We start from the raw sequence: 60948 nt of genomic DNA, 5'->3' as shown, positions 1-60948 counted from the left end.
GTTGGCAGGGATGAGCAGGGGTCATGTGACAGAGCGAGGGAGCGGGTGAATACACACTGATAACCACTTTAATGTCAATAAAAGGCTAAGAGGATCATGCAGGTGTCATTAGGTACTCCACTGATCTTGGGAAAATGTTCCAGCAGCACTTTTGTAAAAACAAAAAAAGGTGTCAAAAGTGCTTTGGAGTTTCTCATCATTTATATTGTGTAGTTTTTCCACTGTATGTCACAGGATGGTTGTTTCGAGTTGTGATTACAAGATGAGGGGTGGCACAGTGGATCAGCAGGTAGTGCCAGTGCTGCACAGCCTCAGGGTTGTGTGTTCACGTGTGGGACTGAGTCCGGCACAGTGTGTGGTGTTTGTCTGATCTCCCCATGTTTGCATGGGTTTCCTCCAGTAGCCCAGAGACCTGTTTCAGGTGAACTGGTAACTGGAACTGGTGTCATTGCCCTACAGCGGAATACCATCCTGTCCAGGGTGTACCCTGCCTCAAGCTCTTTGCTACTGGGATAGACTCTGGACCACTGCAACCCTGCACTGGACAAGTGGTCGATGAAAATGAAATTAAAGTAGAAAAAAGATTATTAAAAAAATCACTACTTCAAATGCAGTGCGGAATATTGGACCGATGTGATTAAAAAAACTAAGAAAACTGCACAATAAGAATAGCTGAGCACCACTTATGTTTAGAAGCAGCTAGACAGTGTCATTAAAATGTTTATAAGACAGTAAGTTTTGCTTATTTTCTTAGTTCTGTGCACGGGCAAAGCTATGAGTATAAATGTTTCTTATGAGCATAGCAATTTCTCAGTTCACTGTTTGTACCGGTATGTTGCTGTGAGCCTGAGCTGTTCATTAGAAAACTGGACCCATCAAGACATGACATTTGCCCATCAGGAACAGTTTTGTCTTGTGGACCAAACAAGTTCATTAATTGCACTAATTAAATCTGGCAAAGTGAGTATCAGGATAACCTGCAGGGTAAAATTTTTTCCACATTCACATAAGGTAACATAGCGTTTTGAGCCGTCACCTTGTAATCCAGAGGTCGTCGACCCAAGTTACTTTTGTGGTACGTTTGATCACAGTACTTGCGCTGATACAGTAAAAATCATCCAGCTGCATAAATGAGCAAATCATTGCATGTTGCTTACTTTACAAACTTAAAACTATAATTCAATTTGCAGAAAAGCCTGAGATAAAGAACAGTAACATATCAAGAGAATATTTTTTCTAATAAAATCAAGATATATTAAGATACTTGATATGACACTGTATGTCGAAAAACACATCGTACGTCCACATATGGCTTCTTTGCATTATATCAAAACCATGGGAAAGTCACACACAAAACTCATTCACCTGCTTCCCATGTGCTGCTGCTGTCATGTCTTTGTGGTCAGGAGAGAGTTCTGAAAGCCTTTGTTTCAAATTCTGATATGATCAAAAATCAAGATCAATCCTCCACCCTCAGGTTTTCTCTCACACAGGAAGTTAGCAGTAGCTTCCTGTTTTGTTTTCTCCACACCAAAACATACGTTGGGGGCACTACCCATCTTAAAAAACAATTGCTTCTCTATTCTCCATCTGCATGAACCTTGCGGTCAAGCTGCACGAAGCGTGTTCCCCTTTACCTCTCGCTACCTTTCCCACCTCCCGTGTGGTTGAAACGACTTTTTTTCACATTGAAACAACAAAAATGTTTACCTGAGGTTTTGCGGGTTTATCAATCGAAGCGTCAATTACAGATGTTCGTGCAGCGAAGGGTGTGTATTTTTTGTCCTGGCGTGGTTTAACCCCAAAAAATGCGTAGTGTGCCGTACACGTGCGAGCAGCATCACGCTTATCGCCGTACAGTAGCTACACTCGTGATTTTTCAGTTCAGGGAGTGTCGCAACTTCTCACCGAGTAGCTCCACCGTCGCCAAGGCCTGCAAGGGCTTTTCTTCAGCCATGCGCAAGCAAACCTCGGCAAGGCTTTTACGCATTGCCTTTAAAGCGGAGCAGAAATTAATCAGTGCATTTATTTTGTGTCATTGAGTCATAAAGCTTTTTCAAGGTGATAAAGAGATATGGCAGTAAGAAAGGATATTAACTGATGCAGTGATACGTGCATCTTTGAAGATGTTAGCCTGCTAAATATTCACACTTAAGCTTTGTTAAAGTCATATATTGCTCAACACAACACAGATGTCACCATGGTGAAAACATGGCATGGCTGAAGGCAGTTTGGACATTTCAGTAACCCAGTCTGAGATCCTGGCTAAACGCTTACATGTCCACTCTGGCATATCAATTACCAGTGTAATTTATGTTGGCTCAGATTTTCCCCCTTCTGTACGAATATCTCTAATCTCATTAAGTCATCATTTACTGACAATTTCTTTCTTGCTAAGCATTGTTTCCCCACGATAAGACCGGAGGAGGCCGGCCGGCCGTCATACCTGCACCCCACGCCGACTGAAGCTGGACGAGACGTGCCTGTGTGAACTGGGACATCAGGTTAACACTCATCTACAATGTTATTATTAGTTGTAGATTGACTTTAAAGTCTTTTTTAATCTAGACTGTCCAGGAGGGACGGGCAGTCGCTGGGACTTGGATCCCAGAGGTTTTTTTTTTTCCCTCCCTTGACTTTCAGTTGGGGTTTTTTTGTTCCTTTCCTCCATGGCCAGTAGGCTTACTTATAACTTTGATAACTGCCTGGATAATATAGTAACTAGCCAACTATCTTATTTGTTTATTGGTCTTATTCCTTATTGTTCAGTGTTCTGTGTCACTGTGTGAGAAGAGCTGTATAAAAATAAACTGAATTGGATTGAGTGGCCTGATGACCACTCTACGTTTCTTTTTGAGCAAACGGCTTACTTTCTCGCCGCTGCTCCGACAACAGGTGAATGGAAGATTTTTTTTCTAAATATGGGAATTAAAGCACGAGAAGGAGAAGGACTCGGACTGGGTTACTTTAGTGTCCAAACTGTCTTCAGCCATGGCATGTTTTCATGTTTATATGGCTGGTTATGTGTCAGCCATGTTGTGTTTCCTCTGAGGCAGAACCCAAACTAACTGTCATACACACTTTTCACTAATATGTTAGTTTAATATTTTATAAATATTTAAACATTTTGTAACCGTAAAGACACAAGTAGGCTTGCCCAATGCCATGATGCAAACGTAGAGAGATTTCATGTATGGCCTTACCACATCACTTTTTTAGTTGCTAATAATAAAAATGAGGCTGTAGTAATGCTAATATAATGGTAGTGAAACTTGAGGCGGGAGTTGAAAGTTTATATCGTATGCGTTCGTCTTATTTTTACCGAAAGCATACTTAACTCGTCAAATTACTCTCCCTCTTTATTTTCTTTTAGAAACGGTTTGTACACTTGAATATGAAATTTGGGGCAACAACGAATTATCTGTCTCTTCGAGATTTTCATGAAAACTGACAGATAAGAGTGCAAATAACTTGGGCATCTTTAGTGAAATTGCTTTCATTGATTTCAAAATATATGACTGTGTATACAATTTTCGTGAGTTTAATTTCCGAAACTGCGTCATAAAAGTTTAATTCAATATCAAACTTTCACTTTTAGATCACCACCCCCCCTTTCACCGCCCGGGACGACCACGTGCACGCGCGTCGCGCTCTGAGCCCCGGCTCGCGGGAGGGAGAGAAGGAAGGAAAAAAAAAAAAAGCCTCGACACACGCTCGCCTACGCGACCCAGACGGCGGCCCGTGGCGCGCGGGGATGAACGCGGCGTGCTGCGCGAGACCGAGGCCCGGCCACGTAGCGCTGCGGCCGGAGGCAGCGCGAGTCTGTGCACGAGAAGGAAAAAAATGCGGACGGCTCTTAGAAACTAGGGGGAAAGGCAACAAAAAATAAATAAATAAAAAGTCTTCTGAGCGAGGAAAAAAAAAAAAAAAAAACACCCGTACACCGCGGAGGCACAGTGGACGCAGGTACAGCGAGCTAGCGTGATGTTTGCAGCCCCGAATCCCTGCAGCACTGATTGCGCGCGATGAGGAAGAGGGCGCTCGCGCCGAGGGTGAGTAGCAGCGCGCGCGCGCGCGCATATATATATTTCTACACATATATCGCTGACTAGTAGCTGCAACTGAAATATTCTACTTTTTCAATGTCACCGCGCTGTCACCTCTAGTTGACAGTAACGGCGACGGCGGCGCCGCTGCGGTGCGGTGGGGTGCGTTTATGTCACTGTCTCTGTGGTGGAAAAGAAAATGGCCAACAACGCGTCGCGTGTGGCCCGACTGAGGGAAGCCCAATTCCTCCCAGGAATGTGTTTTTGTTTGGGCCGAGAGGAGGGAAACGGACGGTTTTCCAAGGATAAAAGTGGAGAGCGGCACTCGAACCTGGTGCACGGCTGCCGTGAGGCCCCGCGCGGTGCGTGAAGGCGACTTTCGGCCGTGGGGTCCGTCCGTGCGTGCGGGCGGCGGACCGGGAGGAGTCGGACCCCGGAGGGCTGCAGCTGCTGCGGGCTGCGCGGCCGCGGCGGTGCCGTTTGGCCGCGAAAAGTGAAAGTGCTCCGCTGAAGAGGAGCCGCGGCTCTCGACGGCGCTGCACACTCGGAGCTCCTTTAGTGCGACATTCCCGCACCTTTTTGTGCTTCGCGGACTGCGCCGTGTTGCGTTGCGTTGTTTTTTTCTTTTGCCTTTTTTTTTTTTTTTTGCAAGCGCGCAGCTAAGCGCCTGTGTTTGTTTAGCTTAGCTAACTTAGCAATCCTGCAGCACGGCCTGCTGCCCACAGACTTTCTTTAATTTTTTAACCCTTTGCATGTATGAGAATGCCCGGGTCGCGTTCCGTGCTGTGCGTCGGGGTGCGGGGATCAGCCGTGGCTCGCTTGGGCACCTTCGCAGGAGTGTGAGCGATGTTTTCGGACCCGGCCGGCGTACTGACCGCGCCGCTAACTTTACCGAGCGCAGCAGGGCCTTCGCTGGACTCCATGGCATGGCCGGCAGGGAAGACAGGGGGCACAGGGGACGTCCACACCTGGCTGTCCTGCACTCCTCCACAGGTAAAGACAGCAACATGTGTCTCTGCTCGGAGTGTCCACACACACAGTGAGTCCGAGGTGCTGCTGGCAGTTTCGCAGCAGCAGAGTGTGACCCGCGAACCAGTAAGTATCCTACTGGTTATTAGCGCTTCCTCCCCTCTGTGCTCGTTCTGCTAGTCACATTTTTCTCCAGTAAACAGGAAGTTTTTACTCTGTCATAATTCAGGATCAAAACCCCGATCAAAGGCGTTGCAGCACTGGAGAGTGGAGCTTGAACCGACAACCTTCAGCTTGCGCGTCTGTGTCCGTAGACATTGCTGTGTTTATGTATGGGAGCGGTGTGCCAGAGTGGTATAGTATAGGTGTAGTAGTGGTTAGAACTCCCACCTTATGCGATATACCCAGATTGAAATCCCAACTCCTTCTGTAGGACCCTGCGCTTGTGCAAGATAGTTACCCTGAATGAATGCAGTAAAAATGACCCTGCTTTGTAAATGGATGAATCGCTGTAAGTAGCAGCAGAGTATTGCAAGTTGATTTGTAGGAAAGCCTCAGTGGCATAAATACGGAAGGATAGCAATTTTGGGCTTTCACAAAGGTGAAACATCTTCGTAACAGTCGGGCGTTTTATTTTGTACCATCTGTCAGCCAGGCACGTTGCTGGAAAATTCAGAATAAGTCCACTCTGCTGTGGCTGTGAATATTGTAAACGTGGTGGTGATAAAACATTAAAACTTATTGGTTAATTTCCTGCGCAGAGTTATCGATGGGGTTTTTTGCAAATGAACACTGACAATGAATTTAGCATCTGTTTCAGTTTTGATTTGCGGTATGAAAATTACAAATGCCGACATGAGTATGGTACTTTCAGAATCTGCAGATGCTTTAATTTTTGTGGTTAATGTTGTTTAATCTGTTTCTGTTTTTAGTAATACTCCTATATTTATTTACCAAAAAATCCACCCAGTGCACAAACAAAGGTAATTTTATTTGTGCAGTTGACATTGTATTCTGGGCTGTGGCAAACTGTAAAGCTGTTTCCTGTGATTCAGCCCATAATTCAGCTCCGTTATTTTGGCAAATATGCCATATGTCAAATGGTACTCGTTTTTATCCCGTATTCACAAAGCATCGTTGTCATATTTTTCACGTGACTTTGAACATCTAAGCATATCAAGGGTACAGTTTCATTTTTCCTTTGACGTTAAAGCTACCCAAAGGTGCCGTTTACACGGAGAACGGTAAATATCTGTTCTAGAATACAGGAAACTGATACTTAACTACACATCGGATGACAACGTTTCTTTCTTTTTGTGCTGAATGAGGGGTGGTGTGGTATGGAAGGTGAACGGGTACGGGTGTCATCAGTTTCTTTGCTTGAGGCCAAGTACCTTCCAGAGGGTATGAGTCTGTGACTCTCTATAGTGATGAGAGATGTAAATTTGCTGGTACCGTGTTATAAATGGCATCGTGCTTTGAGCTGCAGTGGCAGACCACCAGATGCTCTTTCCATTGGTGGTATCGCAGCAGGCACCTGAGAGAACGTCAGAACTTTGTCGCTGAGTTGCACCAGCTCGCTTGTCTGCTTAACTGTTTCTGCCAAAGGCAGGGGATATGAAAAGCACTTACGGAAGTCTGTCGGGGGAGCAGGTTACAGTAAACAAAGATTTTAAAAAGAGAAGTGTGAAAATAATCATTCTGCGCTGAGAACTACGGTCGAATCGGGCGTCGTGCAGAAGGCTTGGTTCACGTGTCAGGTTTGAGGTCATTATGGTCTCGCGAAAGGGAGACGGGGACACTGCGGGACGTAAACTTGAGTACAGCCGAGAGCAGAAATGAGCATCTGTCCCACAGCACCGGCGTAGTGGGTCGTGGCAGGGACTCGAGGCGGGGACCTGCTGCTCGTGCTCTGAAAAAGTCCTTTGTTACCTTAGGGACCAGTATTGACACACCCTGTGACTGTAATAGCAAAATATCGCCAAGAATGTCAGAGCAGCTTTTGGAGAGGTTTCTTTAAAGTCTTTGGAATAGCATTTGTTAGTGTGATCTAATAATCTTTTGTTGGCATTTTAGGTGTTTTTGTTTGATCGCATTTTCCCCCACAGGGATATCTCCCTTGAATAGTCATTACTGAGAGTCTGACATGTGGAATCGTTTTTGTCCTGGGCTACAGTTTGAGGTGAGGTTTCCTCCTGAGATGCCGCAGCTGTGTAGCGTCCACACATGCACAGTAACCCCCCCAATGCACATTTTTACACACATGCTGTAGTGCAGCGGTGCCCTCTCAGTCACGGTGCACGGGTCGCTGGCTCCCCTGCCGATACATTTTGCTTGGTGGTTGGCCTGTGGTCTTTCAGAGTCTGCAAAAAATCAGGTTTACACAGTTTCTGGTTCCTGCTAATTGTTTAATTTTTTAATTTTCCTTTTTTTTTTTTGGTCTGTGAAACGCCAGTGTGTATCGATGGGATCCAAGCACGGGAATGCATTCGACACGTGTGAGAAAGAAATTAGTTTGCTGTTTGATTATTTGCCGTGGTATTGTTTGCCAAGGAGAGTGAGTGGAAGATCTGTTTCCTTTCACTGTATGACGTCCATTCCAGAAAACGGACTTGGCAGCACTGGAGCGACCCCTGTGAGGTGATGGAAGACATCAGCAAATCGTGGTTTGCTTTTTTTTTTAAATTAAAATTAAATGAACATTTTGTCATCAAGTTTTTAAATTTTAGTTTAAATCTACCTGCACTGTTGTTCTGTAGCTGACAAGGTTGCAGTGGGGTACTAGGTTGCCTGAAGGATAAATTATGTAATTGTATAAAATTATGAAGGTTATTGTGTCATTGAAGAAGGATTTGTAGTTAACATGAAAGTACTGCTTAAAGATGCTGCTTGAAAACCTAAAGTTGGGTCTTCCCATGTTTCAGAAGGCAGTGAATTTTTATTCCTGAAACAATAGCTTTAAACAACGTATTAGAATTCCTGGAGTAATTACTCGTTTTATTGCCATTTTCTCATATTTCAGCTTTGCAGTATTGATGAGATCAAATGGTTATTCCTCCACATCAAAGTGCAGCACTTGCTCTGCTGGTGGAATTCAGAATGAGTCATGGCTTTTAGCGAGTGTCAGAATGTGACTAACGCTGTGACCTCAGCTCTCGTGCGGTAAACGGCTTGTGCTTGAGGACAGCCCTGTGCTGCAGTTGGTCGCGGGGCTGTCAAAGGGCACACCGGCCGTACGTTCGGTCTGGTCCCTGTCGACTGGAGAGACTCCCCCCCCCCCCCCCCCCCCGCCCCCCTTGGTGTATACCAGCTATGCGGCTCTGGCCGTACTGAAAGTATTGATTTTAGAAAGCTGTGAACGAAATCGGCCAACTTCTCCTTACCGTTAATCGTACCTCCCTTTGTTGAACGATGTGCGACGGGTGGGCGGACTAGGACAGAAGATTCTGATGGTTAGATGACACCTTGCGAAAACTTGTCAAAACCCCAGGTTTTCTTCTCCAAATTTCAACTATTTGAAACCAGATACAGCTGACTTGGATGAACATGTGCTCTCCATTCATTTCTTTTGCTTAGTCATTGACGTTTTTAAATGCACGGTGTTTATCACCGTCTTGCAGTAAAGTTTATGCAAAATGACTGAAGTTACTGTACTGGTTCTTGTTGGGTTTTCAGTTTCCACTAGATATGGTCAGGGTCTATGGACAGGATATTTAAAACAAATGGGGAAAAAAAGAACCCAAGCAAACTGAAAGTGTGAGAGGCTGTATCTAAGTGCTAATTTACTAATTCCCCCAACTCAAGCTTACGTGTCGTACAGGTTTTCTAGAACTTCTGATTGCGAGAAAGGAAAAGTAAAGAAATGCTGCTGTTTATGGCTTACTATTTCTGGTGTGTTTGAATAAGTTTACAATTTAATTTTGTACTTTTTTGTATTTAATCACTTTTAAATATCAGAGTTAATTTTTCTCCACTGGCATCTAATTACCAGTACATTTACATTTCTTCATTTAGCAGATGCTTATTTCCAAAGCGACGTGTATCTCGGAAAATTATACAAAAGTGCATCAACAGACGGGAAGATCTCGATGTAGACACGTGATTCAGTATCGGCAAGTGGAATACCCGTGTCTGTTTACAGCTGCAAATGCATTTGCTTTGCTGAGCCCGGTGGCAGTTCTGTTTGTACAGGAAGGTTGTTGGCCCCTTGACTGCTCCTGCCCTGCATTCTTGGTGCCCTTGCTGTACTTTAGCCGTGCCTCTGTTGACTCACAAACAGGTGCTTTGTCAGTGTTCGTAACTTTGTGTTTGCGTTTGCTTAACATGAATATAAAGTAATGGATCGGAATGTCATTTCCTGGATTTTATTCTAGTACTTGTAGTATGGAATACACGAGACTCATGGTTTTATCGTCACCTGATCTAAGGACAATAGGTCTACAGGGAGAGCAAGGTGCTTTGATGCTCTGTGTGTGTCTTTTTCTTAGTGCAGGATGCGTGGCAACCTTGGTGGTGTTGCCAATATGTCAAGTGCCAGCGTACAAGTGCCGGTGACATTTTGGTTCGTACCTGGGGCAGCTCGGAAGCTCACTACTACCTTAGCAAAGATGGAGATTGGAAAATGTTGAGACATTTGAAGCTGCGGCGACTGGAGGTGTTCTCGCCTGTAAGGATAATGTGTACCAGTGGCTGTTTTCTTAGTGTGGTGATTTCAAAGGCTGGTGTGCTGGACGCAACTCCAGAAAAGGTGTCGATAGTCGATGACCCTGACTGCGTTGAGGTCATGGTCTCGGAAGCACTTGTGTATCCCAGTCGCTGTTTCAGAAGGAGTCTAAAGCCCACCCAGCCGAGCCGTCGCTGAGTCTGCACCCTCTACCCCGATAGCCTAACAGGCGTGTACGACGGCTGGTCCACGCCTGCCGCTTCTGCCTCAGTTGTGGTCACGTGGCCTGTCTTCACAAAAACACTTGTACTCATTGCAGAAAATGAAGTCAACGTGAAGTTTGTCTGTTCATGGGTTTGGCAGAGTTTCTGTACATGCAGGGATGTGGCCAGCAGCCCCGTGAATCGAGATCTGCCCCTCATGGGTTGCGAGCAAACAGCACGCCAGTAACGGTTCTTGTTTCATTGCCTCTTGAAAGAGAATTGACTCCTCCCACAGCCACACCCAAAGCCATCACTTAGTTCCTGACTTAGAGAAGTCATGTTAGGTGCCTCTCAACTAAGGGTCAGAGATGATAACAAATGGAAAAAGGTCTTGTTTCTTGCATTTATTTTACTTGTTGGTAGCGACACCCATAGAAAGAGAGCTGTTCGTTGCTAGAAGAGGAAATCTGGCAAAGGCTTCTTTCAGAATGACTTGTGCTAAGTTTCGCACGAGGTCCTTGAGTCACCAGTGTGCTTCTGCGGTCAGCTCCCAACGGCCCAAGCGGGAGTAGAACTTTTGGGGGTCACCAAGAAGTTATCTGTGTGTGTGAGTGAAAAAGCAAGCATATAAATGCCTGTGAATAGTAGGCTATAAATGCCTATCTCAGGACTCGCATGCTTTCACACTTCAGTGTCACCCTCTATCAAGCGTGTCACACCTCTGTGAGAGTGAAGTACACACACACGTGCGCAGACTGACGAAAGAGAAGCAGTTGCCTAGGCACTGGAAATGTGAACCATAAGTTGTGGTGTTTCCTCTCTGCTTTCGAGCTGCTTGAGAATCGTGGAGCTGCGAGAACCACAAGGAAATCGCTGTTTACTGCTCGCGGGGGCAGCGTGCGCTCCTCCAGAGAGCCTGTTGACACCACCAGCTTGGCATACGTGTCACATTTGGCAGTAAAGCACAAGTTCTCAAGAGCAGTGTAACAAATCAGTGCTTTTTATGATTACTGTTTGTACGCTGATTACTCATATAGCTCATATACAGTAGTGCATACTGTAAGTATGCACATTCATGGTGAACAGGGGCAGTAGGTGGTGTACTGGTTAGAGCGGTCACCTTGTGCTCGAAGGACCTGAATTCAGTTCCCAACTCCTGCTGTAGTACCCTTGAGCGAGATGCACACCCTGAACCGATAAAGTAAAAATTATATTTATCCATTTATACAGCTGCACAAGTAGCTTATTGCACAAAGCTAACATTCTTAGTTGCCTTTTTCAAGGCTGTAAAATAAAGAATAATATGAATGAATACATCTGTTTCACGCAAATTTCTGGAACGAGTATATGGGTTCTCAGGAGTGTGTGAAACCGCTGTAACTGTCAATTGCTGAAATTGTTCTTGGGCTCACCTGCCACACAGAGAAGCAAGTTGCCACATGCTGAGAAGTCCCAACGATTGTTGGGATTCCTTTTAAAGATCCAAATTGGCTCAGAGCTCCTATTGCAAGCTCTCCTTCAGTTCTTGCCCGAGCCTCACGGTCATCTTAGGTTGGTCTCAGATAAAGTGATTCCCCCAGTTGTCAAGTAGACTGACAGAGAAATTAAGTCTTCAGCCAGGTCACCTGCGGAATGACCCCAATTAAAAGCTCTTAGCAGGACAGCTGAGATTATTTTAACTCCCACCTCTGTCAAAACAGCTGGGGTAGTTTACACACATTAGTAGAGGAGATGCAGGAGTTGCAGAGTGACGTGGTGAACTCAGATGCAGAACTAGCCGATTTCAGATGGTTTCCGGTCCGGAACCATAACTTTGAATTTGAGCTGTAAATGTACTTTAATCAGGTGTAGTGAACCCTAAGCTGGTTTTCGCTTTTGCAAAATATGGACAAGATGTGGTTTTAAATGAGGGAGTCAGGATTTTCAGTCCTTCGTTCGTTAATGAAACATCTTTGAAGAAATTGTGGGTTTTCTTGTACAGTGGATTTCTGTTGTGTGTGTGTGTGTGTGTGTGTGTGTGTGTGTGTGTGTGTGTATGAAGGGTTGGATTACCTGTAAAAATCATCTACCAGACTTGCCATAAGATTACCCCCCCGGTCTTGTGTTTACAAATGAATTTGTACTTTATCACCGTGCGCTTGATGGAGTTTCCTGTTTCGATTAATGTGAACAGTCACACAAACGTATCCTGTGTTGCTGTCAGTTAAACACGACTTTCTGTGGAAACTGAAGTTAAAACATTTAGTGGGGGGGGGGGGGGTGTTGTGTTTTTTTGGGGTTCTTTATTTTTCTGAGAGGATGTTCGCAGGAGCTCAAAACCGTTGAGCACTAAAATCTGGCCTGTTATTGCGTTGACTCAGCACTTCCCTCCAGCGCTGAAGTCGGTGATGGGTCACACAGGTCAAAAGGGTCACAGTGCGCCCCGCCAAACAGGTGACAGTTGCTTATTTATTACAAGTGACTTTTCTTAAAGGTTCCTCCCCAATAAATACGGCTAACAAGTAATCATGAGCGCGTTTGTATCTTGACACACTTGTGTGAACAGCAGATGAGCGGTAAGTTGTCTTCCATTCTTCAGTAGAATAAATTTGGTCCTGATATTTATCGGTGATACTTCTTACACACACGTCATTAAAACCAGCCATTCATTGTGTACCCATGTATGTGGGCGTTCACTTAAAATAGTGCTAGAAACTGCGAGAGCTGACTTTTGCTTTCCCTAACTGGCGATGCTGTCATTGAGACACGCTGCGGAACTTTGAATTGGACAGATGTGACGGAACCGCAAGAAGATAGGCGACATTTCAAGACGCCTGCTCTTAAATCTCGTGTTTCCCTCCACCTCTTTTTCCTGACTAATGTCTTCAAAGCACTTTTCTGGTAGCTTTCATTGAGACCTCGTCTCTCCTACGGTGAAAGTTTCCAAGAGCAGTATAGCGTATGGGACTGACAAGTCTTGGTTTTAATGAATTTTAGTTTTGTTTTAAGTGCAGTTTCTGCCTTGCAACAGTTGTCACCTAAGCCATCTGTTAAGAAGTGTTAAAGGGAAAAAGTAGGGTTTGCTTTAGATTATTACATGATGCTGTGAAGTTTCTAGACCATTCGTCAATCTTTCAGAAGGCTGGCACTATGCATTTCAGCTACTGTACCGCTTTGTCTCCTGCCACAGGAGAAGGTGTCGGAAGCAGCAAGACTACATACATCTTTCCTTCGAAACGGTAAAGGTAATAGCGTTGAGTTTTGCGGTATCCAAACTGCAGGTCCATGTCCGATACCTGTGCTGCTCAGTATCGGTTTTTTCAGCTGCCACCCGGAGGTATGAATTGTCACTGTATAGGACACGGAGCTCTGCACACTTCAACCTGAGTTGTGCAGCAGGAGCAGGGCAGTCCGTCGCGTGCGGTTCTTTCCGCACAGAAGCGGAGTACTTGTGGTGAGGCGCATAGTGGTGATTTCCATCTAAGCACGTTGCAGGTCTCTGCTTTCGCTTTTTGCAGAAGTTTGCCTCCGGTGTGGGACGCCGGGGAGGATGGCGCGGATGGTGTCCTGGTTCTCCTCCCATGTGCACAGACTTCCTACGCCACTTTTACTTTTTCTTGCCTTCGCAGGTCCCAGGTCACCGACTGCTGCAGGAACAGCCTGGACGGGTTCCCCGGCTACCTGCCAGCGAATGAACTGAACAGCTGTGAGGTCCTCGGAGAGCTGCGTGTCGAGCCATGCTCGTCTTGGGTTCTTGCCGTGAGGAAGATAGCTACCGCTGAGGGAGCAGCCTTTGCAACAGTATTTCAGCGCTGCTTCATTTTCTTGGTATCGTAGACACTGTCAAGGCCACAGGCCACCGTGACCAGTTATTCACCTAAGCTGTAGAAAGTGCATATATTGGATTTAAAAAATAAAAGCTATTTTTTAATTATTATCATCATCGATTGGGGTAGGTTTTAAAGAACATAAAATTTTCTCCAGAACGTTTTGTACAACTGCAGGACCTATGGCAGCCAGCTTTGGGTAAGATTAGCCCTCTCCGTTCTTCTGTCCGTGTGTTCTGGGGAGGGGTGTGGGGTTGGCGTGACCCCCACCCCTCCTTGAGGACCCCCTGGGGTGGTTCAGTAGCTTCTGCTAGAGCAAAAGCAGCAGCAAGGAAAAAAAACAATACAGGCCCCAACGGACAGCGCCCCCTTCTCCTCTCCCTCCCCCTTCCTCCCCACCCCCCAAGATAGGTCTCCGATGAAATCCGGTCAGGACTTCAAGGAGGAGGTCTCTGCCCCCAGCAGTGGCGTGATGGCCCAGGATGACGGGCGGAGAGCGCACATGCCACAGGGTTACTACCACACCCAGCCTCCTGAGCTGGACCTCTCCAGCAAGCTGTACAAGCGGGAGAGTGGCGGAAAGCCGTACTCAGTGCTGGTGGACAGCAAGCTGGGATCCAAGGGCCTCTTGGGGGAACAGGCCCCAGGGCACGTGAATCCTCCCCAGCAGCAGCCGCAGTATTACAGAGAAGGAGGTACAGTGGGACAGGAGGGGGGTGCAGGGGGGACGCCTGGTGCCGCCCAGCAGGCTGGGGCAGAAACGTCTGATGACACAGATGGCTCTGAGGATGAAGAGGAGGATGAGGAAGAAGAGGGTGATGATGATGTAGCGGACTCTTTCAAACGAGAGCAGATCATTGTGGAGGTGAACTTGAATAACCAGACCCTCAACGTGTCGAAGGGTGAGAACAAGCAGGCCTCTCCCCTGGCATCCGCAGAGCCCTCAGACAGGGTCAAGTCTGGGAGTGAGGAAGATGAGGAGGAGAGTGTGGAGGAGGAGGAAGAAGAGGAGGATGACGATAATGAAGAGGAGGAAGAGGAAGAAGAGGAGGAAAACGAGAGCCGAAGAACAAGAGCCAAGAAACCTCGCAGAGGTGGAGTCGGCACGCAGCCGCAGCGCAAGACCCGCCGGGCGACCATGGTAGCCGCAAGCGCCGCTACCCCTGGCATGACAACCAGGGGCAGGCGGAGGTGTGCAGAGCCGCCCAAGAAGAAAACGCGGCCAAGCAGGGAGAGCAAAACGACAGTCTCGAGACCAGCCCCCGGTGACACTGCCACGCCCGCAGGGAAAGGAGCCGCAGAGGAGCGGGAGACGCTGGCCTGTGAAAAGTGCCCACGTGTCTTCAACACCCGCTGGTACCTGGAGAAGCACATGAACGTGACACATCGCCGCATGCAGATCTGTGACAAGTGTGGCAAGAAGTTTGTCCTGGAGAGCGAGTTAGCGCTGCACCAGCAGACGGACTGCGAGAAGAACATCCAGGTACAGGGTCCTTCGGGGTGGAGTAAGGCATGTAACCGTGACCACAACTCTTTTTTGTTAACACTATAAGCTGGGTCCGCGTGTTTTAAACTGTTGAGTTACAAACATTTTGTAGTTTAACTGCATTTTCTTCACATGGAAAGTTTTCGTTTTTATTGCCAAACACGTTCTGTACTTACGGACTCAACAGCTAGGGGTCAGTAACGTGCACCCAAACAGCACCAGTGTGAGACCCTGTTGTTCAGTTCACTTCCTCAGTGTTTAAATCTTCAGTGGAAAGATTTAAACCACATGTTTACGGGATGAATTGGTCAAGAGAGGTCAACAGACACTGAATAGGGGTTTCTTAGGATTCATTTTCATTTTGTCATTTTAGTCACTTCAGTATAGCTTTAAGTTAATAAAAACCCCCATCTTATGTTTATAAGTCTCCCCCCCCATTTAATGTAGACTGCCAAAAAATTTTGGGAGTTCCTTTATGAAACTTTTACTAATTACAAACTGGGATTTGGAAACAAAACCCAATTACACAAACGTCCTGTCTTCATTGTGCTCTTAAGATGAAGATACCATGTGTAGAATAGCAGAATGTTTTGTAGATGCCTCTGAACTTGAATGCTGTAATTAAAATTGCTGTAAACAATACCATACAGTGGTGTGTGTAAAGCCAAAGCTCATTTTCAGTGCTGTACCTGTATTTTATTTTTATTTATTTTTTTTTTTTTTCCTGTATTGAGTCACTGCTCTTGGTACAAGTATGACCAGTTTTGGTACAGTACAATTACCAAAATAGCTTTAAGTCAATGTCTTCCATCAATAAGTGGTTGGTCTTTTTCAACCTCTGTCAGAAGATGGCGCCTGTGCTCCAGGAAGGAGCTTGCAACAACATGTTTGGCATTACTGTCTCAAGCTCTTGGCTCTGTATTTTTATGTAGTATTATGCAGTAGGCGAGTAGATGCTCTTGTAAAGCCATGGCTGCCTTCCGGTCAGATGGGGCCCTAGTTGAAATCCCCTATCCTGCTGTAGTACACTTGCTCAAGGTACCAACCTTTAATTGGTCAGTACGAATTAGCCAGCTGTATAAATAGGTAAATATCTGTGGGGCTGATAATCTGAAGAAAGAAGATTGTCAAAGACTAATGTTTTCAGTGACCCTGGGCAGAGGCACTAGTTAAAGGTTAATAATACTAGTAGTTAACCAAAAATGTTTTCCTTGTTTTACGAAGGGTTTTTAGTTTTGTAAGGCACATCCAGTCATGATTGATTTTTTTAGTTTTGTTTCGGTTTTATTTCCTTATTGTTTACATTGAAAGTTCTTTGCATGCTTGGGTGGGGTACAGATGAAACTCAGGAGGGTTTCAGAATGACTTTGTTTTCCTACCAGTGTGTGTCCTGCAACAAGTCCTTCAAGAAGCTGTGGTCTTTACACGAGCACATCAAGATTGTGCACGGGTATGCCGAGAAGAAGTTTGCCTGCGAGATCTGCGAGAAGAAGTTCTACACCATGGCGCATGTTCGCAAGCACATGGTCGGTACGTGGAGAACGGCGCTGTCCCGCTTCAGACAGTCCTTTCCCTTTGGGTGTCTGTGTTCAGGTTTCAGTGTTCTTGTCCCAAACTGGGGGGGGTTCATTTGTGTAAATAAAAAGGTTTTTTTTTTAATTCTTTTCCCTGTTTTACAACATCTCTCTGACCATGTCATAATCCTTATTACTGACAGTGCTAGTTAGTTGGTCGTAGATGTCCCCCCCACTTCCCATCTCTCTGCCTTCTACTACTCACCATTTGAGTTTTCTCTCTCCCTCCATTTCATTGCCCCCCCATGTGTGCTCCAGCCCACACCAAGGACATGCCCTTCACCTGCGAGACATGTGGGAAATCCTTCAAGCGCAGCATGTCCCTGAAGGTGCACTCGCTGCAGCACTCGGGCGAGAAGCCTTTTCGTTGTGAGGTGAGCCTCAGTACCATACAGAGTGTACATATGAATCAGCCAAAATCTAGAACTCCTCCAGAAAAACATGTACATCCTCCTGAGACCAGACATTTGCTTTTGTCCACTTTAAAGAAGATGTATTTTATATTTGTCTCCTAGACTGTAAATGTTACAATGCTTATTCCTAATACATCATACTGAGGACAATTTATGCTTTTGAATGATGCAGCATATTTTGGGGTTGGGCTGGAATTACTTTACAGAAACACAGTTACTTTAAGCAGAAAATGTACAAGTCTAATGAAGATGTTATGCTTGAAGTCTTATAGAAAAGTTGCATTCTCATCATTTCTAAATGTGAGGGAAGATCTTAGTGAGCAGTAATTGTTTTTGTATGTTTCCAAACTTTTTCCCGCCTATTCCTCCCTTCAGTCCGTGTTTTATTTATATCGTAGAGCAGCTGTGATTTCCCAGGAGCAGATGTTGGTGTATTTTAGCTGCAGTAGAAATGAAAAATGTCCTCCCCTGGAATTTTGTCACAATACACTAAGCAAATTGATACAGTGGTTCAGGATGGGAACTTAACCTGGAGACTTCTTGTTTGTCTAATACATGTAAGCAGAGAAACTTGACCTGAGTTGTTCCTGTCAAATATCAAGCAGTGTGAATTTGTAATGTTGCACTTTGCTTTGGCAGTAAGTGGTGCCATAAAGAAATAACAGCTGTTTGTTCCAGCTGGTAAACAGGTGACTGAGAAAGTCTGACATTTCAGTCCCCAGCTTGCTAAACCCAAAGACCATACTTTGATGTCCATGTCTCTTCATTGGTTTACTTCCCACCAGAATTACTTCTTCCAAACACAAAGTACATACGCACACACATTGGCTGAAGCCGCTTGTCCCAAGCAGGGTTGCAGCAAGCCGGAACCTAACCCGGCAACACAGGGCGTAAGGCTGGAGGGGGAGGGCACACACCCAGGACAGGACGCCAGTCCGTCACAAGGCACCCCAAGCAGGACTCGAACCCCAGACCCACCAGAGAGCAGGACCCAGCCAAACCCGCTGCCCCATTGCACCCCTCCACAGTCAAAGTAGTGTGATACAAATTTATTCTGGTTCACTTCAGCATTACTATTAGACTTGTTTGGTTTCATGTATTTGAGAAAGGACATGGAGTCCACTGTGTACATGTGCATTTGTTTTTCAGTTGAAGCTTGTGTTGGGAAATTAATTTTGAGCTTACAATGTACAGGGTGTTCTCCAGGACTACATGTGGAAACCCCTGCTCTAAGTGAAATGCTTTTGAAAACAGAGTTTTCAAATGTTATGAGATCTGCTGACATTTGGGTGGATGAATGTGACACACAAACCGAATCGAGTCCATGCATCGCTGTGCTGACAAGGCCGCAGTGTTTTGTCTGCTGGTGGAGAACAAACGGTAGCTCTATTCTCCAGATGCAAATGGATAAATATTTTCTGGCAAAAAGCCCCCCCCACAACCCACCTACACATCCAGCTCCTTGCTTGCAGGGTAGGGTGGTCTGTGTGCCTGCAGAGGCTAAATTAACCGGAGGGATCGTCAGTCGTATTCTTTTTATAAAAATCGCAAATAAGTGGGTATTTGGTGGTTGCGGTTGACTAAATTACTAAACTTATTTGGGAAATGAAAATAGGGTCTGTTTCAAGAGAGGGAGTATGTGGTTTATTTGAAGGCAACTTGGGAAACTCCTAAACGGGTTTCTCCTTAGCCCCTGCAGTGGTAGGCAAGGTCAGACCAGGCCTTAAAGGTGGGGATGTGTCTGGCCAGTTGCTCGTATGAGCCCTGGTACCGAGCGCCGGGTTGAGTTGCTGCCGCTCTGGAAATAGAGCTCTAATAACAGGGTGCAGAAATTTGGGCTGGTGTTTCCACTAGCACTGCTGTCATCGTAAAATAAACATGTCCTTACACTGCCCAAAGTTTGCTCATGAAGCCAGCCAGCCCTGAATACTTCCAAGTTGTTGGATTCCTGGTCAATGAACTTGTCTGGGAGGAAATCAGAAATGAGCTGATGTGTTCTGTCCCTTTCAACTCCACCCCATCCCTGCTGCAGAACTGCGACGAGAGGTTCCAGTATAAGTACCAACTGCGTTCCCACATGAGCATCCACATCGGCCATAAGCAGTTCATGTGCCAGTGGTGCGGGAAGGACTTCAACATGAAGCAGTACTTTGACGAGCACATGAAGACACATACAGGTGAGTGACACACAGGGACACCTGTGACCAGATGGATTCACTGAATGTCACGGTTCAGGATGTCAGTACATCATCCCCCTTGAGAGCTAGCTCTTGTAACTGGCTTGGTCAACATTTCTTTTTATCCAGGGTGAGTATTTTACAGCTGGATGGCACAGCCCAGTAATAACCACTCGTTCTGTGCTGGAGTAGCAAAAGACAATTATTGATTCTCAAACAAATGCACAAAATGTTTGGATGCCCTTCAAAGTCAGTGCTTTTTTGAACTCAGATATTTTTTCTCCTCCAACCAAAACTCTTGGTCCCTGGGTTTTGAGTTGACCGAGCAGGGTAAGAAGAGGTTTCTGATGTCTTCAGAGGTAGAGCTGCCATATGTTTTGAAAGGCTGGTGTTACCACAGCCCCTATCCCCATTACAACAGTCCACGCAGATATGTCTGAACAAGCTGTCTTGAGAGGAAGGCTGGCATGGGCACAAGCTATGGCATGGGTCTGTTGCAGTCAGAGTAATGACAGGGCGGGAGAGCAGCTCTCCAAACCAGCACCAGTGCTCTAACTTTGCTTCGACTCCTCCCTGGCTAATTGAAGGGGAGCCTTTCCTTAACCATGGGTGTGTCTTCTTACTCGGTACCCTTGTTCTTCTTCCTCCACTTCTCCCTTCCTGTGGATTGATTTAGCTCCATTGTGGCCACAGACACACCCAGGACATCCAGCAGTCATGCCTGTTCTCTTTAATAAAGTGGCTGGTCTGCATGCCATGTGGCACAGACATGCTCGCAGCCCAGTTGCATCCCGTCCTCGTTGTCAGGTCCCTTTGATTTTGAATTAAACCCCTTTAAACACTGGGAATCTTTTAAATTCCTCTTCCAGCTCAAAAACTCAGGTAAATGTTATTGGGGGGCCCTCAGTGTTCCAGATCTTCTTTTTCCAGGAGACACTTTAGGCACTAGGTTAAGCTGTTCTTTCAGACCCTCAGCTCACCATTGTCTTTAGGGATGTCGTCCTTGGCCAGTCTGTCGAAGGTCACTAAATGCTTTGAGACATTTTGTGGGCAGTTGAGAAGCAGAAAGATGGCAACAGCTGTGCTTTCTTGAAGAGTTCTTATTTCCAGATCCTTCTGGACTCAGTCATAAATAATCATGAACATGTAGAAAATATTTTTGTCAGATGTTGGGAAGATGCGGGTAGGAATTTGGGAGTGAAGAAACTGGACAGAGTTCAACTGGCAATTTTAACTCTTGGAGATTTTCAGTTATTTAACACCAACAAAAATTGTACCATTTATTTGTGCCTGGCATGTAAAGTTGCTTAAGACAATCCATAAATGAGCAGATGGCACAGTTGGTGTGAAAAATCAGTCGTGTCACACGTTGGAAATGGAATTTGTGCTGATTAGACTGCCTCTGTGTTTCCAGCAAGGGCTTTGGATCATCTTTATGTTCCGACTGAGTTGGGCTTAGTTAATTACTGTAATGTAATTCCACAAATTACAACTGGAGCAGGTGCAATTGCCCTGCGTGCTGCCTGGCGTAGGTATTGTATACCTCAGCAACTGACTTGCAGCTTTCCTCCCATCACACCGTAGGGGAAAAGCCCTTCATCTGCGAGATCTGCGGGAAGAGCTTCACGAGCCGACCCAACATGAAGCGGCACCGGCGGACGCACACGGGCGAGAAGCCGTACCCCTGCGACGTGTGCGGCCAGCGCTTTCGGTTCTCCAACATGCTCAAGGCCCACAAGGAGAAGTGTTTCCGCGTCACGAGTCCTGTGAACCTGCAGCCAGCTGGCCTCCCCCTGCCGCTCCATATCCCCGCCCCTTCCTCTTCCTCTGGGCCAACCCCTGCCGGCCCCGGTCCTGTCCCTGGCCCCGCCTCAATAGCATCCTCCGGGCCCGCGGCCGGCAGTCCTCCGGCCCCCTCGGCACCTCTGGGCCTCAGCCCCTCCGGAGGGGCCAGCCTCCCGCCTCGAGCAGTGGGACACGCTTACCCACAGCTGCACCTGCACACACACCCTTCCCACCAGCACCACCAGCACCACCACCACGCACCGCATCCACCACCACACCACCACCTCTCTGTGCCGCCCGTCTCACACCTGCCGCCTCCCCCTGCCCTGTTCAAGAGTGAGCCACTCAACCACCGTGGGCACGAGGACAGCTACCTGCGCCACATGGCCTCCCCAGACAAGAGCACAGGTGCCCCCCAGCACCAGTGAACACGGTCGGCCATAGTGCCAGGGGACAGAGAGAAACGTGTTTTAAATGAGTTTGTCTTCACTATCCTTTTGGAATGCCTCTGTTTTCATAACATCCAGGATGTGAGAGAGAGACCCTGAGAGCATCACACACCGGCAGTGTGTGTGCTGTCTATTACCTGTGAGCCTGTGTGTGTGTGTGTGTGTCTGAGAGTGTGTGCGCAAACAAGAGTATGTGAGCAGTAGCCCCATTCCCCAGGACTCAAGGTCTCTTACAGGGTGGGCTTGCAGTGGTGGGAGGTGTTCCTTAACTGGCTGCTTATTACTTCAGACATCAGTTAGCATTACAGCACCACATCCCGTTGTCCCCCTTCAGTAACGTTTGGTAGCGTATATGGATCGGATCTGTGTGTATGTTTCTGTGTGTATGCTTGGAGAACGAGTACAAATGTGGCATTCGTTCTGGTTCCACAATGGTGAAATTGTCACCGAGGTGTAACGTTTTGTTATATGGGTTATTTCTACTCGTCTCTGCAACAGTAGCTTTGGGGAGCAAGGAGCATGGATTTTAGTGTTTTCCCGTAAAACAAACAAAAACACAGTACTGTTTTGGTCACCTGAGCTGTTCGTGCAACATGGACACGGCAGCTCTGCGAAACACTAGTTCAGGCTCGGTGGGCGTGCGGCTCCTTGATCGTGACAAGTCGGACTTTGAAGTCTGCTGTGATGGTGCTGATGTGGCACTTAAAGAAATGTTTAAGTTTAATTCAGTTTTTCATTCAAACATTGAACTTTTAAACATTAAACACATTTTGAACCTTTGAACAGGAAACGTTTTCATTTGAACTTTCCACGTTAGTCATTTTCCTTGTGTGAGGGTTGCTTGGGGAAGCAGCAGGGGGTTGAGCGGGCACGTCCAAACCTTGCTTTCTCCAGCTGCTCCTGGGAAAACCAAAGGCATTCAAGAGACGCGATTCCTCCATGTCCTGGGTCAGCTCGGGGGTCTTTTCCCAGTGGGATGTGCCTGGTATAACTCCAGATGGAGCCAACCAGGGGCCATTTTTATGACATTCCTGAACCACCTCAACTGGATCCAGAGAACAAGAGACTTCTCTGGGGCTCTTAAGGATAGTGGAGTCCTCACCCCTCTAGTCAGTCTAGGTTCACACCACTCATGCCTGCCACTTCTCTGGATTTGTGTCTGACCTCCATGCTTCACCTTGCACGTAAGGAGCTCGGGTTATGACTCCATGTCTCCATTTCAGGCTGAGTCCATGTGGGTTACATGGGTGACCTCCCCACAAGGCACTCCTGTGGCTCCAGGAAATTTTTTTTTTTTTTTTTTTTTTTTTTTTGGTGTGTCAGCAGGGTGGACTTTTCCATGTGTACTCATGGAGATTTGTGGACAGTTCATGATCTAGCTTCTACCTACAGACCCGTTCACTAACGGTAACCCTGTCAGGAACACAAGGCTCTAGACATTGCAGCTTGATGGTTTACACAAGGCCTCAACCACCACGCCAACGTGAGTTCCTTGGTGGAGACTCTTCATGGCTTCCCCCCCATAACATTTATAACATGATTTTGGCATCTTGCTGCAAAGTGTCCAGTTGGCCCGTAACTCCGCCCCTTGTTTATGGCTTGTTGAACACTTGTTGCTCCATCCCCTTGCTTCTCCGAGTGCTACCTATTGTGTGTCACTTGAGAGAATTAGTTAAACTTTGAGCTCAATTTAGCTTTTGAACGAAATCCAAAACATATCACAGCGGTGCTCTTGTCATTCTCCTCTTCCCACAGCCTTCCCCATGAGCTGCTTGATCGTGTCTCTTGATGGGTTCTCACTTTCGAGCAGCTGGTCTTCATTACTCTGGGAGGGCAATGGGAAGCTGTCCATCAGGTTCAGCCCCACCCAGTAGCTACACCACCCATCAATATTAAATGTTTATGCATTTAGCTCATCTTTTTCTACAGAGCAGCTAATAACATTGAACTGCACACAATGAGTTACTCATTTATACAAATAAGCCATTTTTACTGGTGCATTTTAGGGTAAGTACCTTTCTCAAGGTTACTACAGCATAAGGTAGGATTTGAACCTTCATCCTCCAAGTCTGAAGGTAGCAGCTTTAAGAACTACACTACTTGCTGCCTGAGGAGAGGCTCCTAAGTCCTGTTTTAGCTGTTAATGTTCTTTCAAGCAGGGAAAAACGTACTAATTTCTGACCCTTCAAGATTTTAAAACAAATTAATTTTATTTCTTTAAATACTAATTTCTTAGCTTGAGACTGGTGGCGAGCAGCAGCCTGAGCCTTCAGTTGTATTGCTCTCACAAATCTGTTGCTTCTGTTGTCACTTTGCCACGTTACTCGATTGCAGGACGATTGTCATGATTCTGAATAACACCTATTCTGAGGTTCTGCTCTTCTAAGTCGTGACCATGCATAATGTAATTGCATGGTTGTATTTTTTTCATAATGTGGCTGTTAGTTATTTTAAAAAACAGTTATCTGCTGCTTACCGTGGGTGCATCCCCACATAGAAATACTACACTTATGTAAGTGCTGCTGTTTTTTTGTTTTCTTTTGTCCCCCCCTTCCCTATTTTCACATGAAATTCTTGTGAATTTGTAATAGACCATTGGTTGTTTTTTGACCTGCTGCGGTACAGGATGAATGAGAGGCGCCTGGCTGGTTGGCTCCCCGTCATAAGAGCATCGTTCATTTCACTGATGCACTAACCTTTTTCCTGGCAAATCCAGTGAATTAACAACAGTTCCTTCAGATATGATTACAGCTTGTTTCCTTTATTGAACTTATGGTGGTTGGCATGTGTGCATTTCTTCAGTGTTTCTCAAGCTGCTTCACAGCAAGAAGACCTTAGGTCCTTCTTTAGAACTAGAGGTAGTGTTACATCTCCAAGGCATTGTTGAAGGACTGTTTTCCTGGGGCGGAGAAAACACATTTCACATCATGTAGGTTCCCAAATGTCGATCTGAGGTGGTGGTGTTTGTTTTTTTTTGGGGGGGGATCCCTCCTGTTAGTGTTTGACAGCATGCTTGGTTGCTCACTGGCTGTCACCAAGCTTCCCAACAAGCGTTGAGAAAGCCATCATCAGTGACCCTCGTTGTGTGTATGTATGCATGTCTGTGTGTGAGTGAGAGCTCATAGATGTCTTCTATTCACTAGTTCCCATATCCAAGGGGGGGGTCCTGTGGCTGACCCTACAAATTACCCATGACTCCCTGTGCCAAGGAGCATTCTATTCACATGTCCATGCACTCTAGTGCCTGTGCAGTCTTGCAGGCACATGTAGGTCTCAGGAACTTTTGGTCACCATCCTACAATTGCATTCAGTATGCTTACAGGAGTTTAGTTTTTATAGTTTTTTTTTTTTTTTAATTAAAGATGAATAATTATGACAAGTATGTTCTCACGTCTGTGCAGCAAGTACATGTCTTAAGTGACTGTCCAGGAACATTGATCATACGCTCCCCTGCCGTGGCTAAGACCAACCTCCATGGTCCTTCACCTCATGCTTTGTTACCAAGCTGCTTTCTGAACACGGTCATTCTGTGTATGTCAAGAGTTTGATTAAGGCAGGTTTCACACGTGACTGTTCTGTGTCCGTATCGTATGGTCGTTTGGTTATTCTTTGGAAATGGTATGTCTGATTGTAGAGCTTGGCCAAGGAGAGACGGGCTGGTCTTGACAGGTTGGTTCACGTTATGTTAACGTTCACGTTGTCCACATGAGTGGTGCATATGTCTGTCCTTGAGAAGATGGAGGGGATAAAGCGGAGAGAGCTGTCCTGTGGAGCAAATTCAGCATTCAAGAGCTCTTCTCTTTCGCAGTCCATGCTGGCATTGCTTCCCTGCGGTGTTTTCAGGATGTTCTCCAAGCCGACTGTGATCAACTGATGTTCGGTACCGCTTTCCAAGCGTTATTTTGTGTTGTTTAGAACCCGCTGCACTTTACTGCTGTGTGTTTGCAATGTGGTGAAGGGTGGGAGGCTGCCGCAAGCATCCTGGGAAGTCGAGAAAAGTCTCCCAGAGGATGCAGATGACAGATGTCTTTGAAGCAGGACAGAGGAAATTGGGGAGGGGGGCAGGGGGGGAGTAACTGGACAGAGAGGACAAAATCCTGACTTGCAGACGTTTTGTTTGGCCAACTTGGATCCAGGGATGACGACTTTATGGACTCCAGAGAACATGAGGCTCTCCCTTTGGTGCTTTTTTTTTTTTTTTTTTTTTTTTTTTTTTTTTTTTTTTTTTTTTTTTTTTTTTCTTCCCCCTCCCCTCCATGGACTCCAGTATTGTCAATCTTCCACAAGCCCCTCCCCCAGGCTCACTCAACTCCACCCTCTGTATCCCGCATTGAACAGGATGCTTCTTTGTCATTTGTATTGGGTTCCCATTTATTAATGTTTTCCCCCCTCTGTTCTGTTGTATATGTCTCCTTTATCTTTGTTATATAGAGATGCACTTTCTACTAAAATCATTGCTAGTTTAAAAAAGAAAACAATACTGAGTTCTATTCTTTAAAGATGTTTTAAAAAGCAATCTACTTTTTATGTATTTTTAACCACTTAATGTAGCATTGTGTATTTTATTCTGGTGAGTATCTGGTACACATTGTGCAGCTTTATGATGTTTTTGGAGTTGGAGAGGAAGTGCTGGGCCTTTTGATAATGTGCATTTAACAGACTTTCTGCTAACTTTCAAAGTAAAAAAAAAAAAAAGTAGCCATAATTATGACCCAGTGGCTTTGCTGTCTTTTTTTTTTTTTCTTTTTTCTTTTTTTTTTTGGGCCACTGAGAGAGTTTGCATTATGGTTGTGTGTTATATGCAGGACAAGATTCAAGGTCACCCTCAAGTCGTAATTATGTTGTTTTCGCTGCATTACGATGTAGCTAGCAAACGTGGAACTCTCCTGGCACAGAATGCAACTTGGAGATGGAAAATCACAGCGGTGTCTCGGAAGCAACACGAATACACCTTTTAAAGAATGTTGCATTAAAGTGGAAAAAATACTTTGAAGTACTTGTAGATATTAAACAGTTAGTGTTGAAAAATCTGAACATTACACACCTTAAAGACATGCACAAAAAACCGGTACATGGATAGCCTGAAACACAGCTGTACTCTTTGGTTCAGTAAAGTCTTTGCACTATTTCACTACAGTTACTTTCAGTGGTTTATCCAGCTTAGGATTTTTTTCTGTATCCCTTGTAATGTAAGTACTTGACTTGAGGGTACAGCAACAGGACGACGGTTCTTGACTACAAAGTGGTCCTTTACCTACTACTTCCACCGTAGCCTAATTTTACCACACACAGCTCTGTCCACACACGTTTACTGTGGGAAAGCACTTTAATTGCCTCCTTCCTGTTTCTAAGCTGTAATTTAAGGTCTGGTCCTTTTTGTTATCCCTGGGGTCAGGGTGTACACCATGAAGAACAGGTTCAAGACCCTTTCGCAGCGCAGTCAAAGTGAAATCACTACAAGCCCTCGCCTCTTACACTCTTGTGACATTGTGTATTTTACTCTGCTTCTGTTGTCATACAACTGTGTGATTTTAATTTTTTTTGTGGAGTCAAAGAGGAAATCCTGGGCCTTTGTTGGCAATGTACATTTGACAGACTTTCTGTGAAAGGTGTAAGTAAAATAAGTGGTTGTAACAGGATGCGGAAGCACATGAAGGTAATGCAAGCAGTTAAACTCTCAGCACAGCAGTACAAAAAGCACCACAGCGGCTTCGTTTGGCCTCTGGTCCATCCTTCTACGTCACACTGACCGTGCTGATGGAGATGAAAGCAGACACATTCCACGCCATGCCTCGGACACAAGTTCTTTTGTTCGTGAGGCCTGTTGCAGGGCACACCATCACAACCACAAGGACAGGGCGCAGCAGGTCAAGCCTGAGTGTCTGCTTCCTAGCGTCCCACTCAACTCAAACTCATGGCTGCTGGTGCAAGGGGAGCCTTTTGTCACTGCTTCCCCCCACTCTCAGCTGGAGCCCGGCTGGGTTTGTGGTGAGACCTTGGAAGTGACCTAGCTATATGGTTGGTAGAGAGACCAGACCTGGATACCTTTGTACCATGGCCACATTTCCTCCTCTAATGTGGCTCAGGAGAGAACCATCACCCCCTCTCTCTTTGGACTGTGGTGCTGCTTAACTTACTCAGGGAGTGGTCTTTCAGTGATCCTTGAAAACTGAGTTCATTTATGTGAAATCAGTCAGTCAGTAGAGGGCAAAAGGGTTGGGGGGAGAAGCATGTTTAAAAACAAGCTGAATGTGTGGTGAAGGTGAACAAACCTCCCGAATGATGCCATACGTGTTAGACAAAGAATGCAAACTTGCATCCCCGTGGCAGTATGTGTCCCTGGAGCTGGAACAGGCTCACTGGCAAGAGATGTCTCTCTGATCTTTGGAGTGTATGTCTGAAGCCCCCATGTACCCTATGACCCCAGTGCCATCCACACGTCGGCCTGCTCCTGGGCATGGCTTTATCTGCAGGGCAGGTGCATTTTTAATGTTTTCTATCTTACCAGCCAGACTTTTAATTTTAATTTAAATGTTTCTACTGTATTATCCAGTCCCTAGAGTGTGGGCAGGCTGAGATAAGCTGCAGAGTGGAATCTGTCCAAGCTTTGAGGAGCACAGTGGTAGGTATCTGAACACTGAGTCATAGCTGTCTGTTTGTGTGAGTGGGTGGAGGGGGGAGGGGGGGGTGAGCTGGAGCGGTAATGATGCACCAGAGCTGCTGTCCTCTCCTCCTTCCCCCGCACTTCCACAGGATGAGAATAGTATCTCGGCATCTTGCCTCTCGGAATCCGGTCTCGAAGTGGGTGGGTGGAGAGGAGCCGCTCTGGGGGAGATGAAGAGGGTGGGGGAGGCCACCAGAGAGATGTTAGTGTGGGAATAGTGGTGCGCTGATGAGTACTTAAAACACTTACTGCTCATCCCCTTCAGAAACCAAACCATCTTCCATAGAAAAAGAGGTGGTGATGAATTCTCTCAGGACCCTTTTTTATGTTTATTCATTCTGCTAATGCTTTTCTCCAAACACACATTCACTGTTAAGCCACTTGCTTATTTACACAATTATACCACTGGGCACTTTTTACTCTCAGGGTGAGTACTTTCCTCCACCGTACTGCAACGGGTGCAGGGATTCAAACGTGGTCCTTCAAGTGGACGGAATCACTTCTAACCACTGTAACACCTGCGGGCCTTAACCTAGCAAACCACTAACATGCATAACCTGCCACCCCCTCTGTCCTCTACAGATTTATGGGCTGGATGTTTTAGGGTTTGGGATAGGAGTGACAAGGACAGTCCAAGGGTTAGCTGCTTGCTCGTTCGAAGGGTGCGGTAGTATCTTTCCGCTTTGGGTTGTTTCATAACGGGCTCAGTAATCAGTACTTATAATAAATCACTCAATCCAAGCCGGTGCTACCTCGAGTCACAATTTAACCCGCTCCTGATCGAAACCAGCCACGAGGCAGTTTTTGCCTGCAACGTAAACGGATCGGTGAGACGCAAGAATGTGTCCAGTCTTTTAAGCGAAGTGTTGGGAATCAAACTAAGGGGGTTAGACTGTCCGCTTCGCTCGGAAAAGGGGAGCCCCGTTTTGCCAGGACGCGTCTCTCAGGGAGTCCTCGCAAGCGGCCGTCCCCATGGGAACGGCTTCTCATTCGCTGGTGGTCGCCATGGCTACCGCCTCCTATTGGCCGGCGATTCTTCATACTGTTCACCATTGGCCCATCGACCCTGACGTCACCGGAGCAGCCGCTGTCCATGCCTTCTGCAGCCTTTAAAACGATTCGGAGGGACAGCTTTACCTTCCGAGCTCGTGTGCGTGTCTGTGTTGCGTGTGTGTTTGCGACGGACCCTGCAGAACCCGGGGACCGAACCCTCCATGAGAACTTCTCTAAAGGTGGATACAGCGCGGGATGTGCTTTAAATTTACACCACTGGTGACTGGGTCGCATCCAGTACGTGCCTCTCCGTCGCTTTGCATCTCATCTGCCAATAATTAAATGAGTCTTTTCGCGAATATTTTCTAGTGGCAACATAATAATTGAGGCGCTAGAAATATTCACTCGATCTATATTCCAAAGCTGCAAAAAAGGACATCCCGTCTCGGCTGCATCATCTGCTGATATGATCATCATGATGATGTGCCCGAGCGTTTGATGATGCCGCGTAATAATATTCATGTGACGCTGTGACTGTCATCATGTGAACAGTATGCAATGGGGGTGATATGCTGCACAAACGAATGAATGGATGAATGGTGGCAGCGGCCGTCTTGTTGATGTGTTGTGCGCGAGGGAGCCGCGCGACTTTGCGCAAAAAGTCCGATCCGTTCGCGCTGCAGTGTCCTTGCGGCGCGGGGTTAACGTGACCTTCGTCACACCTACATGATGTTACGTTTGATTTGGGACAAAAGTTACAAAGTATTGTGTTCGCAGGTCATAGCGGTCCGGTTGTCGAGGATCCTTCACACGTTTATGCGCTTTATTTCTTTTCACTTTCCAGATGAGCTGGAGGGCAACGCGGTAAATTCAAGGTATGTGACTGACTGCTTGCCGCTGACTCAACATTGCACTGCGCTCTCATCCTCATATTTACCTGGCTGCTCCCTTTCACATGTGGAAATGCTGCTTTTTATTCAGTTTTCTTTCTGTTTCAATGTATATACAGTGCGATTATGGCAATAAAAAATCAATGGACCCCAGCAAATTAACATAAATTATACTCTCTTTCATAAACTAGAACAATATGATGTGATATATGTAACATTAAGTCATTTATTTGCTGAGATCGGGGGTTTTTTTATTTTTGTAGACATTTTAAATTTTAACACGAGATGGAATTTAGGACCCTGCCATTGAGCAGATGCTCCAGGGTCTGTGGACTTGTGGTCGAAGGGATGTTCCTTCAGTGCTTCCCATCTCACAGATGGTCTGTTACACTCCTCGCATTCTGTAAATCTCAAGTGCCTGATTTCAGGCTTTCGTTACACGAGAAGGACCTGGAAGGGATCATCGCCTTTTCCCCTGAAATTCCACACTGCATGCAGCAGATTTTAATTCCGACAGATGTCATACGTGGCACAGGTGCTACAGTTTTACATTTGGGTTGAGAGCGTTCTGTAGTGGTGATATCATCGCTGACATGTGTATGTAACCAGAAGGGAAATGATCAGACATAAAGGCTGCAGGATCCCTCTACTTCGTGGGGTCCAACTTAAATATTAAAATGGAGCAGTCTCACGGCGACCGGTTCTTAGAGGCCATTTTTGTCACTTTGGTGTCTTGTGTCACTCGTGAAACGTCAAGTTCGGAGGGTGTTGCTAAAGCCGAAGGGGAGAAACAAGATCCTCTGGCACCAGTGACCAAAGGGAGGGCACTTGCTGCGTTCAGCCATCACCGATGGCTTCCTCACGGGTCACCTGGTAGCTGTGCTCTTCTGGCAGTTTAGGGCTGCAGATCCGAAATTATAGCTCCGGTCTCTTGAGTTACAATTCATTCTCGCGTGTCTTGTAGCATAACTTATTTATAATAAGTTGTGTTTGCTTTGGATGTGAGTTGGCCATGAAAAACCACTTATGTTTTTTTTTTTTCTTTTCCCTCCATTTTTCCTGTATCTGTTCTTATTCCTGCTTCCATCCTCATATCTTTACTACTGTCCAACTCCTCTTCCACCTTGAACCCTTGTAAATGAACCTTTCCCAGAATCCCCGTCTGCGTCCCCTTGTTTTTCCCAAGAGGGCAAACAGCGCCGAGGGGAACAAGAAGGAGGAGGAAGAGAGAAGCCAGGAGCAGTAAGCGCTGCGGCGGCCCGTCATGAAGGACTACGTGTTCAACTGCTGTTTTCTCCCACCTCCTCCCCCAGGTGAGGTGGAGGTGGAGCCGTCGTCGCGGCGACGCGGCAACATGGCGGCGGCCCCCCCGCACAAGCCCTTCCTTATCTTCTTTGATTTTGACGAGACCATCGTGGACGAGAGCAGCGATGACGTGGTGGTGCAGGCGGCTCCGGGGCAGCGTCTCCCGGCTTGGCTGAAGGACACGTACCAGCCGGGCCACTACAACGAGTACATGCAGCGGGTGCTGGCCTACATGGCGGAGAAGGGCGTGACGGAGCAGGCCATCCGCACGGTCATCGAGAAGATCCCCGCCTCGCCCGGCATCCTCGCCCTCTTCCAGTACCTGCGCACCCGGCCGCAGGACTTCGAGATCGTGCTGGTGTCCGACGCCAACACGTTCTTCATCGAGACGTGGCTGCGGCGCGCGGGGGCCCGCCACCAGTTCCTGAAGATCTTCACCAACCCGGCCTCCTTCAACGAGGACGGCCGCCTGCTCCTGGGGCCGTACCACGCGCACGGCTGCCCCCGCTGCCCTGAAAACATGTGCAAGCAGGTCATCGTGCGGGACTACCTGGCCAGGCGGACTCAGGAGCGCGGGCGCCCCTTCCAGCGAGTCTTCTACGTGGGCGACGGCGCCAACGACTTCTGCCCCTCGCTCATCCTGGGCCCCCGCGACACGGCCTTCGCCCGGCAAGACTACCCCATGCACAAGCTCATTGTGGAGAAGGTGACGACGCAGCCGGCTGACTTCAAGGCCACCGTGGTGCCCTGGGCAAGCGGGGAGGATGTGGTGGCGCGTCTCAAGAAGGTGGTGGAGGAGAGGTGAAGCGGCGCGCTGCATCGGGTGGCACGCTTTCCACACGCCGCCAGTCTGACACAACAGACCCAACGCACACCACACACCCGCACAGGCAGACATCCTCAGACGCAGTTCAGTCACGGGCGGCATCCGTCCCACATTATAGCCACGTGTCCGATGCAGAGTCGCGGTGGTCCGGAGCCTATCCCGGAAACGGGGTTCGCGACAGGGTGCGCCCTGGACGAGACACCGCTTCGTAGTAAATGCAGTGAGAGAGGGACACGGTGAGGACACAAGCGAGGACTCGGCTCTTGTCCCTCTCGCACTCCGTCTGCTGCCAAATACATAAGCACAAGTTCACAACTGTGACCTCATTGGGACGAAGATCTCCGTCCACGAGTCCTTCTTACCCAAGGGCTGAGACTGGGGATCGGAACCCAACTTGACCCGGGACCAAAGTTCAGCTCGCAGACCGAGCTCACGCAAAACACTCATGAAATCGTTTTCACTGATCTGGACCAGGTCAGGTCCCTTCCAACAGTTATTCTTATTATTATTATTATTATTATTATTATTTAGCTCATGCCTCAGTCCAAGGCAGCTTACAATATTAGCTTTGCATCTTAAGATATTTACAATGATTTACCCATTTATATAACTGGGTATTTCTTACTGTATCAGTTCAAGGTAAGTACCTTGTTTAAAGGTTTTAGGTGGAAGCAGAGATTCAACAGTGGTTCCTAAGATTGGAAGGGAACTGTTTTAACCACAGCGCCACCTGCTGTCCTATTAACACTTTTATGGGCTTTTTTTTTTTTTTTTTTTTTTTTTTTTTTGCCAGACAGGTTGAAAAATTACAAGCCAGCCTGGATTGTAACTCTGGAATCTGCTATTGAATTATAAATGTTTCAACATCAGTTATGTGTTAGCACCGCCACCTGGATTGTGTTTATAGCAATAAATATTAGGCAATAAAGTCTGTATTAATTTTTATTGCAAATTAAGAAAGATCCGATCAATTTTTATTCTGCATTTTTCTGTGTTGATTTCTCTTTCGCTTAATTTCTTAAAGATAAAACTGTTTGGGGCCCCCAAGATTTGTTCTTATTTTATACAGAAGTCTGCTTGTCTCTCTTTTAAACGCGAAAGTCCATTCTGCGATAATGCAGCGCTGCTCCGTTCGAGCGCCACCTGCCGTCCGAAACGGGAACTACGCCCAGTTTCAACTTTAATTATTTTAATCCTAAAATCCTTGATTTTGTCCCATGTTTTTAAAGACTTCACAAGCAATTCAAGTTCCTGTTTGTATCATTATGTACAACCGTTCATAATTTTGTGATTATCTGCTGAAGTGCCAGTTTGCTTACAAGTATTGTGCCGGCGTCTTCCTTTGTAATGTCTCTGACTGTGTGTCCTGTCTGCGTTTCGCAATGAAAATGTTTGTGAATGTTTATGCGTTCTTCCTTATGACCAAATGGAATATAAAGCCATCATCAAAACAACATTTCCTGGCCTGTGTGGTTTTTGCGTTGCTGTGCGCTGTGGTGTCCTGTCGCTGGCAGGCCGTGGGGGTCAGTGCCCTTTGCAGCACAGTTCACGGTGAACGTGCGACTCTGCCTGGAAGAGGTGATGGTTAGACAGGAATGTGGTAAAAGCAGCACCACGGAAAACACACCAGTTTTTACATCTACATCTACAAAATGGCTTCGAAGTTATTGCGACAAGCCCTACGTGCGTGACGGCCAGAGCGCACGCGTGCAGATCACACTCAGGAAATTGGGAAATTTATTACCGTTTATCTGATTATCTGACTTGTCTGTCAGAATCAGCATTTAAAGCAGAGAGCTTTTACAGAATATGCAAGCATATTAAATGTCAACGGCACACTCCTCTGAAGCAGGAAGCTGACAGCCACAAAAACAAAAGAAAATGTGGAAAGTGGAACAAAAACCACAGAATTAAACCACAATATTCCATGTTATAATTATGTATTATAATATATACATATTATACGTATACATGAATTATATATTATAATATTCTTTATTCTTTGATATTTTAGCCAGATACTGCAAGAAGCTTGGGAAAAACCTTTGGCTGGCCAAATTATTGTTAATGTTCGAAGCAGCAGCATTATTAGTGCAGCAGTAATAACTCAGAATGGAATCTCGCACAACTTTATCATTGAAAACCAGTTTATTCAAACTATCTACCGTTATGCAAATTAAGAGGTCAATATCAGCAAACACAATCTACTCGTTTTTGTTATTAAATCATTGTGCAATTTACTAAAAGGTAGCAGCAGGAGTGGGGGATTTGTGAAGATGCATAAAACAATAAAACTCTGTTGTGCGATAAGTTATCAGTGGAAATGTTTAAGGTACAAAATACACCGGCGGCTTCGCGGCTCCCCGGCCTCAGACTCGCGCCCCCCAGCGGTAGGATCTCGAACTGTTTCATTTAGCTTCGAAGGCGCCGGTGTCTAGTACGCATGCGCCTTAACCTAGGGCGACCTTAGGAAACCTCAGTGAGCCGGGTTTTTTTGTCGTTACTCGGGTTTATAAAAACAAATTAAATCTACCCGGTTGCCATAATAAACAGAAGTAATGATATACTTAAAGATTTCAAATTTTAATTAATTGAGCTGAAAGCAACTGGAAAATAAAATTTTGGTTATTTACAATCCGGCACTGGTTAGGGCAGCCTAGTCTTCCTCCGTCTACGCTCTATTTGCGATCGCTCCGTGAAGGGTCCTTCGCGGTGCGTGGCTTTGAAAGGGATTGGAGGTTGTCCCGCTAATTCAGGATTAATCCGTAATATAACATCACGAACTGACAGCAAACCCGTTTTCGAAGAACCACAAGGCAGGTAAGACAAAGAAGAGCTGGACTGTGCTTATATGAGGTGGCGCACGAATGCCTGGAAGGTGGCGGAGTGTCCAGTCGAAGGCTGAAGCGAGTCTGACGTGAAGAGTAACTTCTCGCAAACCGTCCTCTGCGCGGACACTTTGAGTTTAACTCAGTAAAACATAAGGTGGAGCAAATAAACTGCTCACTGAAACGAAGGGTTTTCTTCTTGGCACGAGTAGCTAATGAATGTTAATCTGTGTAGGAGTAGGTGGCGTTTTTGTGAACCTCTGAGCCCGGAGGGTTATTCGTTCGAATCCCACTGTGTCTGTCTGTCTGTCTCTGTCTGTATGTAGCTGTGCATCATGGTCCATGGATCGAATACTGTAAATGTTCGTTCATTCATTCCTCCAAAGCAGCTTTGAAGAGATGTGCAGTTATTGACCCATTACAGCTGGGTAACTTTTTGCAATCCAGGAGTTACCTTCAGTTCAGGGCAGTACAGCTGGAGGTGGTGGGATTCGAACCTGCCACCTATGGGCTGTAACCGTTAGCTGTGGATGGTAAATGTCCCGGGCTTTCAGATGCTGTTAAAATAACTGTTGTTCTTTATTTGCCAGATGCTGTTGTTTTTATACTCATATTACTCTGTATTATGGTAAATAGTTTACGGTGTCAGTTCATGGTAAGCAGTATAGCAGGTGTGGGGTTCGTACTGCGAGCGCTAAACACCACAGCTCTGGCTGGTCCAGTTCCCCCCCCCCCAAGAAGTTGCCATTATGGTGAGCTTAGAACTTCTCCCCTGGGACCAGCGATGGATGCTGTTCCTGTCAGGTTTCGAGTTCCTGCTTTCGATGCTCCGCATGGATGCGACTTCAACGCGTCGGCCGTTTTCGTTTCTTCTCTCTCAGGCCCTTTTCAGCATGGAGGCGGATCTCTACGACGAGTTTGGGAATTACATCGGGCCCGAGCTGGACTCGGACGAGGACGACGATCTGGAGGCGGAGGATCGCGAGGCGGATGAGGTGCAGTCCTGCGACGCCAAGGAGCTGCGCGCTCATTGCGTGTTTGACTGAGATGATCAAAGCAGAGTTGTCGGTTTTACCGTGCCGTCACGCCATTGCAGCAGGACGGCTTTTTTCACTCGAATTATGAATGCGTGTCATGACTTGTGCGTGACCCCGTCTTTCCAGGCCGACGAGGATGAAGACGAGGAGCCTGCAGACGCTGATGAGGATGTACCCGGCATGGAGGTGGTGCTGCACGAGGACAAGAAGTACTACCCCACAGCAGAGGAAGTGTATGGGCCGGAGGTGGAGACCATTGTGCAGGAAGAGGACACGCAACCCCTCACAGGTCTGCCAGATATTACAGTGTTTTTACTACATATGCTTGATTGCCTGCATGAGCTGAGTTAGAACTGCGTCTGGATTGCAGCCTTGTTAATTCAGGGTGTCGTCGTTCTTTAAGTGGCTTTTCGCGGTACGCCGACGACGGGTGTAGAGCAGTTTTGCGCTTGAGAAGCTGAACATGCCTCCGCTCTCATTCGCAGAGCCCATTATCAAGCCCGTGAAGACCAGGAAGTTCACCCTGATGGAGCAGGAACTGCCGCACACCGTCTACGAGATGGAGTGAGTCCACAAAAAGGCGCTGCTCCAAATGTCATCAGCTTAGACTCTGATTGCCTCGCTTTCGCTCCATTGTCCCTCCTGCCCATTCTCACATCTCGGTGTGTGTGCTGCTGGGATTTCAGTAAACCCACCGCCCAAACGCAGTGCACACCTAGGATGTAGTTCTCGTTCTCATGTGTAAACCATCCTCGTGTGCAGGTTCTTGGCAGACCTGATGGACAGTTCGGAGCTGATTCGCAACGTCACTCTCTGCGGCCACCTGCACCACGGCAAGGTGAGGAGTGCGGTGGGCTTAGCGCACGCTACCTTCCTTTTGTTCTCGCTTTACCGTGTTTGTTGGGTTGAGTAGTGAGATTGAAGTGGAATGTGTGTGTGTGTGTGTGTTCGGCTCCTGTAGACCTGTTTTGTGGATTGCCTGATTGAACAGACGCACCCTGACATCCGCAAGAGGGACGAGATGGACGTGAGTTCCCATGTCGTTGTCCAGCTTCGTCACTCGCATTCGGTTTATGATGATTTGGAGGGGGAAGAATGCAGTGAAATGTGCCTTTTTTCCCCCCCCTCCCCCCTTGGATCAGTTAAATTGCTTCATAATTTTAAAAGGAACAGTCTTCCTGTAGGATTTCATGTTAAAAAGGCTTTCTGTTTCTCTTCCGGTGCCTGTATTGCAGCTCCGCTACACAGACATCCTCTTCACAGAGCAGGAGGTAATTCTGTGCTTCCCATCCTTGACAAATCAGAATCGAACGATGGTCTTGATGTTTCGTTCGTCCGTGAACTAACGGTGTGCTGTTCCACAGCGCGGTGTGGGAATCAAGAGCACCCCTGTCACCATGGTACTGCCTGACTCCAGGGGCAAATCGTACCTGTTTAACATCATGGACACGCCAGGTATGCAGCGCAGGAAATGGAGGGTTTCGGGCTCTGTGCCTCGGTTAGGTCAGGGATTTTTTTTTTCCTTCTTGCAAGCATCAAGGAATAGTATATGCTGTTCTTGTGCCCCACATTCTTTTTTTTTATTGCAGTCTAACTGCATATGCTTAGATGGTGACCTCCTGTTTACTTTTAGGTCACGTGAACTTCTCGGACGAAGTGACAGCGGCGATCCGCATCTCTGACGGCATCGTGCTTTTCATCGACGCAGCAGAAGGAGTGAGTGTCACCGCTTAAGTTCAAATTATACTGCCTTAATTGAGCATTTTCTGCCTCTGTTCTCTCTGACTTTGGGCATCGCCCCCTCTTCCAGGTGATGCTAAACACAGAGCGCCTGATCAAGCACGCCGTACAGGAGAGCCTGGCCATCACCATCTGTATCAACAAAATCGACCGGCTCATCCTGGAGCTCAAGCTGCCGCCCACAGACGCTTACTACAAACTGCGGCACATTGTGGACGAGGTCAACGGCATGCTCAGGTACTGTACGGAGGGCAAGTATTCCGCCAGGCTCCCGTGGGGCACTTGTGCTGCTGCTGTGTGGTGACCTGTTTCTCCCCCAATCTCGTGTGCAGCACTTACTCCACAGATGAGAGCGTGGTGGTGTCCCCCCTCCTGGGTAACGTCTGCTTTGCCAGCTCTCAGTACAGCATCTGCTTTACCCTCGGCTCCTTCGCCAAGATCTACTCCGACACCTACGGTGAGGGTCTCTCCCACCGTTGGTTCTCCTGTCATCACGGCGCCCGCATCTTTCCTCCTGGCTTTGGCTCACATTTTGGATTGTCGCAGTGCGTTGCTCAAACGGACCTTCTCTTGTGTTTCAGGGGACATCAACTACACAGAGTTTGCCAAGCGGCTTTGGGGAGACATTTACTTCAATCCTAAAACGTGAGGACGTCCGCTCGCTTGTATTTTCCGTTTTTCTTTTTCTTGTTTGTGTGATGCGCGTGCTACACGGCAGTGTGCTTTTGCTCTCCTTTACATCGTTTCATCTCCAGTCAAGAGGCAAAGTGGGAGAATAAAGGGAGCTGCGCGTGCGTTTCCATTTTATCCTCTAGCACTCGCTTCTCTCAGAAGTGACGTACCGCTCCGTGTCAATGAGTACATTTCATGGGGAGATACAAATGGAGACACATGATTCTCCAAGTTCAGTCACTTAGTCCACACTTCTTGCTGGTGCACATCACAGGAGTAGATGCATGTAGGGTCAATAGTTGATACCAATGTGTTCCTTCCCTCTCCGTTGACCCTCTTTAGGCGGAAGTTCACCAAGAAGGCCCCCAACAGCAGTTCGCAGCGCAGCTTTGTCGAGTTCATCCTGGAGCCGCTCTACAAGATCCTGTCCCAGGTGAGGGGCCTTTGCTTTTCCCCTTGAGGCACCCAGTTGTCCTGGCTGCTCAGAGTGACGGATCTGTGTTTGCGCTACCACAGGTGGTGGGGGATGTGGACACCTCACTGCCACGTGTCCTGGACGAGCTGGGCATCCATCTGACCAAGGAGGAGCTGAAGCTCAACATCCGGCCTCTCCTCCGGCTGGTGTGCAACCGCTTCTTTGGCGAATTCACTGGTACGGATGCCATGTTTCCATGTTCCACATCTCTTCCAAATTCTCCCGTGTATCACTTTGTTCATTTGTTTGACACTTTTCCCCGCCGTGGCTTTGATATAAAGGTGCAAATCAGCCAACCAGCACATATGTGTTACAGCGATGCTGTCGCGATCGGGTCCCGACTGAATGTCACCATTCGCTTGTCTACTGCAGGTTTTGTGGACATGTGTGTGCAGCATATCCCATCACCGCAGACAGGCGCCCGCAATAAGATTGAGCACAGCTACACCGGTGGCCTTGACTCTGACCTGGGGGAGGCCATGGCGGAGTGTGACCCTGATGTGAGTTGCTTGGAGGTGCTGGGGTGGAGTAAATATTTAGCTAGTTCTGATTGGTCATAAGATTGCCATTTGAAATGCAGCGCAGACTTCCGGAGTTTCTCAGACTCTTAGGTTGTACGACCCAGTTAGAACTTTACGGTGAGCAAGGAGCACACGGGCAGAGCGTCACCAGGCCCCCGCTTTCCAACCACAGGGTCCACTCATGTGCCACACCACCAAGATGTACAGCACGGAGGATGGCGTGCAGTTCCACGCTTTCGGCCGTGTGCTGAGCGGCACCATCCAGGCCGGCCAGCCCGTCAAGGTGCTCGGGGAGAACTACACGCTAGAGGATGAGGAAGACTCGCAGGTGTGCGCTGTCGGACGCCTCTGGATCTCCGTGGCCAGGTAAGCCTGCTGTTGGCGTACCTTTCAAACGTGCTATCGTAACGTGTGGATTTTGTCTTGTAAGGTTATATAAGTATTTCTGCTAAAATTTAAGTGTTAAATCGTAAAATGGTCTTTATCGTCTTGTTCCTACCAGGTACCAGATAGAGGTGAACCGGGTTCCAGCAGGAAACTGGGTTCTCATCGAGGGCTGCGACCAGCCGATCGTCAAAACAGCCACCATCACAGAGCCGCGTGGCAACGAGGAGGTGAACGAGAGGCGTCCTGCTGGCATGTTGCTCTGCGCTGTCTCGCTCGCTTTTGTCTCACAGCAGCTCTTCCCACCCCCAACCCTTGTCAGGCCCAGATCTTCAGGCCCCTCAAGTTCAATACGGCGTCGGTGATTAAAATTGCTGTCGAGCCCGTCAACCCATCTGAGCTCCCCAAGATGCTGGATGGACTGAGGAAGGTCAACAAGAGCTACCCCTCCCTCACGACCAAGGTACAAATCGGAATGTACCGCAGTGCAGGCTAAGCACACCGTGTCAGGAGCAGAACTTTTCCATCAATGCTCTGTGTTTTGTGTCTGCTACGGGTTTATTTTTTCCTTTTACTTCTCTGCCTGGCTTCTTGTGAGGAACGTTAATAAACCCATTGCTCCAGGTGTATCATCTCGCTCTCGTGCTCAGGTCGAGGAGTCGGGGGAGCACGTCATCCTTGGCACGGGAGAGCTGTACCTGGACTGCGTCATGCATGACTTGCGCAAGATGTACTCGGAGATTGATATTAAGGTGAGCTCCGCCTCTCAGCTGGACTCCTCCTCCTCACTGTTCTCATCATCGATGGAATAATGGCGGCAGATCCAGCAATTGAGCACAACTTCTCCGCTCCACAGGTGGCTGACCCTGTCGTGACCTTCTGTGAGACGGTTGTGGAGACCTCCTCCCTTAAGTGCTTCGCTGAGACACCCAACAAAAAGTGAGGCTCTTTGATTTAAATATACGTTTTAATTTTTTCATTCACTTCCAAAACCACTTTTTCATGGGTTGTTGCCTTCATTTTAGTGCTTTGATATGCTCACTGTAGCACTGTTTGCTGGATGAAAATCCTGAAAACAGAAATATCCACCAGGCCCTTTCTACATGAACCAGCAGTTGTATCTGAACCAGATATGTTGTTGGAGCTTGTCGGCGCTGGGCTGGAAAGTTTGGGCTCCCGTCGTTGCCTGCACTGACACGCATCTCTTGGCCTCAACAGGAACAAGATCACCATGATTGCTGAACCCCTGGAAAAGGGGCTGGCTGAGGACATTGAGAATGAGGTTGTGCAGATCACCTGGAACAGGTAAGGAAGGCCCATCCTGGACCATGGTGTGTACTTAAACACAGGACTAGAGGGACAGTTGTCTACACTCAGGAGGATTGGTCTGGGTTCGTGATAATTTTACCTTTTGCTAGTTTCCCTCCCTTTTTATTTTGCTGTAATCCACAGTGTGGGCTTGTTGCATATCATTCTATACACTATGGAAGCATGTCCTGGTATGATGTTTTCAGACCTAAGTTGGATGTTGGTCCAACATCTTGTGGATGCCTCTGTAATGAGTTCCCTTCTTTTTTGCATCACTTAATTTTAAACGGTGTCCTGCTGCAGAAAAAAGCTTGGAGAGTTCTTCCAGACAAAGTATGACTGGGATCTGCTGGCTGCCCGTTCGATCTGGGCTTTTGGACCCGACACGACAGGACCCAATATTCTCGTGGACGACACTCTGCCCTCTGAGGTCAGACTCCTGATCCACTCTCTTTTGGCGATGTTCTGTTTATGTGCAGCCCACGCTGAGAGACGATTTTATGTGGCAGTGGTTGTTTTGAATGAGAGCTGGAGACGAGTGAAGTCGAAGGGGATGTTGGACCTGTCGAATGGTGTTTTCGTGCGATGAATTTGTTGCCAGGGTGCAGTAATGTGGCTGCTGAAGTTCTGTGTTGTGTGCAGGTGGACAAGGCCCTTCTGGGCTCCGTGAAGGACAGCATCGTTCAAGGTTTCCAGTGGGGCACCAGGGAGGGACCGCTGTGTGATGAGCGTAAGGAACTCCCCCAACCCCACTTCTACATTAACTTGCTTGTCCTAAGTAGCGCTGTCTCACGGCGCCTTCTTTCCCTCACCTGGTCTTGTCTCGTCTTGCCTACAGCCATCCGGAATGTCAAGTTCAAGATCCTGGATGCGGTCATTGCCCAGGAACCACTGCATCGAGGCGGCGGACAGGTCATTCCCACAGCCCGGAGGGTGGTGTACTCCGCCTTCCTCATGGTGAGTCCTTGTCACGTTATTCCTTTGGCTTTATTAGGTACCAGATGTGTCCAGCTGTTTCACTGAGTCATGTACAGTGACCCCCTTCCGCTGTTTGTCTCGCACCCAGGCAACTCCCAGGCTGATGGAGCCCTATTACTTTGTGGAGGTGCAGGCACCAGCTGACTGCGTGTCTGCCGTGTACACCGTGCTGGCCCGCAGGAGGTGACGTTGTTTGTATTGAGAAAGACTCGTATTATATTCTACTTTGGAAATGTAATGTAAGGGTACCTTTCTCAAGCGTACTATAGCAGCGATTCTCCCTAGATTAGAGCTGTTAACTTTCGAGTTACACATCCAAGGTTTTAACTGATTGCACCATCTGCTGCTCTTTTCATGTTTTATTTTTCTGGTTGCTTTCTCTGGGTGGGCAGCATTCATATAATTGGTACCGAGTCTTGAAGTTTGATTTGGCGCATTGATTTGTCAACTTCCGATGCAGTGCAGGGATTAATAGGGTCGGTAAACGGCTGTAACTTGTCCTCACAGGGGTCACGTGACACAGGACGCCCCCATCCCGGGCTCACCGCTCTACACCATTAAGGCCTTCATCCCAGCCATCGACTCCTTTGGTTTCGAGACCGACCTTCGCACACACACCCAGGGCCAGGCCTTCGCCCTCTCCGTATTCCACCACTGGCAGGTAGGAGCCGTCCCATGAGGTGCGAGGCAGGGTCTGCCCATGGAAGGTTGCCAGTCCATCTCAGGGCAATCACACACTAGGCTTTAGGAGAAACGATGATCGACATTATCCTGAACACGGACATATTTCCATCAGAGTTGCATTAAAGCTGTTGTACTTTTAGTTACTCATGAAGAGCAAATTGGATTTGTCTGGCGAACAAGTGGCCATATAAATAAGAGGGGAGTGTGATTAATATTTAAGCACCTTGAAGCCCAACAGATGCTTTATGGATCTCACAGTCGGATAGTGCTGCGTTTATAGTATCGACACAAATGAGGTCCCCAGTTCAAACCCTTCTTCTTAAAGAACTTGTGGGCTGATGGGTGGTGTCAGTGAAACTCACTGCCCCTTCCTTCTTCCATTCAATTAATCCACTGATAGCCTGAAGGTAATTAAGCCAGGCCTTAATGGGAGTCTTTTTAGAAGATTGATTTTTGACCAAAGCCATCCACAGGCATTCCATAAATTTGTCCATTTGGTTGCTGGTGCATTTGTTTGATCGCTTCTTCAGCCTCCCTGCTTCATATCGTTGTTCATGAAGGGGTGAGATGCTTATTGTTGTAATTGTTCTGTTTTTTTTTTTTTTTTTTTTTTTCCTTCTTTTTCTTCAACATCTCAGCCAGCCTGTGTGTAAGGGGAGCTGGTGTATGTTTCCTAAGAATGGGGAGAAATGCTGTGTTAACGGTCCAAATGGGCAACATAGCGAGTGGCAGTGAATCAACCTTCTTGATGACACGGCTAATACAATGTTTCTGAGTGATTGAGGTTTATCTTTCACCACCTATTTGACTTCCTGTCTTTCTCGCTCCTATACAAGATCGTACCCGGTGACCCCCTGGACAAGAGCATCGTGATCCGTCCTCTGGAGCCACAGCCTGCTCCTCACTTGGCCCGAGAGTTCATGATCAAGACCCGTCGGCGCAAGGTGAGGAGATGGAGTGACGGGCTGCGCTCGGCCGCTTGTTGTCCCTATCGCACTGTTGTCGCTACCCCACCTCCCCCCACGTGTACTTCTTTTTCTTCCTCTCTCTACCTTCTATCTCTGCAATCCTCCTCCAGGGCCTAAGCGAGGACGTCAGCATCAGCAAGTTCTTCGACGATCCTATGTTGTTGGAACTGGCCAAGCAGGACGTCGTGCTCAACTACCCCATGTGAGCTCCGCCACCCACCCCCGTGTAACCCTTTCACCTGGACACCTTCCTCCTTCTCGCCGCTGTCGATTTAACTTGTCCTGCCCCTGAGAGCGAGGCGAATCATGGAGAGAATGAAGCAAACGCCTGCAGGAAGGTATCACACATGGCGCTCAGTCTGCATTGCTGTTGTGAAGTACATTTTTAGAGCTCCTACTTTTTAAAAAAAAAAAAAAAAAAAAACTCTGTGAACTCAATTTGTAGAAAATATGTTGGGAAACAGGCTTGACCTTTTTTTCTTGCTGTGATCTGATGTAACTGATGTTGTACATGTTTAAATAAAACCCACGCCTGTTGAACCAAAAACTCTTCTCTAGCTTTTTTTCTGTCAGACCAGGCAGACAAAGTGGGCGAGTTGCGTCTGACTGCAGCGGTTCTGTTCGTCCAAAAGGCTGGAGAGTTGAGCTGCCGAAGATGCCGATTTTGTTTTTATCAGCAAACTGGCTCAAACTTCAAATGGAAAATTAGCATTTGCCTTGACTTGATGGGTTACTTTGTGGGGGGGAGAACGATAAGAAAGGGAAACAATGTTATTTGAAGCAAATAATTTAAATACTCAGATGTATAAAGATGTATTTAAAAAATGAAAGGCCTTTGTCTTACTGTATTAAATGTCCATATTTAAAAAAATAAATCCTTGCATCTGAAATTGTCATGTAAATTTACAGGTTTCATCTATACTAGTGTATATTAAAATGATTCTGCAGACCTGTTCTATTGCGGATGTTGGGGAAGTGGAATGGAGTCGGTGTTCTGTCGGTGGTATTCTGCGGTAATGCTGCGTAAGATACCATGGTATCACGCTGGATGTACCTGCACGGATGCAGCCGTGCGATACGTGGGATACATCCCTGCTACGAGACCCTCTGTCCGCAGGGACGTTTTGGAAGGCATCCGCGTTGGTGGCCGTGCTGCCGGAATGGGGGAGGGGACCCTCGCTCTCCCCGAGCACTGGGGTGTGTTTCCCATGTGTGGGGGAGGAGGGAACCCTGTGTGCGGCCCTGGGCGGTTCCACTGATGGCAGCAGCGAGACCAAATCTGGACATGACGCCCCCGGGTGCTCCTCGCAATCTGTGGACCGGCGCTATATATAGATGTGGAAAGGGGGGCGGTGAGGGACCGGCACGGTCCACACCCCCAGTGGTCTCACTATGTTCCTCCTCTCCGTCCTCTTCCTCCCCAACCCTGCTCTTTGTTCTCCTCTCTCTTCCATGTCACTCTACATGTTTGTCGGAATGGCTCAGGATTCATAGTGAGACCATGTAGGATCTAGGGTGCAGGTAGCGGACAGGAGGGATCCTCCTCAGGCCCCACCCCTTCTCTGTTAACAGAAGGGCCCTTTGAACCATCTGCAGTGTCTAAAGGTGTGATGAATTGATGGACCCCCATCTCTTCTCCCAAAGGCTACGAGTTGTAGGCGAAGAACCTGCAGGCCCCCGGGCCGAGCGGTCGAGTGCGGGTGTCCCTCGACGTCCCGTACCTGTGTGGCGCTGCAGGGCTGGCTCTCGTGTCCTTTGTGCTGCCGGTGTCCCCGAGAGCCTCAGTCAGTGCCCGAGCGATGATTCCCAGGGCGGTGCAAACGGTCCGTACCGCCCTGGAAATCATCTCTCCGGCAGTGATGGTTAAGGTGTCTTGGCCAGACTCCTGGACAAGGTGAAACAGAGCAAAGGGAATTCCCCCCACGCCGGCGTTAGCCCCTGTCACGGCAACAACGATGCGCGTTCCCGTCGCGCTCGTCCACGCGAGCAACCCCCCCCCCGACCCTCCTTACTGTGTGTGATCGCTCCTCAGAGAGGCTCCTGGATCGCAGGAGGAGGAAGGTCCGAGCGCTGCGGGGCTCCGCGAGGACGCGGGAGGGCGTACAGCTGCGAAATTTATCATCATTATTATTAATAATAATAATAATAATAATAAGAGTAAAAAAAGGCGGACGGAGATGGAGACGAGTGTGCAGCAAGTTTATCATCGTCGTCATCATCATCATCTCTTCCGTTTTGTAGAGGGGGGGGGTCTTGTGAGAGGTCTGTTCCGGCCAGAGCGCGGATCTGAAGAGCCACGTGGGCTTCGCGAATTGATTAACTGGCTGATGGATCGATTGAATTGATCATCTGGAAGTATTGAAAGGGAGCGCTGCCCGTGGGGGGGCCTGTGACACAGGGGCTCCGGCTGCCGATCGAAGCCCCCCGCCCAGTTCGAGAGAGAAGTGCTCCGCCGAGCCCCCGCCTCGTTTGCTTTCCTTTCGGACCCGGGTTCGAGCGAGAGAGGTGAGCGCGCGCGCGCGCACCCGCAGCCGGACCGGAACGCCGGAACGCAAAAGACAGCGCTCGTGGCAGTCGCGCAGGACGATGTGGAGAAGGAGGCGCGAGCGCAGAACTTCTGGAAGCACGAAGATGCCGGACGGACACTAACGTCAATAATAATACTAATTAATAATTCTTCATAATAACCCCACCGTTTCCGCTGAGACATTTCACGGGCTCGCTTGCGGTAAGAGCACAACAACCGTTTCGATACACACGTCCATCAGTCACTGTGTGTGTGTGTGTGTGTGTGTGTGTGTGTGTGTGTGTTGTTGAATGAAGCAGCGTGTGGGCTTGTTGCTGTCGTTTTCCGTGTACAGATACATTCAGTTATTTTATTTATTTGCTCCCGTCATTAGTGTCACTGAATTTATTCTCAGTATTTCTTTACACTGTGATGGAATTCAATGCGGGGGCAGAAGGGGGAGTAGTGGTTGTGTGACCAAGTACCTGCATCCCGGAGGTTGTAGGTTTAAATCCCACTCTCCCGTGCTCCTCTGTTGACGATCAGGGTACTTACCGCGAATTACTGCAGTAAAATATAGTCGGTCGGATTCAATCAATGGGTCCGTAACGGCGAGGCGCATTTATTCCGTTTATTTCTTTTGAAGACAAATAAACGTTATTCGGCAGATAAGATGCATTTTTAGAAGAGCTCCCGTGGCTCAGAAACGGTTGTTCTCATAAACACACACACACACACACAGACTCCGTGTGGCCGGGAAAGCGGCGCTTCTACCTGCCGGACAGGTGTCGCCGATCGCGTGTCCTCGCGCTCCTCCGCGGCGCGCGTGACGAGCACCGACCGCGGCCCCACGTGACTTCGGGGTGTCCGACACACGTCCGCATGTCCGAACATGTCCACCTCAGAGTCAGTCCCGTAACTATCGAATCTTCATGAGATCACACCTCAACATTCCTTTACCTTAAAAATACACTGTAAGCACGGTATTAATCGGAAATATGATTATGCTGATATTATACAGCTCGCCCGCTCTTTTATCAACCAACTCTCACTACACCAATGTATCATTTCAATATATTGATCTGATGGCAGGTTAGCCCTTATTGTCGATCGAGCTCGTTGGAAATGATCATTTGCTCATTCATCGCTGAAGGGGAGCACGTGGCCCTCACCACACTGCAGAGTTTAAAGGTTGGAAAGGTAAAAAATAAAATATGGTAAAATAGAACCGTGATAATTAAAGCAGGAAAAGTAATTAAGTGCTCTTTGATTTGGGGCCTTAATACAAACAGCTACATTGTTCTCGGGGAATTGGTGTGGAGGATATAAGATTAAAGGTGTTACTTGGGTGTTATTTTCTGCAACCCACACACACACACTTTCTTGTACACTCCTACCGACAGGGTGAGGGTAAGAATGCTACTGTAATTTTCCTCATTTCGGTTACAGCTTCTTAGTCGCCGGACATTTCCTGGCGTTGTCTTGTTGCACTTCTGAGCATCACGTTCATCGGATTCAGTGTTTGTACAAAGAGCTCACTCATTTTTTCCACGCGCTGCTCGGTCAATAATTCAATTCCTGCGCAGCAAGGCAGTGTGGTTCATGTGCTCGAAGAAATACTGCAAAGTAGACGATATTTCACACAAATGTGTTGGTGCGGAGCAACTCTGATTAATGACGTCTGCAGAAAAGTAACAGTAATGGACTTTGCTCATTAGTTCTTCCATATTTATTCCCCCCCTCCCTTTCTTCACATTCAACACGGGGGTGATAATCACAATTTTTCCCTGATCCTTCTTCTACCCTCTGAATCTCCTTCGGAGGTATAATTCGTTCTTTAATTCCCCTTGTGTCAATGTGCCTCGTGTCGGGGGTGTCCCCGAGGGAGCAGGCAAGGAGCCCGGATGCCTGGGAAGCAGGAAATTGGCGCTCGGTTGTGGTGCTCGGAGGGATAAGGGGCAGATTCCGTTTGACGGCAAACCCCATCGGCGCCAGCAAGGCAAACCAACATTCCTGTTGATCGTGCACATTAAACTTCAGGCCTCTGCCTCTTCGCTCTTCAGAGATGTGACAGTCATTTGTTTTCCCTCTTTCTCCGTGTTCAGCAGCAACTGATCACACAACCAAAATTTGCAGCGATGTCCGTCGTTCACATTTGAAACCAAAACCGGCCAAAAACGTATTTAACAAACCCTAATTTCAGGTTCTTTGCATATACGTCAGGTCCTCAGTTTGCAAACACATCTGGGACCAAAAATCTGTTTATAACTCCATTTGTTCATAAGTCATTTATGTTGCTGCATCCCACTCACACACACATTTTCAGAACTGCTTGTCTCATACAGGGTCGCGGAGCCTACCTGGTAACACAGGGTGTAAGGCCAAAGGGGGAGGGGACACACCCAGGACGGGACGCCACTCAATCACAAGACACCCCAAGCAGGACTCGAACCCCAGACCCACCGCAGAGCAGGACTGTGGTCCAACCCACTGCGCCACTGTGCCACTGCACCCCCTGGCATTCCACTTAATAAAAGTTTAATAACAAAGGCATCCTTCAATGTGTTACATTTACATTTTTTCATTCCGCAGACGCTTTTCTCCAAAGCAACGTACATCTCAGAGAAAATACAAATTGTGCATTACATTAGGAGAAAGAGAGACATAGTTGCAGACGTTATTCTTAAGTAAACCCAGGCCGACGTGTTCCAGAGTCTATCCTGGAAACGACATAAGGCATCGAACACTGTAAATGGGATGCCAGTCCATTACAGGAGTTTTATTTATTGGTTGTTGTGAACTTTAAACAACATTAAAACCTTACTTGCAATTTAAAAACTCATTTCCACAGCCTCATATTCAAGCCGATCATTCATCATAAGCATGGGAAGCGTTCTTCAGTGTCTGGACACTTTGTTGGCTTTATATCGATTTAAAAAAAAACGGTGATATTGGAGACATTTTACAAAATGCCTGTAAATTTAACATTCAGGTTACATCGAATGTGAATCTATAATGACTGGAAACAAAAATGTTCTCTCCACCAACTCCTGTCCCATGCTGACTGCTGACTAATTTGTCCTGCAAACTTGTTATTGATCGCAACACTCATGAACGCCAGGCAGGAGTTGTATCCACACTGGGTTTGAGTTGAATTAGTCCCGTGTTTCTATGCTGGCCTTGGAGTCAAAAAGAGAGGAGGAAATTTAGGTCATGTAATACCTGCAGGATGTGTTTGTGTGACTGTGTTTAAGTATTAAAACCTAAATTGTGACATTGTGATTGGGTCGGCATAAGACGTAAAACCTGATTCTACATCATCACATGATTTTTGTTTGAAAGGTGCTTAGTCTTGCATATATATTTGTAGCTGCAGATCGGTTTTTTTTTTATATATATATATATATATATATATATATATACACACACACACATTTTCCAAACCGCATGTCCCATACGGGGTCGCGGAGCCTAGTCAGCAACACAGGGCGTAAGGCCGGAGGGGGAGGGGACGCCAGTCCGTCGCAAGGCACCCCAAGCGAGACTCGAACCCCAGACTCACTGGAAAGCAGGACCCGGTCCAACCCACTGTGCCACCACACCCCCTGTGTGTATATGTGTATATAATATATACATGTCTATATTATATACATATATACAACATGTCTATATTATATACATATTTATACAATACAGTCACATATGTATGTGCGTGTTTATATATGTATACACACACACACATTGTCTAAAACTGCTTGTCCCAAGTGGGGTCGCAACGAATCAGAACTTAACCCGGCAACACAGGGTGCAAGGCTGGAGGGGGAGGGGACACTCCCCGGGCAGGACGCCAGTCCATTGCAGGGCACCCCAAGCAGGACTCGAACCCTAGACCTACCGGAGAGCAGGACCCGGCCAAACCCGCTGCACCATCACGCCCCCTATATACTGTATATATATATACATATATATATATTGTATAGAAAAACACATATATACCCCAAAAATCATATATGATTCTGGAGAATCAGGTTTTACACATTATGCGTACACACACACACACATAAATATGTTTGTGCCTGTATATTTAATTGTACTGAGCATTATTGCTGTTATTTTTCCGGCCCCACAGCACCTGACAGTTGGCCTGTCTGTGACCTCACTACGCCGCTGTAATGACATCTGAATAATATGAGCTTCATATGAGCAAGGCTCTACATTTTTTTTTCTTTCTTTTTACCACGTTTCCACTATTAAGGGTGCTTAGACTTGAATCACATGCGGCTGTGAAGAGATTCGTGGTACATAACTGCACGTCCACATGTCGTGCTCGTCCAGCCTGCAGCGCTCAAGGGGGAATTTAAGCACAGCAGTGAAACAGAAAATGCCCTTTCCATGCTGCGTGAGTTTTATTTTTCCCTTGACCTGTTTCGCAGGTGCCCTTCACCCCCAGCAATGTGCAGAGCCCATAACGGGGTACTTCACCTGTATGCGTCCTGCGGTCGGGTATTTATTCGAGCAAATCAGGTTAGGTCCCGTGCCTCGGGGTACAACGTGCATCTCGTCGTTTCTCCCCACGGGGTCCTCGTCCGGTTCCTTCAGCATGGCTCAACCCTGCTGCTGCCGCGGGAAATCGAAAGGGAGCCTTGCACGTGAAACCGAGCGCTCGTTAAAGGTGACACGCTACTGCGCGCGCGGCCCGTGTTGATGCGTGCAGGCAGGGCGCGGCGCTTTGCCGCGCACGGCCTGCCATCGCATGGATTTGTGCGCGGTGACAGCCGCCGCCGCACTAAGGGATGTTGACTTCGGAAGCAGATGTTTTAAGGTTTGCCCCGGAATGTGTCGCAGCACAACGCAAGAACGTTACGTCTTCAAGTGGACGGAACTCGTTTCCATTTAGGCTAACAAAAATTGCTGTGTACGTTCGCGCCTTTGCTGCTTCCCAGTGCAGAGGGTCAGCGCTCAGTCGCTGTGGGTGAGCTCATGGAGCTGTTACGCTGTTACTGTGGTAAGATCCTGGTCACCCTAGTACTGTGGTGTGATTGCAGATCAGTTGGTTAGGGAAGTCTGGGGGTGTTCAGTTGTGGCGGGGGGGGGGGAGTGAGGGTTGTGAGGGTCCTCAATGATCCAGGTAACGTTAAGTCAGATGACTTTAAACGCTTCTTTTTTGACAAGTTACAAAGAGACGTGCATTCCCAGGTTGCATTTCCTGCTGTTATTACTAGAGATCAAAATAAGAAAACAACAAAGAAATAACGAGATAAGAAAAAGAGACAGACATTAAAAAAAAAACCGATTCTTTACAAATTTTCTGAGCGTAATAAATAGCCACTCTATTCTAACAGTCAAAATTGTAAGGGTTAAAACCACTATTTGGAACTACGCCAGAGAGAACGGAACCGCAGCGTGAGACTCGGATTGTCGACGATCGAACTCCATTTACGCCACATGGGACGATATGCGTTTTGTAGCATATCCTCTTGAGACCAATCCATTAGTTTTTTTGTCCACTGTAGAGGACACGGGCCTTTAGGCTTTAGGTGTCTCTCCCAAACTGCACGAGCTGCAGCGCCGAGAGCCACGTTGTCGCGCGGAGGACTTTGTAAGCCTTTAAATGATACCACATGTCTGGGCTTGGCTTGGACAACTTCCTCGAAATATTTCCAGAAACATTTATTTATTTATTTTTATTTTTGCTCCCTCTCAGGAGGGTGGATGCTCTGCACTGTCTGTATAAATGGACCGAGTGGGCAGACACACACACACACGCACACACACCAGATGAGTCGTGCTGGTGAATCTGTTGGGCAGGAGAGTCTCCCAGTAAGAATGTCGCTGCGAAGGATGCTCACGCCAACAGACTCGCGCCTGCCCACCTTCAGCAGTCCCGTTCCGCACGTTATCGGCACGCGCAGAGTCGGGCAGCGAACGCTCACGCAGGGGAAAGGCGGACGCGCGCACGAGAAAGCACCCCGTGAGGCTGTGTGTGTTTACGCGGCGATAAATGGGCTCTCGTGCTTGAGTTGTCGCTGTGTGTTGAGCGATCTTGAACGCTCTGTGGTTTGTCACAGCTGGTAGCGGAGTGGTTAGAACTACTGCCTTCGGACCCCATGGTCATGGGTTTGCATCCCATCTCTGACTGCAGTACCCCTGAGCGAGGTACTTACCCTAAATCGCTCCAGTAAAATCACCTGGCTGTACATATGGGTGAATAGTTGTAGGTAAACTAACATTGTAAGTCACTCTGGGGGGAAACGCATCAGTTAAATGAATGAATGTAAATGCATGGAGTTTCTATGCGGAACTTATGACGAAGTTAATGTTTGCGTACCACTTTGTATGAGCAGCAGGTAGCGTAATGGAAGAATGTAATTTAAATTGTGAGAAAGGACACTTTCCCGTAATGCAACGTACTTGAGCTGATCCACTCACATGCCCAGTATAGATGGGTAAAATTGTACGTGTCCATATAAAATGCCCCATGATTTAGCCATGCTGATGAGGTACCATAACCAATGATAATGTATTTTACATTTATTTATTAGTTCAATCGGTGCTGTGCTACTTCAATTTTTAAACACGGAGTGCATCCTACGATGTTTTTTACGCTTTGCATATATAGGGCACGCGGCCTTTGGTCAGCGTTTCTGAAACGAAATATCTGCTCCCGGGAAGGTCATAACCCAACAACCCAGGTACTGTACACTGGTTTTGTCCTCAGATTCCCCCTTTCCACATCCTCTGTTTATATTCCGGGATCCCAGGAGGCCAAGGAGTGGCAGTGAGAGGATACTACCGGAGAAGGGGGTGCAACCAGGTTGAGTGCGACTGCAGCTCCACTACGGTCATCCACCCCCCTGGTGCTCACCCTCTGGCCAAGATATGGACTTTTTCACTGCCAATAGGTTCTGTCCAGCTCGAGACATGAATCTCAGGCACAGCAGCCTGTGAAAGATAGAAATCTGCCCTCTCCGCCAGCCTCGTGGCTTTTTTCTGACTGACTCTTCATACATGAGCTTGCTTCAGTTAATGACGTGTCAGGCTGGTAATGCCCCCACCAGCAGAAAGGCACGTGGCTGTCTCTCCTTACCTCTAGAGAGCAAGACACGTCTCATGGATAACTGGTATGAAAGCAACTGGTATGAGCTGGTGAGGCAGAGAAATGAGATGTTCATAGTTGATTAGGGCAGATCTCACCATGTCGAAGAACATAGAGACCCTTGGTGTTCCTTTAGATGTAACTTCAGAGGCGCTCTAGAACCTGCCTACCCACATGTGGCCTTGTAGTGAAGCTCCTCGTTCAAATTATTGTCTTCACACACCACATTTGTTTCTTCTGAGCTACTAGTCTTGTAGAAAGATCTGGAGAACTTGTTGGATTCGACGTTCTCACAATGAAAGTGGGACGTTGTGCTTTGAGCTCACCCATGTACAGAACCATGTATCTGAATTGTACCACTGGTGCACCGAAACATTGTACAGTGATAATGATTACTGTGTTTTCTGTAGGAAAACAAATCTCTTCTGGATGAGACCTTTATCATGGTCAGCAGCACGATCTGAATGAGAGGCTCTCAGCCTTGGCGGAAATTGTTTGGAAACTTTTTCCATGTACTTTCCACACCATGCTGTGATGTTTCAAAGGAACCGTCTCTCGTCTTCGTCGCATCATCTCGTCTCCACTCTGAGTGTGTCCTTAGTGCCAGCTGATCTATTACCCAGTTCTTGCTTCTCCCCCACCCTTCTTCCTTCGCTAAGGAGAAAAATGGAGTCATGGTTATTGGTTGAAGGGAACATCATCTGTTCCCATCTGGCTTCTTCTTGTGCTTTCTGAGCACGTAGAACAGCTCGACGAGAAGGCAATTCCTCTGCGGGGAGCTCCTCGGCGAGACCACCGGCCCGTGCAGAGGTACTCTGAGAGTGACAAAAACATGTATGCATCATCCATCAGATGTCACCACGTTGCTGTTCGAAACAGCATCCGCAGATTTTTTTTTTTCCTTCTTCTCCTCGGGCGATGGTTAAACAAAGCGACGTTTCTGCGCGGTTGCTTTTCTCTGACCGCCGGGGCCAAAACGGTCCGAGCGCTAGCAGCGGCTTGCCGGTCACCCCGTGCCACATGCTGCCGTCTCCAATACACTTTGTTTAGTCTCTGCAGATAAAAGGACTAGCAGTAGGTATTTGCGTAGGGTTCGTTAGTTAAAGCGCCCTACTGTGTATGTGGGGAATGTCTGCTGAAAAGGAGGGCAACAGTGGTCGTCTTCATTGGCGCCGAGTTTATCCAGCTCCCGTCCGCCGCTCACAAGGCTGCTAGTCTCTGTCAACCCCCCCTCCCCCAACCCCCTCTCCTGCTGCTTGCCGCTCTGCCCTCGCACAACAGAGCCCTTCATCCCTCACCAGCTCCTCGCAGCTCGGCGGTTGGGCAGCGGCCCCTCGCTCCCTCGGGAGATGTCCGGCTGGTGCTCCCCGGTCCGCAGCCCAGGGTTGGCGCTCGATAAAAGGAATCGATAAGAAGCGAGCTGGCCGGAGGCTAATGGCTGCACGCCTCCGAGTGCGGCTCACGCAGGTACCCTCGTTCAAACCCCCGGCGCTTGAGACCGCGGCTTGCGGGCGGCGTCCCTCCCTCATTACCTGTGCATTCAGAAGGTGGGGACAGCAATGCGTCTCTTCTTCTGACCTTCAGATCCCTGTCTCCTAGAACTCTTTCGCTCCTGGTCTTGGAGACAGAAGCCAGCTTCCAGCGGCGAGCGGCTCTGGGAAATGTGCAGCCGCTACCTTGCTCCTGGCAGGCTTGTAGCCATCGGCATCACTGACGGGGAAGCATCGACGATGTTGCTTTTGGACGACTCTGGAATACGAGCGCATGGAAACGGTCTCATCGGCTCGTCTTTGTCTTAAGGTGTCCCTCTGTAACGGCAGGAGTGAGTGGTAACACTTGCACCGCCTTTCACCGCTATAGGGCCTTGAAAATGTATTTGACCGAATATATTGTAGTCGTTAGAGCTCTGAGATGAATTTATTTAGCAGATAGTTTTAATACTGTGCCCGTTTGTGTGGCTGACTGGCCGCAGAATGGTCAGGGAAAAAATGAAACTGGATGCCCACCCCTGTCTTCATTCACCGGGGCATCGGTCGGCCATGCTGTGTTCCTTCTCCTGTCTGTTTTCTATTTTTTCTCCAGCGGTGAGTAAGATGGTGGTAGGCAATAATACCCTCAGTTGCAGAGTACAACCTGGGGGCACAAAATGATTGGCTTAAAATTGGCTGTGCCCGCTCATGGAGAGCCCAGATTGCTGTAGGCCTTTCTCCCCTCACATCCTTCACTCTCCTTCTCCCTGGCCCTGAGCATCTCTGCATGTAACCCGGGGGCCTTCTGCAGAGAGAGAGAGAGAGAGAGAGAGAGAGAAACTCTTCACCGCCGAGGCTGTGCGTAGCAGTCCGGGCTCCTCCAGATCTTGCTCTCTTCTTACGTCCCCCTAACCCCATGTCTCCGTCATGCCTTCGGCCCATCTCAGGATTCGTACGTCCCTTGAGAATGAAATCCGTGGCGATGGCTGTAGACTGTTAGCGGCCTCAGCATGGCAGATAACGGGGTGCGTTGTTGTAGCCTTTAGGTGGAAAAGCGTGCAGCCCTGCCTGCCTCGTGTCCTCCAGTCACGTTGACATCTACCAGTGTTCAGCACTCAGCAGCTCAAAGCCTTCCTCTTACTCCCTTTGTTCTGCACTGCATAGAAGTCTTTTTCACAAAGGGGGGCACTTTGGATCCTAGACTGCTGACTAAATGTGAACTTTCTCAGAAAAGTTCATTTGAGCTCAGATGCCTCTAAGGAAGCCAAGACGTGCTGTCATGAAACGGATGGATTCCTACATCTCCACAAAGAGCATGTCATGTAGAAGCACGCTGCTGTTTTTTTAATTCTTCTACGGTTTGTCAGCCCGAGGTTTTCAAATGCAAACAATGAGTCCTCTTTCTGTTAAAGTCTAATTGCACGAGCAGAGGTCGATGGACATTTTCAGGCACCTGGGTGTGAGGGTCGGAGGTCGAAGGGCTTGTGCGGACTGAGACAAGAGGGTCATGCAGTTGCCACAGAGAGCACTGCTGCTTATACAGGTTCACCGAAAGCTGCAAGTGATCAGTAGCAGGCAAACTGATGCTGAGTGCTGAATAATAATGAAAAACACCTGTGTTTTCAAGCATCCATAATTAATACATGAAATCCTACAAGTGATGACGGATAATACTTACATGTTCGGAAAATAACCAGAAGAGCTGCTATGTGCTTTGCTAAATATTGTGTGTTTACATCACTTCTGTTTATGGGGTGATGCGTCCTTTAATTAACCATTAAATAACTGGAAGCAGAAGTGCAGAATCAGCAAACAGCATTTCTTATTAAACATGAGTTATCTTGTAACAGGATGTTACATCGGATCAGAATTAGTGCTCGTATTTCCAGTTGGCCCAGAGGGCATTTTGGAAAAGGCCATCTTAGGAGGAAGCTCTGCTTAGCGGCTTCCAGTGTGGTGAAAAATGTTCACCAACGCAGTGGTTGCTTCACGTCATTTAACATTGTGTTCAGAAAAAGGGCATCTTGAGTTGCTTAAATTCATTTAATAAATAAGCCATGAATAGAGCATTATGATTCCTTGAAGGAAATAGCGGATCAGCACCTGTTACGGTGACGCGTGACGTTTAAATTCTCTACCCGAATTTTGCATCTGTTTTGCTTTTTTGTCATGTCCGAAGAACCTTCCCACGTGCTTAACATGGTTGTGTAAATTTTTTTTAATCACTTTCAAGTTGCGTCAACTTCGTAAGCATTGCTCGTTCTGTATTGGCTTTTTATTCCACTATCATGGTTTTGTGGAACTGCCTGCGTGAAATGAGGCATTTTGAGCACAGAAGGACTGGTGACCCAACAAAGATTTCCCAGCGTTGACTCAAAAAAAAAAAAGTAGATGGCATCTGTCATGCTGAGGGACAGAGCTGGAGGCTGCAGCATGGAGCAGTAAACGGTGTCGCCCTCCGTTTTGTTTGGAGGTCTGTTTCTCGTGGTGATGGATTGTCGACCTGCACCTCGATGGACCTGCATCCCACTGCTCTGAGCATCTCTCGCCGTCGGCCCACAGCAGCTGTCGTCCCCGGTAGTGGGGTTGGAGGCATTAATTAAATGGGAGATGTGCGGATGCAAGAGCTTAATTTGCAAGTCCATCCCACTCGTATACCTTGCAAAGGAATAGAGACCCTTGCCCAGTTCTCTCATTTTACCGAATCACAAATGATACACCGAAATGTGATAATGTCTCAGAGATATTTCTTTTCAAAAGAATGAGGCTCAAAACTGTTTTAACGTGACACTGTTACACTATGTTAGAAAATGTTTTTAAGAAAAAATAAAAAAGACATGTTATTTACATCATTATCCAAAACCCACTCATTAATACACGTTGAGCCAACTTTTGCTGCGGTAACAGCTTGAAGTGTTTTGGGTTAATTATACATCAGCTTCGCACATTGTTCAGGAGTGATTTTGGCCCGTTCTTCCACGCGGATTTACTCCAGATTGTCGAGGTTAGTAGTAGGACACGTGCGCCGCAATTTTCAAGCAGTGCCATAGATTCTTGACGGGACTGAGATCAGGAGTTTGACTGGGCCGCCGTCGGACATTCACCTTTTTGTTCTTGAGCTATTCTAATGTTGCTTGGGGTCATTGTCCTGCTGAAAGGTGAATTTTCTCCCAGTGTTCTGTTTTCTGAAGCAGGTTTTCTTGTATTATTTCCCTGTGTTTTCCTCCATGATTCCTTTCTTCTGTTTTAACAAGATGCCCAGCCCCTGCCAATGAAAAGCAGCCCCAGAGAATGATACTGCCACCACTAAACTTCTCTTCAGAGAAGGTGTTTCTTGAGGCATGGGAACTTTTAGGTTTACTTGTGGGAAGGTTTCATTAATTTTACTGTCAGAGATGCTGCAGAACATCTTTGTTTAAGTACCTGGTATCTGATGTGTTATTTTCACGGCTCAGAGTAACATACTTAGAAAAGAACGGACATGGTAATTATATGTGGCAAAATCAGCGTTGCAGGTATATGTTTGCTGTTATGTAAAAATATAGTAATAAAGCATTTAGCTTAAAAAACTAAACATAGTTTCAATAATGGAAGGGTTAAAGAATATTTCCAGGCCAGTCATGGAAATGGTGTTAATCTTTCGACTCTATGTGACACACATTGGATTGAGAGTTCGAAGACCTGGAGTTTGGTAAACATTCCCACGTTGAAAATATGTACATTGCACGCTCATGCATTTTCCTCTCTTCATTTTGCGTTGCATGGAGCTGTCGCTGGAGGCTTCCTCCTCAGGAGATCCAAAAGACAAGGCATCGACTGGACCGCTCTGCATCTGCCGCGTGCAGAAATTCAGGCTGCTGTCTTCGGGGTGCTTGATTATGGGTCAGTGTGTGGTGTGCAGAGGTGTAGGGGCACAGGGGAAGACTCCAGCAAGCCTCTTCACACAAGCTGGCCTCTGAAACTCTGTGGTCGATGACATGAGGGTCTAAATGGGACAGCTGGTAGTGTAGTGGTTAGCGGTGCTGCCTTTAGGCACCAAGGTCACAGGTTTGAATCCCTCCAGTTGTACTACCCTTGAGCAAGGTACTTACCCTAAATTTCTCTAGGAAAACACCAAAAATTACCTTGCTGTAATAAGTTAGTATCGTTGTCAACATTTCTCTCATACTGGACTTCCTTGACTGCAGATTGCTGTGGAGACACTGGGGTTTTGGGTGACTCTTGGAATCGTATTCAGAGAACCACTCCTGAGAACAGGTTGTTTATTGAATAAGTGGTACTTAGAATCCTGAAGTAATATTTCTCCATAGGTAATTGTTTTTTTTGGATGTTTGACATTTGTCCCTGTAACGTGTCTCTCCTTCAGGTCACACATCAGCACGTGGCATTTCCTTCTCAGCGGATGCCACGGCAGCGGCACTCCGAAACACAGGGGCATCTCCTCCCTCCAGTCGTTTGGTGTTTGCTTTGAACACAGAGCAGTGTTTCATACAGCGAGGCTCTTCACTTATTAATGCCTGAATGACCCCAGTGTGGCACAGCTGCACAAATGGGTAACCGTTGGCTAAGACAGGGCCTACATCTAAAAGTCCTTATTTAAAAAAGAGAAAAAAAAACTAACACATTATTCCAATTCATGGAGCCTCACAAATTTATAGCTGAAAAGTTGTATTAAAATGGTCTCATTACTAACTCTGGTTTGGTGATGGCTGTGTATTCGTCTACCATGGCAAATTTGATGATTGCGTTCCATAAATAGCGAGGAAGGTGAGTAAGTGTGTTGAGAGACCCCCATCGGCACACCCCCCCTCACCCCCTACCCCCTGGGATTAACCCTTCGCCCCATACATTCAGGCATTATGCAACGCTGCCAGATGTCTTTCAGAGGCAGTCGGAGCACTAATGAGGCTACCGCTCGAAATTTGCGGACGCATTTAGGCATTTTTACAAATGTTTCCTTTCAGTATTTCCAAGATTGAATGTCATAATAACACAGTGGTAAAATATTAAGCAAATAGAATGAATGACATGAAGCGAAATGCCCCCTTTGCCAAGGTGCATCCATGAACAAAGTGCAATTTTACAGGGTCGTTAGCTGTTCTTGAGACCCTTGACTGACTGTGTGTTTCAATCTACCCACTTTTAGGTGCAATTCAAGAAATGGATTAAGAAGTAATGGTGTTGAATTGAGGGGTTTATGGGTGGGGGTCTGGTGCCCTGGGGTCAAGGGAGCCTACCTTTAGACCAGGGTTCATACCTCCCATGCTGCTGGCTTGGCCAGCTGGCTGTTCATTCCTCAACAGAGAAGAACTAGAAGAACTTTGCTTCATGATGGAGTCTGACCCATGATTTAGTCTGTTACCACCCACACACACACACACAGACAAGGCTGAATTATTTATGAAGACTCACAGCTTATTAGCCCTCGCAGCCAATCTGAGGTTTGCCCCAGCCCTAGAGACTGATGGCAGCTGTATTCACAGGTTAAACAATGAGCTGAAAGAGCTGGTGTGCCGCTGCCTCTCCACACACACACACACACACAGAGGACAGTAATGCAATTACTGGGCATACCACAAGAGAACAGTATTTGTGCATTGTCTTCTTTGTGTGCTACCGCCTGCCCATTTCTACTGCTCGCTGCTCACCGATCGCCCGTGACCCTCTCCCTCTTACTCCCAATCGCCTGGACAAATTTCGGCAGAAAATGGCAAAAATGATTTTTCATGATATCTTTCTTTAGGGAGGCATGGTGATGCCGGCAACACGCCTCACAGCTCACGCGCTATTTGATGTGGGATTTCTGCAGGTGCTCCAGTTTCAGACTACAGTCCAGAGATCAGTTTCTGGTAAACTGCACAAAGAGTGTGTGAGTGAATGAGGGTATGGGATTGCCTTATGATGGACGGGCGTCCCGTCCAGGTTGTACCCTGCATCACATACACTGTGAAATGAAACGGAATAGAACAGGCTCTGGACCACTGCCACCCTGCATTGGACAAGTGGTTGGTGGAAATTTATGTTTATTTCAAG

The 60948-nt window shown here is 47.4% G+C and overlaps 3 protein-coding genes across 4 annotated transcripts; all 3 read left to right on the top strand.

Moving 5' to 3' along the window:
- Window positions 1–3696: 3696 nt before the first annotated feature.
- Window positions 3697–26547, top strand: LOC108941535 (zinc finger protein 652-like). Its single transcript, XM_018764275.2, has 6 exons — window positions 3697–4052; window positions 13490–15170; window positions 16556–16703; window positions 17006–17121; window positions 19193–19337; window positions 20922–26547. Exons 2-6 carry the CDS (start codon window positions 14106–14108, stop codon window positions 21548–21550), a joined length of 2103 nt encoding a protein of 700 aa, XP_018619791.2. The 5' UTR covers window positions 3697–4052; window positions 13490–14105; the 3' UTR covers window positions 21551–26547.
- Window positions 26548–29372: 2825 nt separating this feature from the next.
- Window positions 29373–32768, top strand: phospho1 (phosphoethanolamine/phosphocholine phosphatase 1). Of its 2 annotated transcripts, none has more exons than XM_029254353.1 (3): window positions 29373–29467; window positions 30073–30103; window positions 31272–32768. In XM_029254353.1, the coding sequence occupies exon 3, from the start codon at window positions 31383–31385 to the stop codon at window positions 32226–32228; it is 846 nt and encodes a 281-aa protein (XP_029110186.1). In that variant the 5' UTR covers window positions 29373–29467; window positions 30073–30103; window positions 31272–31382; the 3' UTR covers window positions 32229–32768. The 2 variants fall into 2 exon arrangements, with proteins under 2 accessions (XP_029110186.1, XP_029110185.1); XM_029254352.1 differs by having other exon boundaries at window positions 29373–29525.
- A 2194-nt stretch (window positions 32769–34962) lies between these two features.
- Window positions 34963–44391, top strand: eftud2 (elongation factor Tu GTP binding domain containing 2). Its single transcript, XM_018764266.2, has 28 exons — window positions 34963–35069; window positions 35959–36072; window positions 36241–36403; window positions 36600–36678; window positions 36877–36952; window positions 37076–37141; window positions 37350–37385; window positions 37479–37569; window positions 37748–37830; window positions 37925–38091; window positions 38187–38311; window positions 38436–38499; window positions 38869–38959; window positions 39043–39178; window positions 39374–39501; window positions 39695–39888; window positions 40025–40136; window positions 40229–40369; window positions 40557–40658; window positions 40763–40845; window positions 41125–41211; window positions 41518–41644; window positions 41857–41944; window positions 42053–42171; window positions 42281–42375; window positions 42700–42853; window positions 43713–43820; window positions 43955–44391. The coding sequence occupies exons 2-28, from the start codon at window positions 35971–35973 to the stop codon at window positions 44048–44050; spliced, it is 2913 nt and encodes a 970-aa protein (XP_018619782.1). The 5' UTR covers window positions 34963–35069; window positions 35959–35970; the 3' UTR covers window positions 44051–44391.
- Window positions 44392–60948: the final 16557 nt, after the last annotated feature.

Source organism: Scleropages formosus, chromosome 8 (genome assembly GCF_900964775.1).
Source record: "Scleropages formosus chromosome 8, fSclFor1.1, whole genome shotgun sequence".
Classification (NCBI taxonomy): domain Eukaryota; kingdom Metazoa; phylum Chordata; class Actinopteri; order Osteoglossiformes; family Osteoglossidae; genus Scleropages; species Scleropages formosus.
The sequence above is the reverse complement of the archived record's forward strand: the minus strand, read 5'-3'. Positions and strand labels throughout refer to the sequence as shown.

Bases quoted from the DNA above. Each gene is read 5' to 3' on its own strand.
- LOC108941535 (XM_018764275.2), top strand. From the start codon at position 14,106: ATGAAATCCGGTCAGGACTTCAAGGAGGAGGTCTCTGCCCCCAGCAGT. The intron at 15,171-16,555 runs GTACAGGGTCCT...TTTTCCTACCAG, and splicing joins ACTGCGAGAAGAACATCCAG to TGTGTGTCCTGCAACAAGTC. The intron at 17,122-19,192 runs GTGAGCCTCAGT...TCCCTGCTGCAG, and splicing joins AGAAGCCTTTTCGTTGTGAG to AACTGCGACGAGAGGTTCCA.
- phospho1 (XM_029254353.1), top strand. From the start codon at position 31,383: ATGAAGGACTACGTGTTCAACTGCTGTTTTCTCCCACCTCCTCCCCCA.
- eftud2 (XM_018764266.2), top strand. From the start codon at position 35,971: ATGGAGGCGGATCTCTACGACGAGTTTGGGAATTACATCGGGCCCGAG. The intron at 36,953-37,075 runs GTGAGGAGTGCG...CGGCTCCTGTAG, and splicing joins GCCACCTGCACCACGGCAAG to ACCTGTTTTGTGGATTGCCT. The intron at 42,854-43,712 runs GTAGGAGCCGTC...CTCCTATACAAG, and splicing joins CCGTATTCCACCACTGGCAG to ATCGTACCCGGTGACCCCCT.